This window comes from Gossypium raimondii, chromosome 12 (assembly GCF_025698545.1).
Source record: "Gossypium raimondii isolate GPD5lz chromosome 12, ASM2569854v1, whole genome shotgun sequence".
In the NCBI taxonomy this organism is placed as follows: Eukaryota; Viridiplantae; Streptophyta; class Magnoliopsida; order Malvales; family Malvaceae; genus Gossypium; species Gossypium raimondii.
The window spans coordinates 26,723,304-26,795,392 of NC_068576.1; the positions used below are offsets into that span (position 1 = coordinate 26,723,304).

Sequence of the window (72,089 nt, forward strand, 5' to 3'; positions counted from 1 at the left end):
GTCGAGTTTGGAAAAAAACAAGGTAACTCATTCACTTGTTCAATTTAATGAAAATTTTCTAGATGAGCATATCTTTAAGGTAACTCAAATCCACGAAACTCCTTGGTTTTCCAATTTTGCAAATTATTTCTCATGTGGAATAATGCCTCTTTGAATGACATACCAACATAGGAAGAAATTCCTTCATGATAGTTTGTATTATTTCTGGGAGGAGCTGTTTTTGTTTAAAAAATGTGCAAATAATATAATCAGAAAGTGCGTAGTTGGAAGTGAGATTGACGAGATCCTATACCACTACCATTCATTTCCAAGTGGGGGACATTATAGTGGTTCCTGCACTACAGCAAAGATCTTTCAAGCTGAATTTTTTTGGCCTAAAGTGTTTAAGGATGCATATGCATATGTGAAAAATTGTGATCGGTGCAAAGGATTGGAAACATACCAGGGAGGAATGAGATGCCCTTAACAAACATTTTAGAGGTAGAACAATTTGACGTATGAGGCATTGATTTTCTAGGCCCGTTTCCTTCATCTTATGGTAACATGTACATCCTAGTGGGTGTCGACTATGTATCCTAGTACGTGGAAGCTGAGGCATACCTAACAAATGATGCTAAGGTAGTCATGCAATTCTTACATAAACATGTGTTTACATAGTTTGGGACTCTGAGAGCTATAATTAGCGATGAATGATCTCACTTTGTAAACAAATGGCTTAAGTGGTTGCTTGAAAAGTACGATGTGAAACATAAAGTTGTCACTGCCTATCATCCATAAATGAATAGGCAAGTTGAATTGCAAACCGTGAGATCAAAGGAATTCTTGAGAAGGTGGTGCGACCTAATAGAAAAGATTGGTCTTGAAGGCTCGATGATGCTCTATGGGCCTATCGAATAGCTTTTAAGACACTGTTAGGAACGAATCCTTATCAGTTAGTCCTCAGAAAGGCATGTCGTTTGCCACTTGAGTTGGAAATAAAGCTCATTGGGCCTTAAAACAACTAAATTTGGATCTAAAGCAATTCAGTAAGAGAATAATGTTACAGCTTCACGAGTTGGAGGAGTTGAGGTTATTTTTATATGAGAATGCCAAGATGTATAAAGAAAAGACTAAGAGATGGCATAAAAAATGTATACAACCTCATGAATTCAGAGAAGGTCAAAGTGTTTTGTTGTTTAATTCAAGGCTAAGGTTATTTCCTGAGAAGCTCAAATCCTAATAGATTGGAGCTTACACCATTCACAAAGTTTATTCATATGCAGTAGTAGAATTGCACAATAAGAAGGGAGGTACATTTAAAGTTAATGGTCAATATCTCAAACATTATTGGGATGGTGAAGTTGAGCGAGTTGAAACTTCGTTCAATTTAACAAACCCTTGATTTTATCATATAATTAATTTTAATAAATGGCTTATTTAGAAAAAAAATTTCTCAAATTAATACATTAAATTAATTCTGTCTAAGGAGATTGAAATTTAAGCGGGATCATTTATGACCCCTCCAACCTTTCTTGGGAATTTAATTTGATGTAATTTTTTGAGAAGAAATTTTCTAAGTAGCCCGAAAGAAATTTTTAATTTTAATTTTATTTGTTTATGTTTAATAAGAGGGCCAATATAGCCCAAGTACTAATCCGTCCATTTACTTTTGGTTTAGTTTAATTCTTCAGTACAGAAAACAATTACAATATGGTCTTAAGGCCCAAAACAGTGAACAAGAGGAAAATATCCACTCATTGCAGTCCATAAACCCCCCACAACCTTAAATTTTTGTCGCCACTTTTATTTTCCTCCATAGCTTGCTGCCCAAGTCACTACTTGAGCTAAATTTTAGCTAAAATTTCCCCTAATGCATCACTATATAAACCCCTTAACACCTTCATAATTTTCACAACACCTAAACAATTAGCCTTCACCCTAAACCTACATATTTTTCTTCTCCTAGCCGTCGACCTCAAGTTCCAAGAGCTTCTCCCCAATTTTTCCTTCTTGTCACATATCCCTACTAGCATTGACGCAAGACCTTTGCCGTACCACCTTTTCTGCCGTAGCAACCACCGTGACCTATCCTATTGCTGCCCCAATTCTTTTACCACTACACCATCCTTTCTATTACAAACCCTATCCACCATAATCACTTTGCCGATTTCTTCTTTTCATTAACTCGCCTAAATTTTCTTTTCTTTCGAGAAAAAGTATCATGTCTCGTAAAAGAAATAGATATTCAAAAACTTCTACCTAAAATTCGATTGTGATTCAAGATGAGGAAGCGAGGGAAATATTTGATTCAATCTTCAGAAATCAACCCATAATTCCAAAAAAAAGGTTTCAATTTGGAGAGCAATGACAAGATGATTTTGTCTTTGTCAATTCGAAAAATAATTTATGCTTTAAATTGGAATCAATTTTTTAATGCACGATCAATGCCTAAAGAAGAATAGGTGCGAGAGTTCTATGCCAATTTGACCACGCCAAATGCTAATAAAGTTCTTGTTTGTAAAAAGAAAGTACCCTTTACTTCTAAATCCATTAATAATTTGTTAAATATGCCTGATGTTGAAAAAGATGAGTAGTCTGCCATGATGACAAATATAAATTAAGATTTTCTTTCACAAGTACTTAATGGTTACAAATCCGGGACCCCAATGGATTATAAGGAAGTATGGCAGTCATTCTTACCGAAGGTAGTATTTAAACCTAGTGGCTAAGGTATGGTTCTACTTTGTTCGATATAGCTTCATGCTTATCTCACAGAATTCCACTATCTCGATGGAATGAATGCTGCTGTTTTATGCAATTATGATAGAAAGTTCTATCAATGTTAGGAAAAATATTCTAAGGAAATTCAAGACTGTGCTAGGAAAAAGGCAGGTTTTGCTTATTTTCCATCATTGATTACTTCACTTTGCTTGAATGCCCAAGTTAAATCAAAAGCAAACCTGAAGGGTTATTATGTTCAAGGTTGCATAACAAGACATATCTTGAGAGGTTAGTGGAGAATGTTGAACTATTGAACCATATAGAGCCAAATGAACCAAACGAACCAAAATTTGATGAGTCGTCAACCAGGTTTGAACTAGAAGCTGACTTAGTAAATGAAACAGAAGAAACAGAATCTGAAGAGGAACAAACAACCTTGAACCAAGGATAGAACCATATGTTGCTGAACCAGTAGAGCCAAGTGTTAATCCTGAGTTGATTGTTCCAATGCCTACTTCTTCGAACACTATGAAGAAATCAAAATTTTCAATTATGACGGATACGTGGAAATTCATGCTTAACCAACAACAGGCTTATTGGAGATATGCAAAAATTAGAGATGATTTCATACGAAATACTTTTAAGAATATCTCTAACTGTTTTGTTCCTGAGTTTCCAAATCATATCTTCGAGACATGGCAAGAAGAGCTTGTGGGATCAAGTGAGACTAAGAAGGCAAAAAAAAAAAAAAAGACATGGAAGATGACATGAATTAAAAGGGGAAATTTCTTTTTCTTAATATTTATTTTTAGGCATTTATATTTTTCTTTTCTTAGTTAGTATTTTGCTTTTGCACAATAAGTAGGAAATTGCAAACATGAATAAATTAATCTCAATGCTTTTTCTCTAATAAAAAGCAAAGTAGTATGGTAATGTGAATGAACATGTCTAGGATTGGATTGTTAAGAAAGACTTGGAACTTAAGCAGTCTTCATGACTCACCTCTCTTTTCTTGCAATCTTACTTGGTGTTTAGTTCTTATTCATTACTTTGTTTACACAATAAGAACATTACTTCTTTTTAAGGAGGGGGTAGGGCATTATTTGCATAAAATTTTATTTTTTGAAGTATGTTTCAATGTTTACACATAAGTATGCTGAAATAAAATGATGTTCAAAGAAAATTTTTGTTCATAAAATTTTTGTTCATAAGTTAGCTCAAATGCAAGTATGATTTCTGATTATATCATATTTTTTTATGTTAAGTTATGGAATGCTTGTATTTTCTTTAGTCTTATGTAGTTTTTGCCATGAAAATTTAATTTCCTTGGAAATAAACATGCATGAAGGTTTAAGTCTTTAGAATTGACTTAGTATTTTCTTGAGGCGAAATCGTAGGAGGCATGAGAATCTAAACATGATATAGGTACATTTTCTTTGGATCGTTTGAACCTTTCAAGCCTACCTTATCAATTTAACCCTTGAAACTTTAAATTGAGCTAAATGACCTACTTTATTGTGAGTTACCTACATCATAAGCCATATTACCATCTTTTTAAGTTTTATCCATTTTTTACACTAATCTTAACTATACTTGTCTTGGTGATCAAAATTTGAGGAAAATTTTAGAAAGATGTACATGTTCTCCATTTGATTCATGATTCAAAAAAAGAAGAAAAGAAAATTTTGTTCAAATTCAGAAAGTTGAACATAAGTTCAAAATGAGTTTGGCGGTGTTCAAAAGACCCATTTGTAGGAAGGTTGTGCAGCAAAGATCCAAGAAAAATTCAGGGTTAAGATTATTGAACCTAAAAATTTGCTTCTCTTTATCCCTACCTTGAGCATAGCCCCATTACAACCCTATAAAAGACTTATTAATTTTGATAATTATGCTGCCTACATTAGTGGAGAGAAATTGCTAAGTCAACATATGAGGGCCACTGATTAAACCTTGTGATTGCTTTTTCTAAATTGATAAGGAAACTTTGATTGAATGGTGAATGTTATATATGACCTTCAAAAGCATGCACTCTATGATTTATGTTAGCATTTTCTTGTAGTTAGTATAAAATTTTGAAATAATGTTTGTATATAAGTGTCTTATCAACAGAAAGAGTTTGTGAGGTTGCCTTATAGAATTTTTTGCTTTACATGAAACATTACTCGGAGCGAGAAATGTATTAAGTTTGAGGGTGTGATAAGTCTAAATTATATAGACTTATGTCACATCTTTTTACTTAAATTTGAGCTAATTTTGAGTATATGGTTAGAAAATTATATGAATTTAATTCATATTAAGATATTGAGCATGATTTTAGCAAGTTTGTAATTTTATTAATTTTTAGAGTTAATTCTGCATAAAATTAAGTTATATTGTTACATGTTTAATAAAGTGTTTGATATATTGCAATAGGACCATGGAATTGACTAACATGAGAGCAAATTAAATGTCACACATGAACAAGTCATATGGACGGCTAGAGCATGATTGGGTTCAGAAATTTTACCTTGACCTAGTTGAAGTTGGTTGCTAAAAAGAAATCTAATTGTGTCTTAAATTGTGTTACAAAACTGTCCATCAAGGGGAAGAGAAGCCCATATTCGAAAAAAGGCATATGAGTAGCCTAAAGTCAACTTTTGGAAGATTTATTTAGATGTTATTGCACTTGGGAAAGAATAAAAAATTAGCTCCCAATTATTAACTAAGAAACCGTCCAACCCCTAGCACAAATCAAGCTAGAATCAAGCAAGAAAATTAAGGAAAAAATCAGTCACTTTCCACATTTCATGGCCGGCCAAGAGAGGGAGCATTTCAAGGGATCCCTTGAGCTCTTTTTAGTAAACTCCCATGTCACCCTTCTACTATAAATGCCACATCTTATTCCCTTATCCATCAATCCCTCATTCATCTCTCAATTGACATTATCTCATCTCCTTTCCTCTCCTTTTCATGCATAAAGCCATTCATTCTCCCTATTCCCTTTAACTAGCAATTCCTTGAGAAAATTCTTTCTTGGTCGACCACCTTGAAGAGCATTTTACGAAGGAGTAAACACAAGGACTGGAGGAAGCCACTGCGACCGATTTCTGGAGGATTGCCAAAATCATTCAGAGCTTCTTCTTCCTTATCTTTATTTTGTTCTTAATTATTCAACATTTCCAGACATTGTTTCAATTTTTTTCATTAACAATGATAACTTAATTTGACGAAGTTCATTTGATTCATGTTCATAATGTTTGTGCCTCAATCATGCATGCTTTCAATTAAACTCATGCATGTATTTCATTCATTAAAATGTGATTGAATACATTAGAATTAATTTATCAATCCTAGCTATATGATGATTAATGGACGCAATAATTGAAAGATGCATGCTTAATTTAGATCCTAGCCCGATTAAATTAAAGGTTTGTAATAACTTGAGAGAGCTATATTACCTTGCATATTTTAGATTGGTGTGATTAAATTGTTTCAAACCTAATCCTTCCCTGTTACTTCACACAACTCTAACAAACCCTTAGTTAAATAAGACAATGGTAGTATGCATGTTTTTCTAAGCATAAGATTCTAAAAGCACTTATAACTGATTTCAAGTTAATGAAAGATTGAGTTGCCATGGAATACTTTCTGGACATTGTTACGCATGATGAAAAATGAATTAAGTTGAATATTATAACTATTCTAGCTGATTGTTATTATTGTTGAAGCTTGTGAATTTGTTGCTAAACCATCTCATCTCATTCATTGTATTTAGACTAATTCATTTGCATTTAGTTAATATTAATTTTATCCATCACATCAAAATTATTGTGTTTTCTTACCAACTTGCAATCTTTAATTTTGTAAAATTTGATTAACAAATACAATCAATGTGGAGATGTTAACTCTTATACTTATTTATTACTTGATAACGACTATGTATACTAGCACAAACCTACGCGTTACAAGCATAAAGAACAATTTCAAGAATAGAGTTTAGAAGAAGCCAGATTTGTATTTAGATTAAGTGTAGAATCCTCATAGAGTTTGATAGTAATTCAAGAATCTAATTTCTTCGTAAAAACAAATAACAAGAACGGAAATAAAATCTAAAAACTAAGAAAAAGGGAAAAACTAAAGATTAAAGACTAAAGCTAAAGAGAAAATTATACAATATGAATGGTATGTCTGATGTGTGCTAAATGAGCCTATTTATAGATTTAGGGTGGTTACCGTCCTCAACCCTAGGTCAACTGCCGTCCTCGTGTTTAATGTTTGATTGTGTGGACCAAAACGCCCCTGAATCGTAATTATTTTCATATAGAGGCGATGTCATGACACACCAGGTCCTGTGTTGTGACATTATGCTCAACTCTTGGGTGTTTTCAAGGGTATGTCGCGACCTCCAAAGGTTGTGTCACGACATTGAAGGTAGTCTTGGAATTCTTCTATTCTACTCTTTATTTTACGACATCGCATGCTCCGTGTTGCAACCTAGCAACCAGTATCGTGTTAGTACACCTTCTACAGGTCTCCAGCACACTCACAAAGTATATTAGCTCGCTCTTGGGCCTTATTCGGCTCCTAAGGTCAATAAAATACTCAAATCATACATTTTATTAACTTAACTAATACTTAGGGAAAATGTAATTAAACTTAACTAAAATGCCCATGTTTAAGCTCCTAATGTGCAAAAACTAGTTTAATCTGCTACACCGAATTGCAAAAGATCAAACTCCCACACACTTAAGTCATTGCTTGTCCTCAAGCAACACAAATAAAAACAATAAAAAAAAGACGAACCTTGAACAAGTATAGTACAAGTGTTAGCTTTGGAGCACATGAATAAGCATTTCATACTCTATATAATCTTGGTATGAGATATAACTGACTTACCGCTTTTGATATTAGACACCTAAGTTCAGTATATTACAAAGCATACAAGTATTAAGGGTCTCAAATGTAAGAATCCATCAATAATTACACAATTAATTTGATTATCCTAGCAGAATACAAATACTCATAAATGCAATTATTCAGTATGATTTCAAATTGTGAATAAGTCTACCTAGATCGCATAGGGCTTTCTGGCTTGTAACGTACTGAGGCTTAGGATAGGTATAGATTTCAAGAATAGTAAGCATCAAATTGTTTCAAGCACTAAAATAGTTTGACACATCATATTGTCCCATACTCTCCCATTTAGTAACCCTTTCTCACTCACCGCTTTATGTCTCCTTCTTTCACTTTCCTTATTTCTCCACATAGGAAGTCACATGTAACACCCCTTACCCGAGACCGTTTCAGGAGTTGAGCATGAGGCATTATCTGATTTAACTTACCAGTTCAGAGCATAAAAATTTACTTTTAAAATTTATTTCGCTGTTCACCATAATGTTGTGCACCTGCGCAGCAGTCACTAATTTAATTATAACTCAAGTTATGAAACTAAAAATTTAGATCTGTAAATTTTACCTAAAACTAGACTCATATATTATCTTACCATAAAATTTTCAGAATTTTTGGATTAGCCAATTAGTACAGTTTATTCATTAAAATCTCCCCTGTTTCATTGCATGACGGTTCTACCCTTTATTCACTAAAAATCAATTTTCTCATCGTATGATTTTCATATGGTGTTCTCACTTATTTTTTTACAATTTTTAATGATTTTCTAAAGTCAGAACAGGGGACTCCAAAAACCATTCTGACCCCGTCTAACCAAAATTCAAATATCTTAGAATATAAAATTCCTTTACCCACACAATTATTTTTATATGAAAATAGACTCGATAATATTTAATTCTATATATAATTCACTCTCTAATTAATTTTATACTATCCTTCGTGATTTTTCAAAGTCACATCACTGCTGCTGTCCCAAAACTGTTTCATTGCAAATTTTTACTATTTCATATTTTCTAGGTATAAACTATCACCTAGGCATTCATAACACCACACATGTTCTTAATTAGCCATTTCAATAGCCAACCATTAGCCATATCATATAAACACACTCAAAATGACTAAGTCTCTATACATGCCATAGCTTTACACATTTCGAAATCACATAATACCGAGATGTCTGTAGATAGTGTAAGACGAACTCCAACGTCCTTGTGATCCTCGAACTGACTTGACGATACTATAAAATAAGGAAAATAAATAAAGTAAGAATAAAACTTAGTAAGTTTACAAGTAAATAATGAACAACATTTATCATAAATAATCATACTCATAAATTTCATCAAACATTAGAATCTTTACTCGCTTCTTTACTTACTCACTTGCTTGTTTACTTACTTGCTTACTTAAATAACTCATGATTATAACTTACTCCTCCCTTGCTGAAATTTCTTTCTCAACTGATAACTGAGATATTCTCAATCCTTATAACTCACCTGAATTTATTATTATGCTTTTATCTGAACTTTCATGTAACATGGTCTATTTACTAGCCCATTGAATCACTTGGAATACTAAGGATACTCGGGTCTCTTGTCTGATAATACATGCCAAAGCTATGTCCCAAACATAGTCTTACATGGGGTGTTTTCTGTACTGCCAATGTCATACCCCAGATATGGTCTTACATGGGAGTTCTCATATCGGTGCCCATGCCGTGTCCTAGACATGGTCTTACGGGGGACCTCCCATCTCGGTGCCAACGCCATGTCCCAGACATGGTCTTATATGGGACCTCTCATAATCTCAATGATGCCAATGTCATGTCCCAGACATGGTCTTACATGAGTTCTCTTTACCCAAATGTCATGACATTTGTATCCAATACATTCCTAATGTTTCAACGGGGCTTGTATCACTAATTCTCTGTCATCTCATACTTGAGTCACTATTAAATAATTTCATGAAGTAATTACATAATTGCTAGAAATTAACAACATTAATAATAATTATTAAAATGTTGCATTTATTTACCGTAAACTTACCTCGGTACAAAATATGATCAAATCTAGCACTTTGTCTTCAACCTTTTTCTTTCCCCGGTCTAACTCCAGATTTCGTTCTTTTTGATCTATAATAGCAAATTTATCTTATTTAATACTCACATTCATCAAAACAAACCTTGACTCGAACTTTGGAAAAATTACGATTTTGCCCCTAAACTTTTGCATAATTACACTTTTGCCCTAAAGCTCGGAAATTAAAATTCATCCCTTATTCTTATGTTTTATGACATGCTGAACATTTTCCCTTCTATGGAAACATCAAATTCCCACTCTAACACTTACTTATGAACATTAGGTATTTTTACCGATTATGTCGTTTTACTCGTTTTCACTTAAAATCGCTTAGCAAAAGTTGTTTAACATAATTCCAAGCTTCATATTCTACCATAAAACATCAAAATAAACACATTTCACCTATGGGTATTTTTCCAAATATGAACCCTAGGTTAAATTATTGCTAGAATAAGCTAAATCAAGTTACTAGGACTCCAAAAACGTAAAGAACATTAAAAACGGGGCTTGGGATCACTTACTATGGACCTTGGAAGCTTGAAAACCCTAACTATGGCTTCCCCCCTTGCTAATTTCGGCCAAATGAAGAAGATGAGCACAATTTGCCATCTTTTTCCCTTTTAATTCATTTTAATTACCAAATTACCAAAATGCCCCTAACTTAAAAATTTCCTATTTCACTTATCTCATGTCCATTTTTGTCCATAACTTAACCAATGTTCTAATTACCATATAAAGACCTCCAATTTAAAATTTCATAACAATTAGACACCCCTAACATGTAGAACTCAACTTTTGGACTTTTTACAATTTAGTCCTTTTGACTAAATTGAGTGCCCAAACGTCGAGATTTTTGAACGAAATTTTTAAGAAATCATTCCGTGAAATTGTAGGCCATAAAAATATAGTAAAAATAAATGTTGGAGATACTTATACCTTGACCCGTATTGCAACCTAGCAGCCAGTATCATGTTAGTACACTTTCTATGTTGCGACATCACATGCTCCGTATTGTAACCTAGCAACCAGTATCATGTTAGTACACTTTCTAAAGGTCCCCAGCACACTCACAAAGTATATTAGCTCATCCTTAGGCCTCATCAGCCCCTAAGGTTAATAAAAGACTCAAATTGCACATTTTATTAACTTAACCAATACTTAGGGAAAATGTAATTAAACTTAACTAAAATGCTCATGTTCAAGCTCCTAAAGTGCGAAAACTAGTTTAATTTGTTTCACCCAATTACGATAGATCACCCACCATGCTTCAAATCTAAATCCTCCCTTTCTTCTACTCATCCCCTCTTGCTTGGTTTGAAAAAGTAAAGGGCAATGGTCCAAAAAGGAATGTGACAAATACCGAATTGTGTAATTAGGAAATAAATTAATCCATTCTATGTTTGCCACCCCTCTGTCAAGGTGCTTCTTAATGTTTATTTCAGGCAAGTTCCCTCTTTCCCACGTAAACCACTTACCAACATATCCCACATTCTCTAGTCGACACTCATTCAAGGTTGTCCTAAATTCTTCCATGCGACTTTCATCTCTAGGCAAACCCTTTTTCTTTTCAAAAAAGTATAGAATCTCATTAAAATCGCCACAACCAACCATGCCGTAACTTGCTCCTTACCCAACCTTCTCAATAGCTTTCATGCTTCACTTCTTCCTCTGGCCTCTAATGTCCCATAAAATCTAGTCATTCACCAAATAAATCTTTCTTCATTGTCTTCAATGTCAACATCAATGTGATTATTAGAAAAACTCCTTAAGCTCACCAATGCCTTACCCTTCCATCCAAGACTTGACCCACCTTATGTTCCCATTGCCGGCACATTTATGCCACAATGAAATCAACACTGTTTTCTAACTCTTTCCATTTGAAAATTGTCTAGTTTTATCTCTACAAAGAAGACTACCTGGGGACTATACAACTTCAGCATATGCTGAATCCTTCTAACACCCTGTGGACTCCTCAATCCACGAACGTTCCAACTTTAAATTTTCATCCTATTGGCAGCTGTTAATATCTATTTTTTTTTTGCAAATTTTTCCCTTTTTTCTTCTAATCCAACCTCTCTTGCGTATGTAAATATACCTTGTACTTGATTGTTTGACCTATGTCTTTTTTTTATTCTCCAAAGGTAACTCCTCACTGTCCTCTTCCATATCCTCTTTCTCCCCCTCACTTAACAATTGTATCTCTTTTTCTTTGTCTTGCCTCTTTCTACCTTCTAAATTAAACCCTAAAGTATGGTTAATAAAATCCAAATTTTACCGTGGGTCAAAACTATACGTCCCTCTACCATTATTCCTAACTACTTGCTTGCTAACGTCTTCCACACAATTTCTCCCCATATTATCTTCCCTTAGCCATACGCTTGGCGTGATGCTAGCTCTCATTGGTTGTGCCCTTAATGATAAAGTAAAAAAAAGAAAGAAACAAAACAAAGAAGAAAAGAAACAGAGAGCAATTTGAAATAGGGGAAGGAAAGAAGAAAAGAAAAAGAAAAGGGAAAACTAGGGTTTTGAAGCTTAAAGCTTTAATTGGTAAGTCAATTAAGTCCTTTTTACTTAATTTTGATGTTTTAGAAGCTTTGGAATAAAGTTTTTGTTGAAATCAAGTTAAAGTTTTGGAAATTCTTAGGTTTTTGAATAGGTCGTGTTGAACAAATTGATGAATTAAGGGTTTAATTGATAGAAATTTTAGTTAGAATTGATTAAAGGATTAAATTGTAAAGTAAGCTATAAGTTTTACATAGTAGGGACTAAATTTCAAGAATTTAAAATTTGGTATTTATGATGAAATTTAGATAGTTATGTCTAAGTTTGGTTGAAACTTGAGTAGAAATAAAGTATGAATTAAGATAGGAAAGTAAGTGAATTTAATTAGGACCAAATTGAATTTACGGTAGAAATTGAATAGGAAAATTTAAATATTAGACATAATTTAATATTGTATTAATGATTATGAAAATTATCCTAATTTTTCGTAGCTAATATCGCACCCGAGGCATCCACGAAGAAAGGAAAAGAAAAAGTGGACTAGGAATAGACACGAGAATCATGGTTTGTATTACTATAATTCAAATCTATTTATTATTAATTGTTATATTTTAATTAAAATGCATGGTAGGTAAAATTAGGTAAGCAATTGAAATGATAATATTGATTTGAATGAAATTGATTCAAAAATGTTTATGGCTATTGAAATTGAATGTGAACAAATTGGAAATTTAAAGTGATTTGAATTTGATTGGAAAATGAATTAAAATATGAATTGAATAAAAGTGAATTAAATTATGAATATGTGTGAATACGTGAATTGTATATTGATTGAAAAGTGGTTTGAATTGAATCGAAGTATGATTATATGTGAATATCTGAAATATGTATTGGTACTGAATTGTATATTGATTAAAAAGTGGAAAGTGAATTTGAATTGAATTATGATTGAATTGAAAGTGAATTTGAAATAGAAAAATGATTTGAATACCCTATTAACTAGTCGGGCTGAGTCGGATATAGTTGGCATGCCATAGGATTTGGAAGAGTACGGGATTTATCGGCTTTGCCGATCAGGCACTTTATGTGTCGTATATCAGGCACTTTATGTGTCGTATTTCAGGCACCTCGTGTGTCGTATCAGGCACCTCGCATTCGTATCAGGCACTTATGTGTCGTATACTAATCAGGTACTATGTACCGTTTTAAGCACAATGTGTCGTACTGGTGTGTTTGGGTTGGAATTCGTGTATCCGTCAAAGTCTGAGTCATGTTAATAGGGGAAAATAAAAGAATTGAGGTAAGAAATGATATTGAATTATGAATTATGTGAATATTTGAAGATATATTGATTGGAGATTAAAAGTGATTTGAATTGAACTAAATTGAATTGAAATGAGAAGTGAAAATAAAATGATTTGAAATAGTGAAATAATACTTGAATTTAATTGAATACAAGTTCTTGAAATTTATTTATGGATTTAATGTATGAATCGAATATTAAAAGACTATAACGTAAATTGATTATAAAAGAACGAATTGATAATGGAATTGATAATGGATGAGTTATTATAATGGAATGGGAAATTGAAATGAATTTGAGATAGTTAATACTATTAATGAAACAAATTGTTTTGTGCATGAAATGGTTATTAAAGATTATAAGTATAAAGATTATGAGTTGTTAATAGAGGTAATGAACAATTTGATAATCGAATTGATATTGTATGAATTGTTGAATTGAATGATTTATATATGATATGGAATGAATTATTGGAATGAGATATATGAACAAAAAATTCTTTGTAAAATGAATAATGATACAGTAGTTTGAAGTGCAAATTGAAATGATTAAAGCTAATTAAGCTAGTTGGTAGTATGAAATTAAAAGATGAACAGATAAGTGATCCATTGAGAGAGAATGGCTTATGATTGAAAATACAAGTTTAATATTTTACTTTAAGTATTTGAATTATAGTAATACCACTGAGTAAATATACTCAGCGTACGGTTTGTTTCCGTGTGCAGATTAGGTACAGTGATTTTTGAAGAGTTGAATTTGAGATTGCAAGCTTTCATCTCATCACATCTTCAAGCAACAATAGGGTATGTTTTCAAATTTTAAATAGAATGGGATGTACTTAGGAAAAAATATTAAGTATGTTCCAAGTGTTCGTTTTTATGTTCAAATATATTAGTAATTAGCCAAGAATTAATTTAGCACCAAATGTAATATTCCTATATCAGGTTCCTTGAGTCAAACATGGTATGGGGGGTTACATGCAACCTGATGAGCCCCAATAAAAGAGTTGCAAAAGTATGGAGCAATTGAATTTAAAAGATTGAAAGGTGTCGAGCCTTCCTTAGCTGAAATTTGGTTGGAGTCAGCCGAGCGAGTTCTCCAACAGTTAGAATGTTCACTACCCGAATTTGTTACATGCATGGTATCTCTTCTTAAAGAAGAGACATATCAATGGTGGTTAACAATCACCCATTATGTTTCGACAGATCTGATTGATTGGATGTTCTTCCAATTAGAGTTCAAAAAGAAGTACGTGGGTGGATTGTATCTGGAAGAAAAAAAGCAAGAATTTATGATGCTAAAATAGGGTGATATGCTGGTTATTAATTATGAGAGAGAATTCTTGTGACTCAGCAAGTATGCCCTCAAGTTAGTGCCAGCCGATGAGGAAAGTTGCAAGTGATTCCTTGGGGGATAGAGAGATGAGCTTCAAGTTTAGCTAGTCTTGCATAAGCTTGAAGAATTCGCCAATCTAGCTAAACCATCAAAGATTGTTGAGCAGGCCAAGGGCTTAGATGAGAAAGTTTAGCCTTCTCGAGCATTTGGAAAAAGAGTCGACACCGCTACTTCGCAACCTTTGCCAAACCAAGCTAGAGAGTCTCGAGGACTTTGAGGATCAAATCCATTGATTTTCAAGTCAAAGGAAGATCGAGCTAGGCAACCATCAATGTCAGTGGATAGTACTAGGGGTTCCTAGAGAGACGTGAATATTCCTAATTGTGAACATTGCGGAAAGAAACAAAGAAGTGAATGCTGGAAATTGACGAGAGCATGCTTTAGATGCAGATCCCTAGAGCATTTTTCTTGAGAGTGCTAAAAAATGATAATGATAATCCTGCTGTGACTCAGAGATCTGCTCCTACAGTTAGAGGTTGGGAAAATGTCACATTCAGTTTTCATTAAAGTCATGAATTTAAAGAAGAGTTGAGAGTTAATTGAAGAATATAGTAAGTTGGCAGGCTCTACTAGAAAATTATGAAAATTTTGATGACTGATTGATAATTAGTTGAGATCTAATTTTTCTTCAATTAAGATAGAGCCGACTGGTTCCTTAGTGGAAGACAAAATGATTGCCAATGAATGATTATTTAGAGTATCGGATTGTGTGTAAGAACCAGTTTTTAGTGGTGTCGAAAATAATGATTTTGAGACTACAATTCTGACATGTGAGTCTATAAATATTGTTTCTTTAATATTTACGAGGTTATTAGAGTGTCATATTAAAATTTGATCCGGTAATTTTGATGTTTGAATAGTTAATTAAGGAAAAATGACTAAATTGTAAAAACTGTAAAAGTTAATTGCTATTAATTTATATGTGCTAAATGATTATAAAAACATGATTTGATGGTTTTAAATGGTAATTTGACCATATTACTCTATAATGGATGATTTATGAATAGAAAATAAATAATATGTTATTTTATATTAAAATGTTAATTAAAATATAATAAAACAAAAGTAAAGACATCACCATTCATTCTTCTTCTTCCACTAAGTTTTCCACCATTTTTAAAGGAAATAAAATCTTTGAAACTTTAAGGATATTCGACCCTTGCATGTAAGCATTTCTTTACTCGGTTTTTTTTTGTAAATTTTATGCTTTTGAGATCATTGTAGCTTAATCTAGCTAACCCAGGGACTATTTTGCAATACTTGTCTAAGTTTTGAAAATTTACCATTGTTTTTCTAAAAGCTTTTTGAATGTTAATGGTTGAGTTTGAAGCTTGGTGTTGAAATATGACTAATTTGTAAAGTAAATTTAGGTAGTTTTAAGTTTAGGGACTAAAATGATAAAATATTAAATTCAACATGAAATTATTGTAAAATTTCATTAATTGTGAGCTGTAAAGGAGTACAAGTGAATTCAGTCAAAAGGTTTTGGGCTTAATTGTGAAAAATATGTAAGTTTCGATTTTAGGGACTAAATTGAATAAAATGTAAAAGATTAGGAAAATATTGTAAAATTTTAATAAAGGGTCATATGCATATGTTTAGATGATATAAGGTATTTGGAATTGTTGATTGAGTTAGATTATTATATAGATCAAGAAAGATCAACCGATCGATAAACACAAAAAATGAAAAATTGTTGAGTAGTCCTCGGTGTGGTGTTTGTTGCTATTTTATTTAGGTAAGTTAGTATTAGGTTCATTTTGATTAATACATATTTATGTCTGTATTATTTATAAATGTGATGGCATGATTGTTTGAAATAAATATTGAAATTGAGATTGAAGGATTAAATTGTAAAGTATGGTAATTATATGTGTTTGAAATGAATTGAAAGAGGATATGAAATGCTAAATAGCCATGTTGTATATGTGACTATCTTACCTTGACGGAAAGAGTATGAGAATTGAATTTAGGCTTATGTGAACTTAGTGAATGATTAGGATACAAATGACATGTCATTAGGGTTTATCAGGCACTATGTGCCGGTGATCATAGTTATCAGGTACTATATATCGGTGACCATATTATCAAGTACTTTGTATCAGTGTTCATGTTGTATCAAGCACTATGTGCCAATGTTATATTTATCAGACATTATGTGCTGGTGTTATTTTTATCAAGTACTATGTACCGATGGTGGATACCATACTGATGACTGAGATCCAACATTTGTTGCGAATTCTTTACAGCTTGGGTGAGCATCATCGAGTAATGGTTAATGTCTCGATTTACAGCTCAAGTGAGCAAAGTTATTCTGAGCAATCAAAGTTAATTTACTATAGTTCTTGGGGAAAAACAAGACATGGAAATGAATGGAAATGAAAGCATATGGTATAAATGCTATTCATGAAATGAATGTAAATGATATGTGTATTATGCTATCTAGATGTCTTGATGTTTGCTATATAATCATGACTAACCATTTTGTTATGGTAGGGAATATGCAAGGCGGTAAGAAATTATTAGTTCTTATGTTAATTTCAATTAGTATTATTTTAAATGACATGTATGTCATGTTTAAATTATACGAACTTACTAAGTTCTAAGTAAGCTTACCTTGTTCCATTTTCTTCCTTGTAGATTGTCAGATTCGTACTATTAATTGGATCATTTTTGGAGCTCACATTATCCTTCAACTCTTTTGATAGAATTTAGTCATTTTGGCCAGTTATAAGTGGCATGTACATAGGTGTAAATGATTTTGTAATATGAAGTTTAAACTTGTACTTTGGTTCATGTTAAGTTGATATTTATTGATCTGCTGTAATTCGATGTAGTAGATTAAACTAGTTATCTCACTTTAGGAGCTTGAAAATAAGCATGTTCAGTAGGTTTGAATTATGTTTTCTTAAGTTTTTTATAAGTTAATAAAATGTGCAAAATGAGTCTTTTATTGACCTTAAAGGACGAATGAGACCTAAGGGTGAGCTAACGCACTTTGTGAGTGTGCAGGAGACTTTTAGAAGGCTTACTAAAACTAATTTTGGTTGCTATGTCATAACATAGGGACCGGAATGAAGAAACCTTAAGACTGCCTTCAATGTCGCGACATAAGAAACCTTAAGACTGCCTTCAATGTCGCGACATAGTCTGAGGGTGTCGCGACATACCCCTGAAGATATCCCAAGAGGTGTACACACTAACTGCCTTGTCGTGACACAGGACCTGGTGTGTCACGACATCGACTCTAGAATAGAAATTAAATACGAAACAAGGGCATTTTGGTCTACACAATCAAACTGAAAGCTTGAGAACGTCAGCTAACCTAGGGTTAAAGATGACGACCACTTAGAATCTATAAATAGGCTCATTTGACACATGTTATGGACATTATTCAATTAGCCTAGATTCTTTCTTTTAAACTTAGTTTAGTTTCTTTCTTTCTTAGGTTTTTAGAATTTATTTTTAGTTGTTCTTTGTCAAGAGATCTGATTTGTGGAGATCATCAAACTTTATGGATTTGTTTTCCATATTTAATACAAATAAGACATTTTATTAAACTCTACACTTTAATCCATTTATCATGTTTTCTCTTTACGTTAACTCCATATTGTTTATGAAAGCCATGAGGAACTAATCCTCCTATGGAGGATTAGCAAGTGGAGGTATAACCTATTAATTTTTTTGTAGGGTTACTCAATGGATCAACTGTTTGAGAAAGGAAGAACGTGAAACAAACCATAGGCCTAACAACCCTGAGAAGTCATCAAGGTGGGAATTAAGCTAAAATTGGTATTTCTTATCTATGAACATCTTCACCCCAAACCAGTCTGGACTGTGAGGTCGAAAGATAAGTAGTTTTTGCTGACTCACATGTTATTGGAAGATTGGAAGATCTTGCTAGGGTAGTGATTGGTTGATTAACGAGAAACTCGAGACAACAGTTGATTGGGATTACCGAAGCGAGCTAATCATCCATAATCAAGATTTGATTCACTCTACTCTTCTATCTCTTGAACTTTATTTCTTTTATGTAATTTTATTTTATCATTACAAAAACCCTAAAAAACCCCCCATTTTATTCTGTTCTCGTACCATAACGGATTTAAAGTGCTAATTAGATCTTTTAGTGTTTAGGTTAGAATTGATCTAGCACTTGCCTCGCTTGGGTACGATCCTCAGAGTACGATCCTACCTCTTTGTAAAACTATATTACAACTCGACCCGTATACTTGCGGATACCACCTTGTATTTTTATATTTTGTTGCAGTATTCACACTCTAGACACTGGTACGTCTGGAGGCTGTTAAGTTGTTGGCGCCGTTGCCGGGGAGGCAATGCCACTAGTTTGATTTTAATGTTTTCACGTGGAAAGAGTAATTAGAAAAAATTTAAGTTATATATTTGATTCTATTTGATTTTATTTATTGTTACAAATTTTCTGTTTTTGGGTTTAGTGTATGACTTGTAGTAGAGGCACACCTATTATAGTAGCCACAGATTTAGAGAGAATAATCTAAAGAAATTGCCAACAGGAACAGCAGCAGCAACAACAAATGCAAGATCCACCACCACTTGCTACAGGTAACGTACCACATGAAAGTCCACTATTTGGTAACATTGACAATAACACCTTAGGAAACCCACTAGCGCCACAACTACCCGCAAACGTACATATGGCTCAAAACGAGAGAACCCTAAGGAATTATACCTTACCAAGTCTGGACATGGTTTAGGAAAGTATACCAAGGTCAACAATTACAACTAATAATTTTAAGATCAAATCGGAGATGATTCGGATGGTCCAAAATAATTTGTAGTTTAGGGGCATGATGATAGAGGACCCTAATCAACATTTAAAATGGTTTCTCCAACTCTATGATACTTTTAAGTATAACGAGGCCACTGATGATGCTATTTATCTTCGGTTATTCCCCTTCTCCTTGATTGATAACGCCTTTTCATGGTTAGAATCGCAGGCACTAGGATCTATCTCGACATGGGATGAACTCGCTGGAAAGTTCTTATAGAAGTTCTTCCCGATTAGCAAAGCAGTTCAACTAAGAAGAAAGATTGCTGTCTTTAGACAGATGGAGGGAGAAAGTTTCTATGAGGCATGGGAATGTTTCAAAATGTAGATTCAAAAATGCCTGCACCACGAATTTCCTGAGTGGATGCGATTGCAGGTATTTTATAACGGGTTGGATACGAACACATGATCTGGGTTAGACGGAGCAAGAGGAGGAGCCCTTATTCGAATACGTATAACCCTGACTAACACCCAAACCTGAGATGGGGAGGAAATCAAGGAGGAGGTAACAACTTAAATCAAGCTAAAAATACTAATTATAAAACTTCTTATTTGCAGAAACCTCAGGATAGGGTCAACCCAAGTGACAATACTGTATGTGGTCAACGTTTGGATAGAATTGAGGGAGAAATGCAATTAATGAGAACGAATGTCAAGAAGGCGCAGTCTGAGTGGACTAATTCAACAAGAACATTAACTAAAATTGAGGATCAAATGAGCCAATTGATGAGCATGATAGGTGACATTCAAAGACAAATTAGTATAGGTATTCCCAGCAACATAGAAGATAATCCACAGAGAGAAGGTAAGGATCACATGAAAGCGATTGCGCTTCGATCGAGCAAAGTGCTGAGTAGTCTAAAAACCACTATTCTAGAGATAATTGTGGAGAATAATGACAATCCTCAAGAGGAATCCTTAGAGGCTAAAGATGAGCCTGAGCTAGAGGAGGTAACCACACTGACATCAGAGGTAGAGAAGGAAATAACTAAAGATTCTATCGGTGGAAAAATCACATTCCCTTTGAGACTGGAGGGAAAAAAAAGCAGGATGAGGATGAATTTGTAAGTTTCCTGAACTTGTTCAAAACATTAAATGTTAACCTGCCTTTAATTAAATTAATAGAGAAAGGTCCTAAGCACGCCAAGTTTTTAAAGGAAATTATGTCTAGGTGTAGGAAAATTAAGGTTGGTTAAACTAGTATAAGCGCTTTCTGTAGTGCTATTATCTCAAGATGGGCTCCCCAAAAATTTAAAAACACGAGAAGTTTTACTATTCCCGTAGAGATAAGGATAATTTATTTTAATAGAGCTATGTGATTTTGGAGACAGTATTAATTTGATGCCTTTATATGTTTTTAAAAAACTCGGGGTCAGAGGATCTTAAAAATACACATATAACACTATAGTTGGCCGACAGATCTTCAATTCATCCAAAAGGGGTATTAGAGGATGTGTTAGTCAAAATTTGTAGTTTCATTATTCCGACAGGTTTTGTGGTGATTAATTTTGAAGAAGATCGTGAGATGCTGATCTTATTAAGGTAAACCTTTCCTGGCCACTTTTAGGTCCACCATTGATTTAGAGAAAAATGAATTAACTATGAACATCAATGGTGAGACTAAAAATTTTAAATGTGGCCATCAACCAAGCGAGGAAGGTATGATGAAGTCAGGGGGCAATGCAAAAAATTATTTGTTTCTAACATTCTCAAGTCAAGGGACACGTTTCCTTTAATGCATGCAAAAAGAATAAACAAGTTTAAGGAAAAGGACAAGCAGGAAAAGGTGGAATGGCACAATGGATGATGGACTAATACTGATAGAACAAAAGAGTCATCCATTTGTGAACTGATAATATTGTCGGATGAATCTGACAGTAAGACTTACGATATTTGACCTGATGCTTAACATTTGTAAAATATTGTATATTTAGATAATTGTTTAGTATAGATTTTAATTAACATTAGCCTTGCATTTTATAAGCAACCATAACACTCTAGAAAATGGAGTTTTGAGTGAGAACAGAGCCCGTATCACAACACAGGAATCTTGTGTCACAACACCGATAGCAGCTTTTAAAATCGAGAAAATTCTTTCGATGTCGCGACACAGACCTTAGGTGTCACGACACCATAGCTTACTCAAAAATTGAAAAATCTGGAGTGGGTCGTGACATTGAACCCTAATTTTGAGACAATGGAAAACTACCAGGGATGTTGCAACACGAAACCCCTGTGTCATGACATCATTGCAATTTTTTTGCAGGATTGACCTGACCGATTTGTGCAACTCGGCGGCCTAACCCTTAATTTACCCGATTTTAAACCCCCCAAGCACCTATTTCTTAACCTAAAATCACATTAAGTCTTATTTAAACACCCTTTATCTCCTCTAATATTTTAAATCTCCCTAAATACCTTAAACCCTAAAAAGTCATTCTTCCCTTTTTCTTTTTGATTTGTTTGGAAAAATTGCTTCTTTCAATCTTACTTGTGAAGGGCAAGAATGGAACCACTCCACCGAATGGTGAGCAAATAAAGCGTGATGAGGAATCCAACAATATATTTGAGATTAAGGGTTCCTAACTCAACTTTTACTGTTCCATTGGATTTATTTGCTTGATATTTCATTAGTGAGTCGAAAGAAAGACATCATGCCTCTTAGAAAAGTTAGACGAATTAATGAACCAGAATCGTCGACGGTTCTAAATCCCTCTAATTTTTCAAACCTGGATATTGAAAAATATTTTATTGAACTTCAAGGAAAATCCTTTATCCAAGAGAGGGGATTTGATCCGTCCATGATTTTGTGTAAGGAAATATGACCTTTAGTCAGATATCATAGGTGGGAACCTTTTTTGACGATCCCCAAAGATAGTGATGAGGTCCCTGTGGTCCAAGAATTTTATGCGTCATTACGGGACCAAGAGTCTAGGAACACTAAAGGCCATATATGAGATATAGTACCTGTACGAGGGAAAAAGGTGCGCGTAACCCCTCGAATTATCTACTACTTTTATAATGCTCCATACTACAAAATGATTTTATTGACGAAATTGATTTAGAATATTTTTGAGACATAGATATGGGTAACATTATAAACATTTCAACTAAAGGAAGGGGTGAATGGAAATATCGCTCAGGTACCAATGTTCCTGTGTCCTTTCATCAAGCTATTATTTTTCTAGAGGCTAAAATGTGGATTCAGTTTGTGTGCATGTGAATAATACCTGCTTTAAATGTGTCTAATGTTAATACCTTTCGAGCAGTTTTACTGTATGCAATCTTGCAGAAAAAGCAGGTCTGTATCGACAAATAGATCCAGCAGAACATGAGTAGATTCATTAGTGCCCAAAAGGTGGGAGTTTTCTTTCCCCATCTAGAGGCAACCTTATGCAAAAAGGTAGGCAGTACCTATGACATCCACTGAGTAGTCACTGAAATCTTCCCAAAGTATCATCAGGGATACCTTGTTCCAGCATTACATTGAGTTGCAAGCAAAACAAATAAAAGAATGGAATAAAAGACAACAAGATGCGACAACTACACCAGCGTCATCAAAAAGGTTGGCACGAGCTCAACAAGAAGTTGGTGAAAGTAGTCATCCAAAGCTAGATTGGATGATACAGTGGATGCAAGAATCGGGGTCGATCTTCTAAGAATTTGCTAGGGAAAACAACATCCGGGTCCCAAATTATACACTAGGCATGTTTGGGCCAATAGAGATGGAACAAGAAGAAGAGGTGCATGAGAGCGAAGAGGACGAAGACAGAGAGGATGAGGAGGATGACGAAATAGAGGAAATGGATTTTGAGGAGGATGATTGAACATTTTTCTAAATTTTGTTTGTACTAAGTTTTGGATGATTCTGATTTGGACTTCGTGGGTATATGATTAATAGTAGATTTTTAGTTATATTGCATTTTGTTTAAGTTTTCTATGTAGGAACCCAATACGAAGGAGACACAAACAATTCAAGCTTTACATGATTAAATGAGGAAACACCCGCCATTAGTAGTTAGAGCGACCACGATCAATCGGGCAACTTCTTTCCTTATCTTTTTATGGGCTACACATTGAGTACAATGTGTCAACTAAAGTGTGGGGGGGTTAACATAAAAAAATTGTTTATTTGTTTTCAATTCTACATTTTTTCTTTTATTTTTCTTGTCTTTTGTGTGTGTTCACAAGAATGAAACTCAAAGGAATTGATGGGGGCCCGCACAAGCGGTGGAGCATGTGGTTTAATTTGATGCAAAGCGAAGAACCTTACCAGGGCTTGACATGCCGCGAATCCTCTTGAAAGAGAGGGGTGCCTTCAGGAACGCGGACACAGGTGGTGCATGGCTGTCGTCAGCTCGTGTCGTAAGGTGTTGGGTTAAGTCCCGTAATGAGCGCAACCCTTGTGTTTAGTTTCCACCGTTGAGTTTGGAACCTTGAGCAGACTACCGGTGATAAGTCGGAGGAAGGTGAGGATGACGTCAAGTCATCATGGCCCTTATACCCTGGGCGACACACGTGCTACAATGGACGGTACAAAGGGTTGCGATCTTGCGAGGGTGAGCTAACTCTAAAAACCCATCCTCAGTTTGGATTACAGGCTGCAACTCGCCTGCATGAAGCCAGAATCGCTAGTAATCGCTGGTCAGCCATACGGCGGTGAATTCGTTCCCAGGCCTTGTACACACCGCCCTTCGCACTATGGGAGTTGGCCATGCCTGAAGTCATTACCTTAACCACAGGAGGGGGATGCTGAAGGCAGGGATAGTGAGTGGAGTGAAGTCGTAACAAGGTAGCCGTACTGGAAGGTGTGGCGCTTGTAGAAATACAAGTGATTGGTTAGGAGCATGTACACAGGTTGCTTGTGTTTACAAATAAAATTGGCATGATGGTAGGTGATTTTAAATTTTTGATTATTAGACTACTAAGTTCTATATGTTACACTGTAAATAGGTATTGAGCAATCAATTGTACCAAATGATATAGAAAATACAAGGAAACGAGCATGCTAGTATGAATGATAAATGGTTGAATTTGAGTTTGTTTGGTTGATTAAATTTGTGCATATTGAGATATTTAGGGATGACCTAGGGCAGTGTTTGGAACATATCCAGAGCAAAAAAGCTGACCTATTCATGTTCACCTTTAGTACTGATTTTTGAGCCTATTGGCATTTCTTGATGAACCTCATTACAAACCCCAAGCCAAAAAACGATAATTTATATTTACCCTTTTTCTTTGGTCTTGCACTGCACTATTATAGATGTCTGGCCATATGTATTGAGGGTTAACCAGATACATAACAGCAGAGTTTGTAAAGACAGGGTGAAATAGGAAAGATTAGTGTGATATGGGAGCTATAGGTTAGCCTTAAAGTGTAAAACAAAAGAACAAAAAAAAAGTAAGATAAGTAGAAAAAGTTCTCGAAAAATAAAAAAGCATTCTTGAGTGAGATAAGCTAAAAAAAAGAAGTGGCAAAGTCACAAAAGAGAGAAAATCATTCATTAGTGCATAAAAACTCATAGGCTAGTAGTAGTTACTATTTCATGCTATGATTTCCTATATATGGAGAGACAAGGAAGGTGAGAGAAGGAGAAATAAGGCGGTGAGCGGGCAAGGGTCACTAAGGGGGGAAAAATAAGGACCAATATGATGTGCCAAACTATTTTTGTGTTTGTAACCCTCTTGATGCTTACTATCCTTGAATTTTATACCTATGCTAAGCCTCAGAACGTTACAAGCTAAAAAGTCTTATGTGACCTAAATATCTTTATACATGGATGGGCATTATACTAAACATATGCAGAAATGACTATTTGTATTCTGCTTGGATAATAAATTACATGTATGATTTATTGATGGATCCTTAAAGGTGAGACCCTTAATACTTGTATACTTTGTAACATAATGAACTTAGATGTTTGAAGTCAAAAGTGGTAAATCATTTATTCATCATGTTAAATTTGTTAGTGAATGTGAAATGCTAAAGTCTTGTGCTCTGAATTCAATACCTGTATCATATTTTCTAAAGGGTCATCATTTTTATTTCTTGCTTATGTTTATGTTGCTTGAGGACAAGCAATGACTTAAGTGTGGGGGAGTTTGATCTACCGTAATTCGGTGTAGCAAATTAAACTAATTATCTCACTTTAGGAGCTTGAAAACAAGAACTTTTAGTAGGTTTGAATTATGTTTTCTTAAGTTTTTAATAAGTTAATAAAATTTGCAAAGTGAGTTTTTTATTAACCTTAAGGTCGAATTACTCCTAAGGGTGAGCTAACGCAATTTGTGAGTGTTCAGGAGACTTTTAGAAGACAGACTAAACTGATACTAGTCATTATGTCACAACATAGAGAGTAGAATGGAGAAGTCCCAAGACTGCCTTCAATGTCGCGACATACCCTTGAAGATATCCCAAGAGGAGTACATTGACTGCCATGTCGCGACACAGGACTTGGTGTGTTGTGACATTGATAGGAGGTTGCGCGTGGACCAAGATCGAGTTGTCAAGTCACGGGAAACTCCTACGAAAGGCTCTAAACGATCAGATCTGAACGAAACAGAAGAATTGAGATTAGATGCAATTAGATCTTAAATAAACTATTAATAAAAAGCAAGAAACCAAGACACCCTTAGAGATTTTGATTCTTGAGAGCTAAGAGTCGAATTGTGATTAAGAAATGAATTCCTAACAATCGGCCCTATCAATTAAGAAGAAACAAACAAATCAGATTTCAAATCAAAAAGAAAACAATCAGGAATAAAATATTAGGGATTGGGACGGCAAGAAGAAAAGAAGTAGAATAGATGAATCAAACGATTTTGGAAGTATAGAAAGGATGCGAATCTGCCAACAAATTGATTCGGGCAAGGATGCCCAAATTCCAGCAACCGAATTTCACCCAAAAATAAGAAGTAGCAATCGACAAAAAACCTAGAACTTGGGGAATTTTGAATCGATTATGTGCTGCCAATAAGAGATTGATTAAACGAAGAGTTCTTGGAGTTTAAACAAATCTAAAACGTGACAAAGAACAGCAAAGAGATTAGATCAAGATTCGGCACAATCAGAAATAAATAAAAGAACTTGAACAACAAGAATTAAATTAAAGTCCTAAGGATCCTTGAAATCCCGAAAGACTTCACAAATCCCTTCAAACGGCTCTAATCTCCCCTCCAAAGAATATCGATGGCAAGAAGAAGGTTGAAGATGGCTCCCACAATCAAAAGATTGTTAAAACAACTTGTAAAGAAAGCTCAAGAGAGAATTCATGGAGAAAACCTCAAAGAAAATTCTGCACTTAACAAATCTAAAATTTTAATGTATTTGAGTAGTGATTTACAAGGGTGGCCGACCATGCCTTTAAATAGGACTTATACTAGTCCTAATCTCATTAGGAAAACTTAAGAATAAAACCTAATTAACAAAAATAAGTGGGAAATTCTGCCAGGCATTTAAATGGGCTGCTTGGGCCGAATTTTAACATATAATATTCCTAAAGCCTAAAAATTAAATTAAGCAATTAAAATGTTTGCAAATTGGGCCATTTATCAATTTGGCCTGATTTTCAACTAAGTATGGGCAGACTTCTTGATTGGGCTTGGAATCTTCTTATTGAGCCTTACCTTTAAGAACTTAGGTTTTTAGAATTTATTTTCAATTGTTCTTTGTCAAGAGATCTAATTTGTGGAGATTATCAAATTGTTCTTTGTCAAGAGATCTAATTTGTGGAGATTATCAAACTTTATGGATTTTTTTCTATCTTTAATACAAATCAGGTGTTTTCGTAAACTCTACACTTTAATCCATTTATCATGTTTTCTCTTTACATCAATTCCATATTTATAAAAGCATGAGGAACTAATCCTGCAATGGGGGGTTAGCGAGTGAAGGTATGATCTATTAATTATTTTGTAGGGTTACTCAACGGATCAACAATTTGGGAAAGGAAGAACATGAAACAAAACCTAGGCTTGACAACATCTGGAAGTGATCAAGGTGGGAATTAACCCAAAACTGGTATTGCCGATCTGTGAACACCTTCACCCTTGATGGTAATGAATTCAACCATGCTCATGCTCGATCTCGCAACGAGTACAGAAACAGTTTCAACCTCAGTGCGTCTTAAGTCACACCAGCTAACTTAAATAAATCTCTAACCTCTATGAATAATCAGAGGTGTAAGTGTGGATCTTCCGTGGCCATACCACTGAACTGACCCACCGTTTGGAGCATTTGGAACATCACTGGTTTCAATTCGAATTGAGATGCCTCGATATCCGACCTTCTAATTCCAAGATTTAACTCATTAAAGAGTGGCACAACGTATTGTTTGATGGCATGATCCCTATCATCAGCAATAAGGATTGGGTTGTGTACATGATTGAATCCATTACCTTGCCCATCATTTTGATTTCCAAGGTCCATCTCGACTTGTCTTTGAATTGATCTCTCACATCTTATTTGTCTAAAAGTCTACTCGATTTTAGGGTGCACGGGTAATAAATCTATGATTCGATCTATGCTCATAAAACACCTGATAAATAAATCACAATAAAGAATAAAGAATAAATTAGGAGACTTAGAATTTAAATAAACTAAAAAAAAGAACCAAATTGTAAAAATAATTGCACAAAGAATGATTAAGGCAACAGTTCCAGGAAATGACGCCAAAAACTTGTATCGCAGTTTACGCAAGTGTACGTAGTCGTTCAAGTAACAAGTAAGTAAAAATGAGTTATCGTCTCCACAAGGCCTGTTTAAGCTTAACCACTTAATTTTAAAATTATAAACTCACAATTTGATGTAAAAATTCAATAATTTGGATGGTGACGATTAAACTAAGTAAAATTAACTAGATGAAAAGATTGATTCCTATGCAATTCTAATCTAGATGCAATTTACCTAAATGTATGAATGAAGACTTTAGCAACAAAAAAAATTAACATTAAATGAGCTAGCATAATTATATTAATCAATTCAATTCACTTTATCATGCTCAGCAATGTTTGGAAATGCTTCTACGACTACTCGATCTTTCATAAGTTTGGAAACCAAATTAAGTCTGTTGGAGTCTTTTACTTAGATAAATATGCATTTTACTGATCATATTAACTAAGGGTTTTTTATCATTTATGTAAGGTCACAGGGACATTTACTTTTGCAATAGTTTAATTACATAAACCTAAAAACTATGCAAGGCAATAGAGTTAACTAAAGATATTATGAATCTTAACTTAGTCAGGTTTAAGGATCTAAATTGAGCACTGCACTTTTCAATTACGTGTCTACTAGCCATCATCTGGTTAGGATTGCTCAGCTAATCTGAGTGCACCCAATCATGTATGAATGAAATGCATCATGATATTAATTGAAAACATGAATGACTGAGGCCTAAACATGTTAAACATGAATAAAATTTATCTTATTAAATTAACATAATCATCCTAGCAGATAAGATTTAAAACTTCATAGTTGATGTCAAAAGCAATAAACTCAAAGCAAACATGATTAAAATAAATAACAAAAGGAAAGAGTAAACGCTATTCAGTTCAGTAGCCTTTTGGATCTATTCTGATTGAGGCGCTCCTCCTTTCTGATTGATGCTTCGTTTGCTAAGTGTTTAAGGGGTAGTCGACTAAGGAGTGCTTCTGACAAAACTTTTGAGGCTAAAGAATGGAGGAGGGATGGATGGCTATGAAATGGAAAAAGAGAAAAAGAATTGAGATGAAACTAGTGTGAGTGAGAGAGGGATGTTGAAGGATGCAGGATCAATGAGGGATGGCAAGGTATTTATAGGTGAAGGTAAGGGGTTGAGTTTACTAAAAATAGGTTTAAATTTCCTTCCTTCCCTCTCTCATGTGGCCGGCCATGCTTCAAGGAACAAGGGATGACTAAGTTTTCTCCATTTTAATTTCAAATCCAAGCTAAAAATACCTATAGAGTGCACGGTTTCAACAGAGAAGTTGTTAGGCTAAATTCTGATTATTTTCTAATTGTAAGGGCCTTTTATTAATTATTCCAAAACATATTTTGGGCAGCCACCTTTAAGTGTCGAATTTGGGTTCCTAGTTCCCCTTGTTAGACGGTTTTTCAGTCCAAAAACTTAGCAGACACATCCATCTTTCATCATCTTCTTTATTGGGTCAATTAGTCAACCTCATGCCCCAAATTGCATGGACTTGCCATCCACATGGATAACTTGTACTTGTCCATGTTTATTTAAATCGTGTCTCCAATAGACCTCGTACATAGTGAAAAATACATACATTAATAAATTAACATGAATTAATATAAAATATGCATGAAAATCATGTAAATTAAGCATCATTTCACATACTTTCTAAATTCATGTATAAAATTACTAATTAAGTAAAATTCACTTATTTCAGTAATAATTACTTAAGATAAACATATTTATTAAGTAAAAAGGTGGTAAAAATATATAGAAAAACCTTATATAATTTTGAGTTTACATGGATCCATAAAAGGTTGAAGCTATCTTGGATTGGATTGGAAGCAATCAAAGTGCATTTGAGATTTAGGTTTTTCTTGGTTTGAAAGGATATTATCGAAGATTGTTGAGGGTTTTTCCTTCATAGCAGCCCCTTTGACTAAGTTAAGGAAAACACTCATTTTAAGTGAACAGAAATCAGTAGGCTAGTTTTGAAAGGTTAAAATTTGTATTGACTGAGGCTCCTGTGTTGATTCAGCCAGAATCTTGTAAAGACTATGTGGTATATAGTGATGCTTTGATTGTTGGGCTCGGGTGTGTCCTAATGCGAGATGGTAAAGTGGTAGCTTATGCATCGAGACAGCTTAGGTCACATGAGTGCAATTATCTGACTCGTGATTTGGAATTGATGGCTACCATTTTTGCTCTTAAAATTTGAAGACATTACTTGTATGTTGAGAAGTTTATTATTTACAGGGATCACAAGAGTTTCAAATACCTTCTTACCTAGAAAGAGCTTAATTTGAGGTAGCGCAAAAGGATTGAGCTGCTAAAGGATTATGTTTGCACGATTGAGTATCATCTTGGGAAGGATAATGTAGGGCCTGATGCCTTGAGCAGAAGAGTGATGTCTAAGCTGAGGGCTATGTTTGCCCATTTGAGCTTGTTTTATGATGGGGGTATTCTTGTTGGGTTACAAGTAAAGCATGTTTGGGTTTAGGAAATTAGAGATAAACAATGATTAGATGATTCTTTAGCACCTCGATTTAAGTAGGTCGAGGATGGTTTGACTAAATACTTTAGGGTTAATTTTGATGGTATCTTGTGTTTAAGAGGCAGATATTGTGTACGAAATGATTGGAAACTCAAAAATATATAGACTTTTTCAGCACCTTTTGAGCTCTAATTCATGTAGTTTCGTAGTAAATTTTTTTGAAATTCACACTTTAATTATAAAATAATTAATTTTCACTTAAATTATTAACATATTGAATTTTAATTATTTTATAATAAATTTTCACAAATTTGGTTTATTTTTGACAATTTTGCACAAAAGGTGAAAATTGGCTTGGCAGATACCTTGAAAGGCTTGAACCGTTGGAGAATGTTTACATCACGTGAACCAACAGCAGGGCTGAATATTTTCCAGCCAAGGACAGTCCAGATGATGATTATTTTATGTACTTTATTTTTAAATTTTATCCAACTTAAATTGGGTTAAAAATTAAAATAAAGTCTGAAGGAGAAAGTGACCTAGTGTCCTAAGCATTGAAGACTGATCCAAAAAGAAAATTAGCAGCCCAAAAATGTCCCAATAAGTTGACCTAATCAGCATATTTAGATTATTTAATTACTTGCAAAATAGCCCTCAAAGTTTCCTCCGTTCAAACCCCTCCACTTTTTGTACCTTTGAAGATTTGCCCCAAGCTAAATTAGCAAAGTTTGAAACATTCAAACTTGCTTATTGTGTGGCCAGCCAAGGAAGAGTGTATGTCTGCTAATTATTTGCTACTTTTAGCAGCCTTTCACACCTATAAATACCCATCTTTTGTACTTCATTCAACACACCCATCATTTCCCACACATCTCTCTTTTTTCACTTGCTTTGCTCTCTTCTATTCCGTTCCATATTTTCCCATTTCCCTTGCCAATTTACCTATTGAAAAAGAGCCTTCTTCCACCTTAGAATAGCATCATTCAATTTTTCCTAGAGGCCTTGGTTCAACACAATGAGTAGAGAAGAAGAGGATCGCACTAGTCTAGCTTCAAAGAAATACTAAATTTGCTTTCTTGTTTATGTTGTGGTCATGAATAAGGATAATTATTTTTTTGTTGTTCTTGTTCTAATTAAAAAAGCTTAAATTAATTTGTGTTATATTGATTGAATTTTGTCCACTTGAATTATTAAAATCATGTTTGTGTTGTTATAGGCCTTGGTAAGTTGTTGAATTAAATAAAACCATGATTATGTTATACTTGCATTATAAAATGTAAGGTAACTAATGAATTAATTATTAAACATATTGAAATTATAATTAATTGACATAGTATTTAATTGGTGCATGTTTAATCTTCTAAGGTAGTGAAGGTTAAATTAGCGACAGTATTAAATAGTACATTAGCCTTGCATAACTTACAAGATTATTGTAATTAAACTGTTTCAATATAGAAATATATTGTTACCTCACTTAATCTTCTATGTGCTTATGATGATTGATTAATTGTTTGAATTGACATTGAAAAATGTTCAAGAGATTAATTAATTTAGTAAGTATGTATGAGCGATAATTAGCAAATTACCAAGTTGTCATGAAAATATTCGTAACAACATGAACATGGGTTTAGTAATTCTAAGTTAAGGAATGTAATCAATCTAGCAAAATTATGTCATATTGATTAAAACTCCTATTTTTGAAATCGTGCTTTGGAATTTTTACTTTTATTTCTATTAATTAGTTAATTTTAGGTTTTAAAATCACTTCTTCAAAACAAAATATTTTTCCTATCACCAAAGTGTTTGATTTACATTTCATAAATATTTTTCTTTCATAGTACCTATGAGTATGATAACTCGACATTTACTTGTCACTTTATTACTTGATAACGATTGTGTACACTTGCACATTTCCATCGTTCCAATGATTAGAGTTTGTGACAATCTATACTACAGAAAGCGCATAGTAGCCCTTATGATATGGATCCTAGTGGTAATAAGGTATATCGTGACTTAAGAAAATTGTATTGGTGATCGGGTCTTAAGCGTGAAGTAACAGAATTTGTGTCAAAGTGTTTGACTTGCCAACATGTTAAGGTCGAACATCAGTTTCCGTCAGGGTTATTGTAGCCGATCCGAATTCGCAGTGGAAATGGGAGAGAGTGACCATGGATTTTGTTAGTGGGTTTCCTTAAACACCTACTAAGAAAAATTTGGTTTAGGTCATTGTGGATGGATTGACCAAGTTTGCCCATTTCATATTGGTCCGCAATATTATGGCATGACCACAATATTATGTATCTGGTAGCATATCTGCATTATTTGATGGCTCAACAACAATATTCTATTTTTGGAAGCTCGACTGCAATATTTGGTGGCTTGTCCATATTAATGGTGTGTTCTTGGATGGACAAGTTCCGAGGAGCTCAATATTTGGTGGCTTGTCCATATTAATGGTATGTTCAAAAATGTTTGGTTAGGTTGATGGCAAATTGAGTGAGAAATATGGCTTGAAAAATGACCTATTTTCATCCACACGGGCAGAGAGACGGACGTGTGTCTTAGTCGTGTGTGACACACAGCCAGATGACATGGTCGTGTGTCCCCTGTATCTTTTAAATTGCAAAAAAAAATGCTCACACGGCCTGGCACACGGGCGTGTGGCTTGGCCATGTGACCCAAGTTTGTAAGCTCAAAAGTTTGGACACAGGCTCGGACACGGCCGTGTGTCCCTATTTTGAATGTCCACACGACCTGAGACACGGGCGTGTCTCTTGACCGTGTGAGATGCACGGCCTAAGACACGGACGTGTCTCTTGACCGTGTTAGAAGCACGGCCTGGCCATAAGGGCGTGTGTCCCCTGTACCTTTGAAAAATTTTAATATTTTTTGAAAAATTCTTTAAGTGCCCAAATTAGTTCCGACTTGTTTCTAATGTGTATTTTGGGCCTCCAGGGTGATAAGGGACATTATGCTTGATTTTGATTGGTTTCTGATATGATTGTTATATGATATGAAATATTTATTTGTTTGTTTCTGTAAATTTTTGTAATGCTCTGTAACCCTATTTCGGCGTCGGATACGGGTTAGGGGTGTTATGCCATCAATACTTGAGTTTTTCTAAAAATAGACATTTTTGAAAAATTGTTTTAAAAGGAAATCTACAGACAATATTTGGCTTTTCTTAAGGCAAATCAAAATGACGTTTTAAAAATAAGAACGATATTAAGTGAAATTAGTTACACGATTTTTTGGGCCATTATAATGGCTAATGTGGTCTTCAAGATTTGAGCATAACATCTAGGCTAGATTTAGGGTGTTACATTTAGTTGTAACAAAACTCGTTTCAAAACTGGAATTGTGGTTATTTTCAAAATTTGCTTGCATATTTGATAAAGGGGTATTTGGGGAAAAATTAATGCCATAGCTAAAACTTACTTTTTGTATAAAGTTGTGTCATGTTTAAAAATCCAAGAATCTGAAGTTGGCCCAAGATAAGTACTTCTAATATACTGAAACTTTAGATTGTGAAAACAAATAGACTGTGAAATTTTAGATTCTGAAAACTATAGATTTTGAAACTATAGTGGAACTGTGATGAAACTTGTAGATTAGACGCATTTTGGAATAATAATGAAAACTCATTTCTAAATTTTCTGATAAACTCCATAAAAATTATAAAATATGATAACAAGATGAATACTCAAGGTGTGCAAACTTGGGGTATGAAAACTCGTGGAGAGTAAAGTCAAGAGACCCAAATCGATTTGTTTGCATTGCAAGTGCACACTCTCGAGTCAATAGCCGAGCATGCTGAGCATGCACCTACTACTTATGAGAGCCAACATGAGCCTACTGATGAAGTTGTATCATAGGCCATGCTTAGGGTGCTACAGCGAATAGCTGGAGCCTATTCTAAAGCGAATAGTTGTGGGACTATCAGTGAGAGGCTTCGATCTAATAAAGCCAAATTATTTAAGGGTGTTCTACGATGACTCGCACTGTAGTAGAATACTAGTTAGAGGCTACGGGGAGAAATCTGGATGTTATGAAATGTACCTCGGAGTAGAAATTAAAGGGTATTGTATCGTTGCTTAGAGACAAGGCTTACCTATAGTGGCAGGTTGTCGTAAGAGGTACTCAGATAGACTGACTGACTAACATGGGAACATTTTCTAGATGCTTCCCAGAATAAATATTTTGGTACCTAATATGTTGAGCTCGTAGGATGGAGTTCATTAAGCTCAAACATGGGGGATAAATCTGGAGTCGATCATGAGGCCAAATTCTTAAGGCAGAGCTGCTATGCTTAGGGAATGATGGCAACTAAATGGGATAAGTGTGTTAGGTTTGAAAACAGACTGAGATATGAACTGATGGTGCTAGTAGTCCCATCAAGGAAGGGTTTTCGAAACTCTAATGGAGAAAACCAAGAGTCAAGGAAGTTAAGCGTGTGGAACGAGAAAGAGAAGATAAAGCTAAAATCCCTATTAAGTGAGATGTTGGTCCTACTACTCAGGCTTTACGACCCAATAATTGGGCTAGCGATGATAGATTTCGATAGAATAATGAAACTGTTAGCGACATAACTATTCTTAAGTCCCTAGGACAATCTATTTCAGTGAACAAAAATTATAAGAGGTGCCTGTTAGAAATTCAAGGAGAGTTACTTCTAGAAGACCTGATGGAATTACCCTTCAAAAAATTTGACCTTAATTTGGGAATGGACTGGTTGGTGGAACACCAAGTCTATTTAGACTGCGCTTCTAAGAGAGCTACCTTGAAAACTTTCGATGGGAAAGAGATAGTGATGGTTGAAGAGTTCTGAGATTACTTGTCTAATGTGATATTCGCTCTAGTACCCAAAAAGTTAGTGCGTAAAGGATGCGAAGCCTATTTCACTTATATTCTGAACCTGAATTTCAATGAGTCAGCTGTGGAGAACATTTGTCTAGTGAGAGATTTTTCTTGACGTTTTTCAAGGGAAGTTACTTGGATTACCTCTGGAGTGTAAGGTTGAATTTGGTATTTATCTATTGCCTGGAACAACTCTGGTGTCCTAAGGAGCTGGTGGAACTTAAGCCATAGTTATAGGAACATCTGGACTGTGGATTCATTAGACAAAGTTTGCCGCTATGAGGAGCTCTTGTTCTATTTGTGAAGAAGAAAGATAGAGCCATGAGACTTTGCATTGATTATCAGCAACTGAACAAGTTGATCGTAAAGAGCCGATACCCTTTACTGGGGATTAATGATTTATTCGATCAGTTTGGGGGTGCAAAGGTGTTCTCTAAGATCGACCTAAGGTCTGGATACTATCAGTTGAAAGTGAAAGAGATGGACATTTCTAAACCCGTATTTAGGAATCGGTATGGTCATTACGAATTCGTAGTGATGCCCTTTGGTCTCACGAGTGTTCCGGAAGCTTTTATGGATCTAATGAATCAAGTTTTTCAACCCTATCTTGATCAATTTGTGGTAGTCTTCATTGAAGACATCTTGAAATATTCCAAGTCTGAAACAGAACATGATGAGCACTTGAGAGTTGTCTTATAGATTTTTCATAAGAAACAACTATATGCTAAATTTAGTAAATGTGAGTTCTGACTCCACAAAGTGATGTTTTCTCAGACACGTGGTATCAACTGAGGGTATCCATGTCGACTCAAAGAAAATTAAGGCGATTTTGGATTTGAAATAGCCCAAGAACATCAGTGAAATTTGGAGTTTCCTTGAATTAGCCGGATATTATAGGAGGTTGGTGGAAGGTTGTCCTTGATTGCAGCTCCTATGACCTAGTTGTTGAGGAAAAGTGTACCTTCTAAGTGGACTGACCAACAGCAAAAAAGTTTTGAAAAGCTCAAATCCGTGTTGAATCAAGGGTATGTTTTGATCCAACCAAAGTTTGGAAAGGATTATGTTGTATACAGTGATGCGTCTCATACATGTCTTGGTTGCGTTTTGATGCAAGATGGTAAGGTTGTGACCTATGCCTCGAGACAACTTAAGCTTCATGAATATAACTATCCAACCCATAATCTCGAGCTTGCAGTTGTTGTCTTCGCCTTAAAGATTTGGAGGCACTATTTGTATAGTGAGAAGTGTATTATCTACACTGATCACAAGAGCCTTAAGTGTCTCCTCACCTAAAAGGAATTAAACTTGAGGGATGGATATAGATTTAGTTGCTCAAAGATTATGATTGTACCATTGAGTACCATCCGAGAAAGGTGAATGTTGTGGTTGATGCACTGAGCATGAAACCGATGACTGATTTGAGAGCGATGTTCGCTAAGTAGAGTTTGACTGATGGAGGTTTGCTTGCAAAGTTACAAGTGATACCTACCTTAATGGATGGGGTTTGGAACTGAGCAAAAAACTGATGACTGATTTGAGAGCGATGTTTGCTAAGTAGAGTTTGACTGATGATAGAGGTTTGCTTGCGAAGTTACAAGTGAGACCTACCTTAGTGGATGGGGTTTGATCGAAGCAATTTGCTAATGCATCTCTTACACCTCGATTCAGACAAATTGTGGAGGGTAAGATTATTGATTTTGTGCTTAACTCTTCATGAGTTCTGTGTTTTTGTGGGAGATATGGTGTGCTCGATGATCGAGATTTGAGATAGTCTATACTTCGGGAAGAGCATAGAAGCCCATACACAATGCATCCTGGAGGGAATAAGATGTACTGAGTTTTGAGAGAATTGTATTGGTGGCCAGGGCTAAAGCATGATGTAACTGAGTAAGTGATTAAGTGTTTTACATGTCATTAAGTCAAGACTAAGCATCAGTTCCCCTCTGATTTATTATAGCCTATTCAGATTCCTTAGTGGAAGTCGGAACGTGTGACCATGGACTTCGTTGGTGGGTTGCCTTTGATACCTACTAAGAGGGATTCAATCTAGGTAATTGTGGATCGACTGGCCAAGTCAGTTGATCTGCCGTAATTCAATGTAGTAGATTAAACTAGTTTTCGCACTTAAGGAGCCTGAATACAAGCATTTCTATTATATTTTAGTTAAGTTTCTTTAGTTTTACATATATCTAATAAAATGTGCGAATTGAGTCTTTTATTGAACTTAAGGGCCGATTGAGGCCTAAGGGAGAGCTAATGTACTTCGTAAGTGTGAAGGAGACCATTAGAAGGCATTTTAGGTTGATACTGGATGAATAAAGAAAGGACGAAATTGTCTTCGATGTCGTGACATTGAATGAGGGTGTCGCGACATACCCCTGAAGACATCCCAAGAAAGAGCATACTGACTTCTACGTATCGACACAGGTCATGTTGTGTCGCGACATCTACTCTAGGATGAAAAATAAATACTAAGTAGGGGCGTTTTGGTCTGCATAATCGAACTTAAAGCATGAGAACATCAACTAAGCTAGTGTTAAAGATGATGACCACCTGAAGGCTATAAATAGGCACATTTGGCACATGTTATGAGCACCATTCCAATAACCTAGATTCTCTGTTTAGATTTAGTTTCATCTTCTTTCTTTCTTAGGTTTTTCAAAGTTTAGTTTATTTTCTCATTGCATTCCTTCAAGTGATCTAATTTATAAAGATGACCAACTTCTGGGGATTCGTATTATCATTTATATAAATCAGGCATTTCTTAAACTTTACACTTCAATTCATTCACCATGTTTTATTCTTCCATTTATTCCAATTTGTTTATAAAAGCTATGAGGAACTAATCCTTCTATCGGGGATTAAAGAGTGGAGGCATGATTTATTAAATGTCTTGTAGGGTTACTAAACGGATCAACTTTTTAGGAAAGGAAGAGCGTGAAATAAACCTTAGGACATGGTTCAAGAAAGTATAACAAGGTCAGTGATTACAACTTATAATTTCTTGATAAAACTATCTATGATTAAGATGATCCAGAATAATCTACAATTTAGGGGCACTATGATAGAGGGTCCTAATCAACATTTAAAACGGTTTCTTCAACTCTGTGATACTTTTAAATATAACGGGGTCACTGATGACGCTATTCATTTCTGGCTGTTCCCCTTCTCATTTATTAATAACGCATTTTCTTGGTTAGACTCATAGGCACCAGTATCTATCAAACTTGCTAGAAAATTATTACAAAAATTCTTCCCGATTAGCAAACTAGTTTAGCTAAGATGAGAGATTGCTATTTTAGATAGATGGAGGGAGAAAGTTTCTATGAGGCGTGAGAATGTTTCAAAATGTTTATTCAAAAATGCTCACACCGTGAACTTCCAAAGTGGATGTGATTGCAGGTATTCTATAATAGGTTGGATGCAAATTTACGATCTAGATTAGATAGAGCATTAGGAAGAGCCCTTATGAAAAGAACGCATGAGGATGTATATGAAATCATTGAGAACATGGCAATAAACTTTGCTACGGTAAAACATATCCAGGAGGATGATAAGTATCAACAGTTAGTGGATAGACTCTATCGTATCGAATTTGTTTCTACACCGTCTATGCATAAAGGAGACAAATTGCTTTTCCACTATATCACCAATCCGACTAAGGATGTAAGTTACGTCAGGAATAGGGGTGGAAACAGCTATTCAAATACATATTATCCTGGCTGGAGAGATCTCCTGAATCTAAGATGGGGGAAACGAAGGAGAAGGTAATAATTTAAATCAACTTAAAAACACTAATTACCAACCTTCTTATTTGCAGAAACCCAAGGATAGGGTCAACCCAAATGACCATACTGAATGTAGTCAGCAATTAAATAGAATTGAGGGAGAGATGAAATCAATGAGAACAGATGTCAAGCTGGTGCAGTCTGAGTGCACCAACTTAGCCAAAACATTGACAAAGCTTGAAGATCAAATGAGTCAATTAATGAGCATGATGGGTGATATGAAAAGATAAATTGGCACAGCTATTCCTAGCAATATAGAACACAATCCTCGGAGGGAAGGTAAGGAGCATGTGAAGGCGATAGCACTTCGATCGGGCAAAGTACTAAGTAGCCCAGAAAAGGGAGTTATGGAGAATATTGATGATATTCGAGAGGAACTCCTAGAAGCTGAAGAAGAACCAGGGCTAGAAGAGGCAAAGGCAGCATCGACTGAACTAGAAAAAGAAAAAGAAACACCTAAAGATGTCGAAATAGAAAAAAATCTCATTCCCTTCAAGACTAGAAGAAAAACATGAGTGGGTTGAAGATGAATTTTTAAGTTTCCTAAACCTGTTTAAAACATTAAATGTTAACCTACCTTTAGTTGATTTAATTAAAAAGGCTCTTAAGTACGCTAAGTTTTTAAAGGAGATGATGGCTAGGCGTAAGAAAATGAATGTAGAAGAACAAGTTAATTTAAATGCTTCCTGTAGCATGATTATTTCAAGACAGGAACCTAGAAAATTGAAAGACCCAGGAAGTTTTACTATTCTTATAAAGATAAGGAGCATTCCGTTTAATACAGCTCTATGTGATCAAGGAGCTAGTATTACTTTAATGCCTCTATCGATTTTTGAAAAACTCGGGTTAGGGGATATGAAAACTACTCAAATAACATTACAGTTGGTTGATAGGTCTTCGGTATGTTTGAAAGGGGTATTGGAAGATGTGTTAGTTAAAGTACGAAGTTTCATTTTCCCTACAGATTTTTTGGTGGTTGATTTCAAAGAAGATCGTGAGATACTGATCTTATTAGGAATACTCTTTTAACCACTTTTAGATCTACCATTGATTCAGGAAAGAATGAATTAACGATGAAAATTAATGGTGAGACTGAAACTTTTAAATGTGGCAATCAATTGAGTGAGAAAGATAAGAGGAAGTTAGGGGAACAATGTAAAAATTTATTTATTTGTAACGTCCCTGAGTTAAGGGACACTTCCATTTATGCATGCAAAAAGAATAAACAGGTTTAAGGAAAGGGACGAATGGGCATAGGTGGAATGGCACGATAGACAATGGACCAATACTGAAAGAACATGAAAATCATCCATCGATGAATTGGTGACACTGTCGGATGAATCTGGTAGTAAAAATTTAAAATTAGTTGAATTGTTTCTTAAATTTTTTAAATTATGGTATATTTAACTAATCACCTAGTTTAGATTTTAACTTTTATTTGACGTAGGTTCATCTCTGAACTGAAACATCCTTAAAGTTGGAGTTTTGAGTCGAAACAGAGTAAGTGTCGTGACATCACCCCAATGAGTCGCAACATAGCAAAAGTTTCCTTTAGACCTGCAAACTGACAGACGTGTCACGGTACGGAACCCCTGTTTCACAACATCAGTATACTGCCAAGGATGTCGAGACACGGAACCCTAGTGTCGTGACATCGTTTCAATTTTCTACAGGGTCGACCCAACCCAATTGCATAACTTGGTGGTTTAACCCTTAATTTACCTGATTTTAACACTTTAAAAAACCTATTTTCTAACCTAAAAACACCTTAACTCATTTACTAAACCTAGACTAATCTATTTTACATTCATATTTTGAAAACACCCTCTCAAAACTTTAAAACCTAAACCCCCAATCTCTCGAATGTTTTTCTTCTTCAACAAACTTTAATATCATCATTAGAGAAACAAGGAATGGGAATACCATGTGAAAGAAAGGAATCCAAACAACCTCCAAGCATATAACTAAGGTTAAAGACTCCTACATTCAATTTTTTTTACTGATTCATTGAATTGTTTGTTTATTGAAATATCATGCCTCCTAGGAAAGTTAGACAAACTATTAAAATGAAACTATTGACCGGTCCAAACCCCCTAAATTCTAAAACCCAAATATTGGAATATATTTTCCTAAACTTAAAGGAAAATCTTTATCTAAGAGAGGGGATTCGATCCGTTAATGGTTTTGTGTAAGGAAATATGAACTTTAGTCAGATATCATAGGTGGGAACATTTTTGGACGATCCATAAGGATATTACCATGGTCCTTGTGGTTCAAGAATTTTACACATCTTTACAAGACCATGAGACTAAGAATACTGAAGGTCAGCTGTGGGAATCGATACTTGTGCGAGGGAAAGAAGTGAGAGTAACCCCTCAAATTATTTGTGACTTTTATAATGTTCCATACTATAAAAATGATTTTATTGATGAAACTGATTTAGAATATTTCCGAGACATAGTTATGGATAACATTATAATTTTTTTAACTGAAGGAAGGGGTAAATGGAAATATCGTTCAAGCACCAACATTCCCATATCCTTTCATAAAGCTATTATGTTTCCAGAGGCTAAGAGGTGGATTCAATTTGTGTGCACGAGAATATTACCTGCTCTAAATGTTTCTAACGTTAATACCTTTAGGCAGTATTACTTTATGCTATTTTATAGAAAAAGCAGGAATGTACCGGTAAATGGATCCACTGTAAAACCCCAAAATAGAGCCTAGGAGTTTTAGGGGTATTTTAGGAATTTTAGCGTTAGAGTGTTCAATATTTTACGACATGGTTTATCGGTAATTTTTTCGACTATAGGTTTTAGAAAATTAAATCAATTTCTGAAAATGAGTTTTAAATGCCTTTAGTTTTGAAAAGTGGATTGATTTGTAAACGGGTCAAAACTTTGAGTTTTTATAAGGCAGTTTACCCAAATTTTAAAATTCTACCTAAACACCCCCATTTATAGTTTTATTTTCACGTTAGTTTTCTCCTTTGCATTGTTTGTGCCGTCCCTTGTTTAAAAGAGCTTATCCCAATCGATTTTTTATTCACAAACCCCATACTCTTGTATTCTTTCACTTTCCCAACATTAAACCTCTATAGAAGTTAAGAAAAGCACCTAAAAACACCATAGTTTTCTCCATTGTCAAGCTTGTGAGTTTTTTAGATTTTCGATCAAATGCTTGGTTTTTTGTCAACTAAGGTAAGAAATAATTTTCTTATTAGTTTTTAATGTTATCTGGTCTTTTAAACTGAGTTTTTAACCATTAAATCTTATGTTTTGAATAAAAGCTGAAACTTGGGTCGTTAATGGTGAAATTTGGGACTTTGCATAAAAATGATGTTTCAAAGTTCTTTTCAATTAGCTTTGATGTGACTAGAAGGTTTCTAAAATTTCTTTGAAGTTTTGTTAAAGATTTCTTGGTTTTTAATGAATTTTTGAAAAATAGTTTTAAACATGTTGAAAAAATCGATACCATGAACTGAGTAGATTAATGTAGTTTAAGGGTTGAGAATTAGCTGTAGGTGAATTAAAAGATGAACGGAGTTGGTTTTATGTGAAAAGATTAATTATAGATCAAGATATTCAAATTTTAAGTTTTCTATGTCGAAGGTTTCGATCAAAAGAGAACTTAGCTTAGGCTTGTGTTTTTGGATTATTTGATGTGAGTCTTTGGCTGAATGTTAATTGTGATGTTATGTGATTTACTTTGTTAAAGCGTTGGAATCGATAGGACCTTCTACGAGTAGAGATAATGGTAAGGAAAAGCTAGTTTGAGCTTTCAACCTTTCGGCAAAAGCGTAATTGGTGAGTGTTTGGAATAATTGCTTGTGGACAGAATTCAATGCGTTATTTAGGAGTTTAGTTGTAGCCTAAACCCCTACCCTAAATTTCGAGTGTAAGATTTCTCGTCCTCATGTTTAACTTGTGAAATATGTGCTTGTGTTATTGATCAATTGTTAAATGTCACAGCATTAATGTGCAAGCGTACACTGTCGATGCAAGTATAGTAGACATATATGATTTTGTCGGATATCTATCCCACGAGAATGGTTGTCTTTTGTGTATCAATGTCAATGAAATAAATAGATAGAAATGAGATAAATTGTGAGAGTAGTTTTCGAAGCAATAACTTGAAAACAATAAGATAAAATATGATAATGATAAACTGGGATCCCCAACGTGAATATTCAACAGAATACTAAGTGCTCACAAGGTATAAAAGGATAAGTGATTGTCGATGCATTAAATTGCAATGAATGGCAATTAGTCACACCAAGCTTAACTTCTATATTTAATCTAAGACTTAAACATGCACATTAGTCACACCTTCCAATAATGGCAATGGAACACTATTAAGAACAAGTGGATTAAATTCCTCTAATCCTCAAGCAACTTCCGCTGTCATGCTTGTTAGCTTGAACTGAACTACACTTTTTAGTGTCAGTGACCGCAATAACACTTCCATGCTAAAAACATTCAACCCAAAGATTAAATGATAGAAGCAAGATTGAATAAAATAAAATTTAACCTAAAAATCATGTATACTTCCGTACAAACATGAAATAGAGATTAATCACCAGCGTTTAGAAAAGAAATATAAAAGAAACAAGTGGAGAGTACTATTCCTAAAAAATCTCGACTTGATCTCTCAACTCCCTCTTGTGTCACACTCAAGGCTCCTCGTCATAGACTGAGAAATCATCCATAAAAACCTCTAAAGAATTCTCAATCATATCCGAGAATATTGTCATCATGTACCTTTGAAATGTGGTTTGTGCATTGCAAAGACCAAAAGGCATATGGCGAAAAGAAAAAGTACCAAAGGGGCAGGTGAAAGTTGTTTTCTCTTAATCTTCTGATGCAATAGCAATTTGATTGTACCCAGAATAGTCATCTAAGAAGCAATAATAGGCTCTTCCAGCAAGCCTGTCCAACATTTGGTCAATGAAAGGAAGTGGGAAGTGGTCCTTCCTTATGGCAGTATTAAGTTTGCGATAATCCATACAGACTCGCCATCCCATAGAAATACGTGTATGAATTAATTCATCTTTGTCGTTGCAAACCACAATGATGCCATTCTTTTTACGAACGCATTGCACTAGACTTACCTAATTGCTATCAGAAATAGTGTAAATAATTCCAGCATCAAGCCATTTTATAATTTCTTTCTTAACAACTTCCTTCATTTTCTTGTTTAATCTTCTTTGTTGCTCAATCAATTGCTTGCCTTCATATTCCAACTTGATCTTGTGCATGTAAAAAGATGGACTAATGCCTCGAATATTTGCAATACTCCAAGAAATAACTCGTTTATGTTGCTTAAGAATATGGACCAATTTCTCTTCTTGAGTTACATCTAGTATTGTGAAGACAATAACTGGGAGAGTATTGTTATCACCAAGAAAAATGTATTTAAGATGAGCAGGTAATGGTTTCAATCCAGAGTAGGAGCTTTATCGATAGATGGCTTGAAAATTAGAGCTATTATATTGGCTAAGTTTAAGGATTCAATCTACCATCCATGCCTGAGCTCAATATTATTAGCTTCAACCATGCTGTCACAATTACCTAAGAATTCATCACTAGATGTCATTACAAACTCCTCAGAAAGTATTGTGCTTTGGTCATTTAATTCTTCCTCAATTAGATCATCTAGCACATCGATAGTATGGCGCTCTTCTTTATCCTTGCATTGAATAGATTTGAAAATACTGAAGGTAACGTGCTCATCATTAAGTTGCATGGTCAGTTCACCTTTGTAAACATCAATAAGAGTTCGTCCAGTGGCTAAAAATGGTCATCCCAAGATAATGAGAACCTCCTTGTCTGCCTCGCAGTCAAGCATGATAAAATCAGCCGAAAAACTGAATTTATCCATACGAACTAAGATATCTTTGATTTGCCCTTCAGGTTGAGCCAATGATCGATCAGCTAGTTGCAATGTCACTATAGTAGGTTTCATGTGACCAATTCCCAACTTTCTGAAACTAGATAGTGGCATTAGGTTGAAGCTAGCTCCCAAGTCGCATAAAGCCTTGCCCAAATAATGGTTGTCAATTGAACATGGGATAGTAAAGCTCTCAGGATCTTTCATTTTAGTTTGCAACTTATGTAACATCCCGAAATAAGGCCTAAACGGAACAGTGGTTGTGAAACCATGAATCTAAGATAGAAAAGTTTATTGTGATTAATTTTTATGATTTTCCAATTGATTGGATGCATGTGTCAGAATACCGATAAGATATTTCAGCGGTTGCATGTCTAAATTGCATATTAGGGTTTAATTCCAAAAGTGGGTAAATATGAGCTTTAGATGATAAAGGATTTAATTGAAGTAGCGGTCCTTAAATGGTAATTAGACCATTAGATTTTCATGGACAAAAATGGGCACGCATAGATAAAAATAACTAAAGTTTTAATGAAGGGCATTTTAGTCATTTGGTAATATAAAGAATTAAAAGGGAAAAAACATGGCAAAATGTGCTCATCTTCTTCTTAAAGGCTGAAACTTCAAGGGACTTAATAGCTAGGGTTTCTTCACTTTCTCAAGCTCATAGTAAGTGCATCCAAGCCCCGTTTTTAATATTTTTTTTACATTTTTGGAGTATCGTAGCTCGGTTTAGCTTATTCTACCATTAATTCATGTTAGGGTTCATATTTGGAAAAATACCCATAGGTGAAATGTGTTTATTTTGATATTTTATGGTATAATATGAAGTTTGAAATTATGTTAAACAACTTTTGCTAGGCGATTTTAAGTGAAAACGAGTAAAACGACATAATCGATAAAAATACCTAATGTTCAAAAGTAAATGTTAGAGTGGGAATTTGATGTTGCCATAGAAGGGAAAGATGTTCAGCATATCATAAAACATAATAATAAGGGATGAATTTTAATTTCCGAGCTTTGGGGTAAAAGTGTAAATATGCAAAAGTTTAGGGGCAAAATCATAATTTTACCAAAGTTTGAGTCAAGCACTGTTTTGATGAATGAGAGTATTAAATAAGCTAAATTTGCTATTATAGATCAAGAGGAACAAAATCTGGAGTTAGACCAGGGAAAGAAAAAGGTTGAAGACTAAGTTGCTAGATTTGATCGTATTTTGTACAGAGGTAAGTTTACGATAAATAAATGCGATATTTCAATAATTATTATTAATGTTGTTATTTTCCAGCAATTATGTACTTATTTCATGAAATTATTTAATGTTGACTCAAGTATGAGATGATAGAGAATCAGTGTTAAAAAGTCTCGTTGAAACATTAGGAATGTATCGGATACAAATGTCATGACATTAGGGGGATGAGACCCCATGTAAGACCATGTCTGGGACATGACATTGGCATTATTGGGGTTATGAGAGGTCCCACATAAGACCATGTCTGGGACATGGCATGGGCACCGATATGAGAACTCTCATGTAAGACCATATCTGGGATATGGCATTTGTAGTACAAGAAACATCCCATTTAAGACCATGTATATGGCTTTGGCATGTTATTATCAGATAGGAGACCCGAGTATCCTTAGTATTCCAAGTGGTTCAACAGGCTAGTAAATAGACTATGTTACATGAAAGTTCAGGTAAAAGCATAATAAATAGATTCTGGTGAGTTATAAGGGTTAAGAATATCTCAGTTACCAGTTGAGAAAAAAAATTCAGCAAGGGAGGAGTAAGTTATAATCATGAGTTATTTAAGTAAACAAAGTAAGTAAACAAATAAGAGAGTAAATAAAGAATAAAGTAAAGATCATGATACTTGATGATAATTTATGAGTATAATTATTTATGATAAATATTGTTATTTATTTGCTTGTAAACTTACTAAGCTTTATGCTTACCCCTTTTATTTTTCTTCTTTTTATAATACCGCCAAGCCAATTCGGGGATCGTAAGGGTTTCGGAGATCGTTTCACACAATCAACAGACCATCTCGATATTTTGTGATTCGAAACGTTTTAAGTTATGGCATGTATAGGGACTTAGTCATTTTGTGTGTGTGTCCTTATGATATGGATAATGAATAGCATGTAAATACTTGATAATGATTAGCATTGAAATGGATAATTAAGAACATGTTATGGTGTTATGTATGCCTAAATGATAGTTAATACAAAGAAACTATAAAAGAGTAAAAATTTGCAATGGAACAATTTTTGGACAGCAGCATTGACGTGAATTTGAAAAATCACCAAGGATAGTAGAAATAGAATTAGAGAGTGACTAAGATATAGAATTAAATGTTATCGAGTCTATTTTCACATGAAAGAAATGGTGTAGGCAAAGAAATTTTATATTTTGTAATATTTGAATTTTAGTGAGACAGGGTCAGAATGGTTTTTGAAGTCCCCTATTTTGACTTTAGGAAATCAATAAAAATTGTACAGAAATAATTATGAGTCATAATTTATATTTCTAGATTCCTTAGTGAGTCTATTTTCAATAGAAACAAGTTTAAGCACCATATGAAACCCGTACAATGAGATAATTGATTTCTAGTGAATAGAGGTTAGAACCGTCAGATAGTGAAATAGGGGAGATTTTAACGAATAAACTGTACTATTTGGCTAACTCAAAAATTCTGGAAATTTTATGATAAGAAGATATATGAGTCTAGTTTTAGGGAAAATTTACAGATCTAAATTTTGAGTTTCCTAACTGGATTTATAATTAAATTAGTGACTGTCATGCAAGTGGATAGTTTTATTGTGAATAGGGAAATAAATTATTGTGATTTGTTTAAGTATTCGGAAAAATTTTTAATGTTCTCGGTTTGAAATCGAACCATTTCTGCTGTATGTTTTAGGGTCTCGAGGGCCCTTTTTAGGGACATATTCATTGAACGTGAGCAAATTAATTTTAAAAGTAAATTTTTATGCTCCGAACTAGTAAGTTAAGTCAGGTAGTGCTTCGTGCTCGACTCCAACAATGGTCTCGGGTAAGGGGTGTTACAACTTATTTGTCAAAAGAGCACTACAGCCTTCTGTGAGTGTCTACTAAAGGAATATTAACCTGAGCTTCTTCTTCTTGGACAAAAGCTCTTTCATAAATTCCCATAATTCGAAATTTGCACAAGAGTATCTACTAAAGGAATATTGACCTGAAGTTGCTTCAGTGTGTTTAGGAATTGTTGGTATTGCTTATCCTCCTCATTCTCCCTAAATCTTTGTGGAAAAGGTAAAGGTGAGATACATCTGATTGCGTCGACACTTTTGATTGCGTCGACAGTTTCAAGGGTCGAACATTAGGCATATGAGTGACAATTTGTGGAACTTCTTTGTCTGGTACATCGACAAGCCCTTTAGATTCAACCTTCTCACCAGGGATCACTTCACCAGTATCTTGAGGTGCTACAGTAGAGTCTGTAGTCAGCTAGCCAGTTTGTTTACCACTCTGAGAGTGATAGCCTTGCAGTGTTCTTTCCCCCTCAGACTAGGATTTTCCATGTCAGTAGGTAGTGTGCCCGATGGTCGAGTATTTAGATCCGAAGCAAGTTGTCCTAATTGTGCCTCCAATGCCCAAATAGAAGATAAATTCCCTAGCATAATAGCTTTTTTGTGAGTCATATGCTCCTGCATTAAAGCCTCAAGAGCTGCTAACGGGTCAGAAGGAGAAGCTTGCGTGTACTATTGTTGTCGATGTTCTTAAACATACTGATTTGACATTGAAGAGTGTTGTGGCTGCGTCTGATTTTGGTGTGGATGCATCTGGCTTTCTTGTGGATGTATCTAAGTGTGCTGATTATAGTTCTGTTGTTGTTGATTGTAATTCTCTTATCTTGAATTATAATTTCCTTGAGTGGATATATTCCCATATCGGAATGTCGCAGCATTTTGTCTAGCATTCTGAGTTTCCCAAGATTGTTGATTACGTGCAGAATTATTATAAGAGGTGCCATATGAATTGTTGCGGATGTTACTGACATAAAAGGCATTCTCTGCATGTTGTGAACAATCTTCATAGCTGTAGCTATCATTGCAAATCTCACAACAAAAGGTAGGAACATCAACTTGTTGAGTAACTTATATAGATGTAACGTAACTAGTCCCTTGCATATTTTTTATCGTATTTGCAAGAGAAGAAACTTGAGCACTAAGTGTAGATATTGCGTCCAATTCAATAACTCCTAGAGTAGCTTTTGCTTATACAGCTCTAAAGATAGGATATTGATAATCATTCTAAGCAATTCTCTCAAGAATTTCAATACCATCATTATAAGTACAATCCAGCAAAGGACCATTGGCTGATGTGTCGACAAGATTCCTCGTGTGTGAATTTAGCCCATTATAGAAAATCTCAATTTGTGTTTCCTGTTGAATGCCGTGTATGGGACAATGTCGAAGCAAAGATTTATAATGTTCCCATGTGGTGTGAAGATTCTTATCATCCAGCTGATGAAGCTGTAATATCATTTCAGAGACAAGCATTCATTGTCGGCGGGTTAAACCACAAACCAAACTGTGTTGCTAGTGCATTCCAAGAAGTAATTGATCTGGTAGGTAGCCCAAGGAACCAAGTACAAGCTCTTCCTTGCAAGAAATAAGGAAATAATTGCATCTTCAAAACGTCATCAGGAACGCCTTGTTGACTAAAGGAAGCACAAATCAATAAAAATGATTTAAGATGTTGTCGTGCATCTTCATGTGGCAATCCAGCATATTGCCCATTAGAATTCAGCATTTGAAACATTACTGGCTTGAGATCACAATTTCTAGCTTGGATTGCTAGCCTAACAACTCTCGGTTGTAAGTCATACAAGACAGGTACTACAAAATCTCGTGTAGTCCTGTTTTGTATTTGAGTATCTTGCGGCAATGGTGGGTCATTAGCATTTTGGTGCTGCATCAGGGGTATGACTTCATAGTTTTTTGGTAGTGTCATATTCCTTTGTTCTCAAAGTCTCCTCAGAGCGGTTCTTTTAATTTTTGAATCAAATTTGGCAATAACCTCCGAATTGCTCCGGGTCATACAACACCTAAAATAAAATGTGAAAATAGAGAAAAAAAAGAAAACAAATTAGTAACAACTAAATATTATGAAATAAAAAAAATAACATCAAACAAACGCCATCCCCGGCAACAGTGCCAAAACTTGATCGGCTATTTAACGTCACAGTAATAATGTGCAAGTGTACACTACCGATACAAGTATAGTAGACAGATATGAGTCTGTCATATATCGATCGACGAGAATGGTTGTCTTTGTCTATCAATGTTAGTGCAATAAATAGAGAGAAACGAGATAGATTGTGAGAGTAGTTGTTGAAGCAATAACTTGAAAACAATAACATAAGATATGATAATGATAAACTGGGATCTCCAACATGAATATTCAACAGAATACTAAGTGCTCATAAGGTATAAAAGTATAGGTGATTGCCACTGTATTAAATTGAAATGAATATCTTACCAAGCTTAACTTCTATATTTAATCTAAGACTTAATCATGCACATTAGTCACACCTTCCGATGGTGGCAATAGAACACTATTAAGAACAACTGGATTAAATTCTTCTAATCCTCAAGAAACTTCCGTTGTCATGTTTGTTAGCTTGAACTGTCGCTGCACTTTTCAGTGTCAGTGACCGCAATAACACTTACATGCTAAAAACATTCAAACCCAAAGATTAAATAATAGAAGCAAGATTGAATAAAATAACATTTCACCCAGAAATCATGTATACTTTCGTACAACCATGAAATAGAGAGTAATCACCAGCATTTAGAAAAGAAATAATAAAGAAACAAGTGGAGAATACTATTCCTCGAAAATCTTGACTTGATCTCTCAACTCCCTTTTGTGTCGCACTCAAGGTTCCTCGTCAAGAGCTAATCTACATCCCTTTCACGTCGGTTCACCTGTAGGAGGCTTAAGCCACCATAACCGAAAAGCTTCAAAAGATAGGTTGAAAAAGATAATACCCTTCAAAAAGCCTCCTCCTCCTTTTTTTCTTCACATGAATATTAATATTTATCCAAATAGCACAGATGTCCTTTCATCAGAATCATGTTGCCTCTGTACGTACAAGTTAGTTGTACCAGACTGGACAGCTCACACATTTTTGTTCTTATCCGAACAGGTCTCACGTGTGGCGACAATTCTGGGCACAATTTGGAACTACTCAAGCAGCGACATCAGTACCAAAACATGACAAAATTAAGGATAAATAGGCTAAGATCCACTGAGTTATAAAATTCAATTTACTAAACTGAAAATGTTAAAATATGTGCTAAAGATAACTAAATGGGGACAAATTAACCAATAAGTAGGGAGAAAACATATGTTCTTTCTAGTACTATCAGCGGCAGTAGGTCTTCGGTGGCTAAGCAATAGAATAACTACACTCCTACCAAGACTCTACCAAAGAATTCGATTTCAGATTAACTATTCCAAAAATAATATTATTTTAATAAACTTAATATTTAATTTAATATTATTTTATCTTGTAGGTAAATATTCTATTAATTTAATAAGATTTAATATTAAATTTAATATAATATTTTTCTTGATAAGTATTATATAAATTTAATAATAAAGTAATTAAGTTTAATTATAGTTGAACTCTCTAAACTCTCCCTATATAAAGAGAGCCTTGGGTCATTATTTAACACACTTGAATTCAAGAGAAAAGTTTTAAAGAGAAAACTCTCTGAAAAAATTATTTTAGAAAATTTCTAGAGTTATTTTTCTTATTTACAACTTGGCTGAAAAGTTTAGAGAAATTGCGAAATTACCCCATTGGTAATTTTTGTGAAAATTTTTTTGATTCGAAACGAACCCACATTCAACAGACGTGAGCTTGAGGATAGCACAGAAGACTATTCGATCGAAGCGTTCATCCTAGACGAATAGAAAAGGTACAATTTTGATTAAATGTTTATAACTTCAGATATCACAACCAAGTTCTAGTTTTGGAAAAAATTTAAAATTTTTATTTTTCCCTAAATTTATTTTTCGCTAGGATTTCCAAAACCAATTTTTCAACAATTGGTATCCTGAGTCAGGCTGTGCTCTATCATAAGTATAAACAAATAATCAAAATAAATTTTGCTTCTTCTTGAATGATTTGATTACATAGAAAGAGGTATTCTTTAGATCTTATGCATGTTTTGAGTTATATAAGGGAATGGATGCAATATTATATATTTGTTATATAATTATTATTTTTTTGCCAAGGTTGTTGTATTTAGGAAATAGATCGTGGACTATCATCTCCACGTAGGACTATTTTTTTAATTCATAGATTTCTTGTGAGCTGGAAATGAACATAGGACATAAATGAAAATTTTCCAAAAGAAGTCCATGACGAGGAGAAGATGGAGTGATGACGGTTGAAGACCCAAGGAAATGCCTTGTGGCCAAAAATTATTTAATTTTATTTTTTCATTTATTTTCTAAAAATAGAACCACGGAAACCTTGGCTAACAATTTTATTTTAATTACCTATCTCATTATATATCTGTTTTATAATTATTTATAATATTTATATTATGTAATGTTATAATTGTGATAAATGTATGAGATAATCCATAGTTGATAGATTAATAAATAAGAAGTGTGGTAATGAGAAAATACATGTGTTGACTTGTTCTATTCACTTCTTTAGGTTATTCAATTACTGTGAGAAGTGTGGCAATGAGAAGGTGCATGTCTAGGATTGGCTCTCGCTAGGAAAGGCTTGGTTTTTAAGCGGTAAAATTTGACTCACCTCCTTTTCTTAGAACCTACCTGGTGCACAGTTCATATTCCCTTCGGGTTTATACTTCAAAACAAAAACCATGGAGAATCAAAATTGTTTGTTCTTATGATTGATTGATTCTTGTGTATGAATGAATGTGAATATTATAAAATTGCCATAGCATGCCATGCATACATTGGAAGCATGTCATAGATTAGGTAAGAATGTCACTAGGACTATTGTATGATTATTCTGCAAATCTAGGATAAAAACAACCTTGCATGTTTTTAAAAAAATATTGATTGGGAGAAGACCCTTGAGCAAGACCTACAACCTCCATTGATGGTCCTTAAGTAATAGCGTGATAAAGTTTTAGCGTGATAAAGTTTTGAGTCGATTCCTACCCTGGCTGCATCCCAAGGTAACCTTTATCATGTGGGTTCACTATATGGGATTTCCTTTTAAGGACAATTAGTTATGCATGACTCTCAAAGATATTTTCCCAAGATGACTCACAAATGAAAGCATGTTCATGATGGGTGTTGAGTCAATGGTTACACACTCAAGATCGTCTCTTATTAAATAGTTTCCCAATAAATGATATTTAAGCCAGAGATGATGGCCAAATGTTAAACAGTCATTGGTTCATGTGCAGTCTAGAAAATTAAGATTCACGAACTAATTAGATGTAATCCATGTTCTTACTACTTAATCATGGGACCCCAAGACGACATGATTGATGGGTGTGAGAATGATTGTAGCAAAGGAAAAATGTTTTTTCAAGGTTTTAATACAAGACGCATGCATCATACTGCATTCTTGATATGTTGCTGAAGTGAAAATATTTGCTTAATACAAAGATAGTAATTAGCGAATCTTTGTTTTTTTTTTCAATTCAAATATGTCTCATACTTCTCTTATTAGCATTCTTACTAAGAATAAATTAAAAGGGGATAACTTTCGAGAGTGGAAACAAAACTTTTTAATACTTCTCAACTGTGAGAAACACAAATTAGTTCTTGATGAAACGTGCCCTCCTGAAGCTTAGCCCAAAGCGAGAAATCGATGAGATTCTAACTCGATTGCTTGATGTTATATGTTGGTGAAAATGAGTAGCGTGTAGCAAAAGCAACAAGAGAATTTCCATACTGCCAAAGGGATCATGACAAATTTGGAGGATTTGCTCAGAGGCCAAGTCACATTGGCTCGACAATCTGCTATTACAAATTTGATGAACTTCGAGCAGAAACCTGACACTCCAATCAAAGAACATATGCTTAAGCTTATGGAATTCTTTGTGGAAGTAGATGACAATGGGGCTGAACTAGACGTGAACACTTAGATTGAAATAGTATTCAAATCCTTAACCAAGGAGTTTGTGGAATTTAGGGTCACTTAGAACTTAGGGAACAAGGCTCTTACCTTGACTTAGCTTATAAAGAAATTACAGTCCTATAAGTTAATGTTGAATGGTGGTAAGCCAGTTCAGGAGAAACCTGAGGCAAACTTAGTTATGAGCCCCTCGTCCTCTAAGGGGGAGCAAAAAGCTATAGGAAAGAAGAAACTGACTAAGTGTTCGGTTCCACCTCGTGTAGATAGGAAGAAGGCTAAGAAGTCAAAAGATCCTAAAAATATCAAATGTTTCTTCTACAATATGAAAGGGCATTTCAGATCAAACTAGAAGGAGTATTTGGATTACCTAGCTGAAAAGGGCAAAGGTACGGAACTCTTTGTGGTTGAAGCGCTCTTAGTGGAAGAATCAATTGACAATTGGGTTGTTGATTCTAGAGCCATAACCATGTGTGTGTTTTTCACAGGGGTTCAGCAAAATAAGAAGTCTACGTAATAGGAGCCTCCCGTTGCCAACCGGAGATGGGAGCTATGTTTCAATCAAAGTATTGGGAGAAGTTATTTTAAATTTTGATAATTTTAGGAAGATTGTTTTAAAGAACGTATTTTATATCCCTCATTTTAAGAGGAATTTAATCTCTATAGCATGTTTATTTTATGACGGTTATATTGTGACATTCAATAAAGGGATTGCTATTCACAAAAATCGTTCTTTAATCTATAATGGATGGATGGAAAACAATCTTTATTTTATCAAACCAAATAACTACTTGATGCTTCAAATTGAAATTGTGAATAAAAAGCTTAAAACTTCTCACTTTAATGAGGGTTACCTATGGCACTTAAGACTTGGTCATATTAACTAAGAAATGATCACTAGACTCGTGAAAGATAATCCATTAAATATGCTTAAGGAAGTTAGTCTTCTGCAATGTGAATCTCGCTTAGAAGGTAAAAAAACTAAGAGGTCTTTTAATGCGAAAGGTACAAGGGACAACCAACCTTTAAAACATGTGCACGCTGATGTTTGTGGTCCCATGAGCATCAGTGATTGAGGAGGATACGGTTATTATGTGACTTCCATAGATGATTATTCTCGATAGGGATATGTTTACCTAATGCACCACAAAAGCGAAACCATTGATAAATTTCGAGAGTTTCATGCGGAAGTGGAAAAATAATTAGGTTTATCCATAAAGAATCTTTGATCTGACCGAGGTGTGGAATACTTGTCCAACGATTTCTTAGGACACCACATAGAGAATGTGATTTTATCCCAGTTGACTACACTAGGCACTCCACAGTAGAATGGCGTGGTTGAGAGAAGGAATAAAACCTTGCTTGACATGGTTGGTTCAATGTTAAGTTATTCACAACTCCCTACTTCCTTTTAGGGATATGCGATACAAATGGCTTGCTATATTCTGAATAATGTACCAACCAAGTCTCATTGTAAGACAACTTATAAACTGTGGCATAGCAACGGACCCACTCTAAATCACTTTAGAATATGAGGTTGTCCAACACACATTCTGGATAAGGATGCAAAGAAGTTGGATGCACGGACAAAATTATGCATGTTTGTAGGATATCTGAAAGGAACAAATGGTGGATTATTCTACAATCCAAAAGATAATATGATTAAAATTTCTACTCATGCTACTTTCCTTGAGGAAAGCTACATGGATAAATTTAAGCCTCAAAGTAAAGTGGTACTGGAGGAACTTTTGGGAGTTGAAGAACAATCACCAAGTCCAATTCTTGATAAAGTTGTATAAAGACCTATTAACAATCAACAGCATAAGGGAATCCGTCGTAGTGGGAGAGTTTATAAGAAACCGGACTTCTTCATCTATGATGGTAGTATTTATAATATGGAAGCCAATCATGATGAAGATGATACATTCACTTACGAGGAGGCTATGTAGGATGTTGATTCTAAGCTCTAGAAATAGGCCATGGATGCCGAGATGGATTCTATGAAATCCAATACGGTGTGGGAACTTGTAGACTTACCGATTGGGATCAAACCCATAGGGCATAAGTGGATCTACAAGAAGAAGAGAAATGCAAAAGGGAATGCAGAAACACATAAAGCTAGACTTGTAAGGAAAGGCTACACACAAAAAGAATGCATTGATTACGATGAGACCTTCTCTCTAATATCCATGCTCAAGTTTATCCGCATACTCTTATCCATCGTCACTACTCTCGATTATGAAATCTGGCAAATTGATGTCAAGACAACATTCTTGAGTCAAAGGAAAGGAGCAGAAAGTTTGCAAACTGCTAAGATCCATTTACGGGCTTAAGCAGGCATCCCACTTATGGAATAAAATATATGATCAAACGATCAAGACTTTTATGTTTGATCAAAACGCTGATGAACATTGTGTTTATAAGTGTATAAGGAACAAAAAGGTGATCTTCATTTTTTGTATGTCAATGATATTCTAATTATCGGAAATGATGTAGGAGAATTACCATCGGTTAAACTATGGTTAGCTCAACAGTTTAACATGAAGGACTTGGGTGAAGCTAGTTATATCCTTGGAATTCGAATCCTTAGGGATCGAAAGAATAAAACGATAGCTCTATCATAAGCTTCATACATCAATAAGGTACTAGAACATATTACAATGATCGATGCGAAGCCAGGCGCTCAGCTGACTACATTAGGTTTTTATCTTTCTTTAGATAATTGTCCTAAGACAGCGGAAGAAAGAGAGCATATGAGTATGGTTCCATATGCTTCACAGTTGGAAGCCTTATGTATATGACGGTTTGAGCACGTCCAGATATCTATTCCGTAGTAGGAATGGTTAGTTAATATCAGGCGAATCCTGTTCTCAAGCATTAGGAAACTGTAAAGCATATATTAAGGTATCTTAAAAGAACTAGGGATTATATGCTTGTGTATTCTGGGGAAAACCTTACTCCTATTGGATACACAAACTCGGACTTCTAAACCTGTAAAGATTCGAGGAAATCGACATCAAGAAATGTGTTCATCATAGGTCGTGGAGCCATAGTTTAGAGAAGTGTAAAACAAACTTGCACTGCTAACTCTACTATGGAGGCCGAGTATGTGGCTACTTTTGAGGCAACGAAAGAAGCAATATGGTTTCGAAAGTTCTTAACCGGTCTTGAAACCATTCTTGGTATGGGAAAAAGCTACAACATTGTATTGTGATAATAGTGCTGCAACAGCTAATTCTAAAGAAATGATAAGTCATAAAAGGACGAAACACATTGATCATAAGTATCACTTGATACGAGAGGCAATAGCCGAAAAAATTGTATATGTGGTGAAAGTAGCTCCTGCAAATAACCTTGCGGATCCGTTTACTAAGACTTTTGTAACTAAGAATTTTTACAACACGCCGAGGATATGAGAATGCCAAACTTGACACGTTTACTTCACTAGGGCAATGGGAGATTGTTGGGAAATGTGTCCATATTGTAGTAAACATGTAATTATTTTCTATTTATTTGAACAATGAATAAATAAATAAATAAAGTTAATTTCACATTTCACTATTATGTCTTTTGTATTTTAGTCTTTCATTTTTTGAATGAATAGCGAAATTTTTACAAATAAATATTAGCTCATTGATTGTCTAAGTTCAAACTAATAATAAGTGGCACTATTAGAACATTTACATTGCAAGAAAGACAACTTACTTAAATAGATAATCTAAACGAGTCCGTAATCTCGTAAAAGAGTCCATGTGAGCATTTGATTCAAATATTAAGAAGGATTATTATGTCGTCTATAATTCCAATTAAGGAGATGGCTAGTCTTGACTATCGGAGCAGATGACTCCATGGGTAGAGACATATATCTATTCATTGAAAGAATGATACATTGGATTGAACCCAAGAAGAATTAATTCTGAATCTGTTTGTGAATTACTTCACTTGTGACACTCATGGTGTGATTTACCTAAATCCTGAGTTAGCCACTGAACATGCGTATGTAACTCATGTGCTTTGATATAAGTGGAGGCTTATGCTCTAAAGATAATCGAGCTAATAGTCGGTATGTTGGGTACATGACATGTGTATGGCAAGGTTTTACTAGCAACAGTGGAATTCATAGCTCAATTAAAGAGTTAACGATATCCTCTCGTTCGGAAATTAATTTTCAAGTCAGACAATTGGCCTAATGGGAAATTGAACTTTAAAGTATATATGAGATTGTACATTGTGCCCAACAGCCCAAAATCAAAACCAAGACCCAAAAACTGGTCGAATCGGACCTGATAGATGAAACCGGACCGACAGTCCAACCGGTAGCTGGACCGAACCAATCAGGTCTACATTGGCTCGGACCGAACCAACTTGGGATATCGACAGCTACCATGGTGGCATTCCAATGGCTAGCAAATGGTTAGCGGCTGTGTATCTTCAGTGGTTGAGCAATGGAAGAATTACACTCCTATCAGAACTCTATCAGAGAATTTGATTTCAGATTAAGTATTCCAAATATAATATTATTTTAATAAATTTAATATTTAATTTAATTTAATACTTATCTTAATAGGATTTTATTAATTTAATATCAAAGTGATTATCTTAATATTTAATTTAATTTAATGTTTATCTTGTAGATAAATATTCTATTAATTTAATAAGATGTAATGTTACATTTAATCCAATATTTATCTTGATAAGTATTATATTAATTTAATATAAAAGTAATTAAGTTTAATCATAGTTGCACTTTCTAAACTCTCCTATATAAAGAGAGTCTTGGGTCATTATTTGGCACACTTGAATTCAAGAGAAAAGTTGTAGAGAGAAAATTCTCTAAAGAAATTATTTCAGAAAATTTCTAGTGATATTTTTCTTATTTACAAATTGGCATAAAAATTTAGATAAATTGCAAAATTACCCCACTCGTAATTTTTATGAAAAATTTTCTTATTCGAAGCGAAATCACACTCAGTAGATGTGAACTTGTGGATAGCGGAGAAGATTATTCGGTCGAAGCATTCATCCTAGATGAATCAAAAAGGAACAATTTGATTAAGTGTTTATTATTTCAAATATCACGACCAAGTTCTAGTTTTCGAAAAAAATTAGAACTCTAATTTTTCCCTAAATTTATTTTTCACTGCGTTTTCCAAACTCGATTTTCCAACACATAGTACCTGATAAATATAACACTGGCATAGAGTCTCTGATAACAGTAACACCGGTACAAATTACTTGATAAATATAATCATCGGCACATAGTGCCTGATACTTAATGACACGTCATTTGTATCATTCACTAAGCTCACACGGGCCTTAACTCAATTCTCATACTCTTTCCATCTTTATAACATGATACTATAATCCACATGATCATATACATTCCACATAATAATACAATTCGTTTCAAACACATATTATTGACTTACTTTACAATTTAGTCCTTCAATCCCATTTCAATACTTATCTCAATCAGTTGTACCAACACATTACATATATACTCATACATAATTTGAATTCAAATATTTATTAAACAAAACAACCTAATTCAAACTTACCTAAACGAGACAGCAACAAACACCACACCGAGGACTTCTCGACATTTTCCTTTTTCGTGGTTATCGACCAGTTGATCCGTTTCTTGATTTATATAATAATTTAACACAATTAAACATTTAAAATACCTTAAAATATCTAAAATATATGTATTTGACCCTTTAATAACATTTTACATTATTACTCTGAACTTTTACCTTTTATTCAATTTAGTCACTAAAACCGAAACTTACACATTTATCACAATTTAACCAAAAACCTTTGTGTCGAATTCTATATAGTCCCTTAAAATCCCCAAAGTAACTAAATTTTACAAGAATTCCTTTTAAATTCAATATTTTATTAGTTTAGTCCCTAAACTTAAAACTAACCAAATTTACTTTACAAAATAGTCCTATTTGACAATTAAGTTCATAAATCTATCATTTAGCCTCATCATTAATGGAAAGTTTCAAAACCTTTAAAATTTTTACAAAATAGTCCCTAAGTTAGCTAGATTAAGCTACAACAATCTCAAAAACATAAAAATCATGAAAAACGAGTTGAAATTAACTTACATGCAAGAAGATTAAGCTTGGTCGATTCTTAAACCCTTAAAAATGGTGATTTTTGGTTGAAGAATAATAAAATGATGAAGACAATGTTTTTCTTTTCCTTTTCTTAACATTTTATTTAATTACCAAATTACCCTTCCATTATACATATTTTATTAATAATTTTCACAAATCAAACCGTCGACTAAATATTTATGGCATCATTTTTATTTAAAACCATTCAATCATGTCTTTGTACTCATTTAGTACCTTTAAATTAATAGTGATCAAATTTTTTTCAGTTTTTACGATTTAGTCCTTTTACCATAAGTAACTATCCGAACATCAAAATTACTGGACCAAACTTTAACATGGCGCTCTAATAACCTCATAAATATTAAATAAATAATATTTACTAACCCTCTAGTCAAAATTGTGGTCCTAAAACCACTATTTCGACACCGCTGAAAACAGGTTATTACACTGTCCCTCTTTCCTTCTTCTTCTCCCATTGCTTGTCGAGCTTAGCTCTCACTGTCTAGGTCTTACTATCACCATTCTTGGTAAACTTTCCTTTGTATCCCCCGCCATTTCCCTTTGGTTTGAATTTTGGCTTGGAAGACACAAATTTTTCTACCTTTTTACCACCAAACTCCATAAGTGACTCTGTTGTAGTCATGGCTTTGGTAAGCTGTTGGACCCTTCAACATTGTAATTCTTGCTTTTCTCATGACTTCAACCCATCCATGAAAGAGAACAAGGCCTCTTTCTCACCCAAGCCCGAACCTTATCCTTGACATACTTTGGGTAAAATTGTCCCTTGAGTTCACTTTAAAACTCCTCTCAAGTCCCAATGCTAACTCTACCTCGTTTCTCATTTGTGGACCTATGATGCCACCATAGCAAAGTAACATCAGTAAAATACATAACAACGATATTTACCTTAGTAGTGTCATCCATGATGCCTTTGGCATGGAAGTATTTCTACATTCCCCACAATAAGTTGTCTATATCCTTGGTAGACCTTATTCTCTTAAACTTTTTTGGCTTGGGGATATCCACCTTAGGCTTGGGTGCTGCAGTTAACACCCTATTACCCAAAGCAACTTTGTAGACAATAAGCTCCCCCTTGAGCTTCTCAATTTGTTCCTTCAAGACCGTCACAATGGCCTTGAGAGCATTATCCTTCTCAGTCAGCTCACCCATAGCAATATTGAAAACCCTTTGCATCACATCCACATTTGCATTGAAAGCCTCTGTCACTTGTCCCTTAAGTTGATCTTGCCTCGATTCTAGCTCTATGGTACGCCCATCAACTTCTTCAAGGGTCTCCCTCACATTACCCATAAAGCCCTCGAGTTTGGCAACATTGTCTTTCAAAGCTGACAGCATATCTCTCAATCTGCTAGTTTTCCTACCCACTACAGGTCTCCCTAGGCTCAATCTACTCGTCTACTTCTTTCATCATCTCAACAGGTAACTTACTAAACGCTGGCTCAGATACCAACTATCATGGGGCTAGAACTTAAGTCTCATAAATCATGTGGCCCTAAGGCAAAAACTTGGAGAATTTTTGTTGTAAATTAGAATTTACAACGAAAATTCTCTACGGAAATAATGCAGAAGCAAACTTGAAAGGCAAAGAAGCTACAAACGAACAACAAAGCCAAAGAAAAGCAATGCACACTAAGTGCTTAAGTAAATGCTCTCAAAGTGTGTCCATTACTTTGAAAGATTACAATTAAATGGTTACAAATGAGAGGAATAACTCTATTTATAGTTAAGCTCTTCATGATCTAGTGGTATAGTTTAAAATACATCAACTGTTAAGATTAAAGGCAATCTACAAGTTGACATTCTTAATAGATTTCCAAGATTTTAGGATTACAAAATCCTCTAATATTACAAAATATTCACCTTGGTAAAGTACATATTACTAGAGTGTTTATGTATTCACCAAGTAAGTAGATGGATCTTCAATCTCTCTAAGTAATGAACTACTCCTGTTAAACCAAATGATCTCAAGTGAACAAGATGGATCATTAAAGTGTACCTTAGTCATAGACTCCTTTGCATGGCCTGTGATACAAGGAGATAGATTGGTAAGGAAGCTCATTAATGCTTACTACAAGACTGCCAAGGTATGGAATGATCTAGAACATGAGGTAGGCAAGATGGGCTGGCATAAAGTAATTTGGTGCCATTTCTCGATTCCAAAACATTCTTTCATTTGGTAGTTACCAACACGACTTGCAAAATCTAGATTTTGGGTTGTGTGGCAGAAGGGAAGGACCTCTTCTCCTTTGGGTGTGATTTCTCAAATAAAAATAAGTTACAAAGTAAATATTTAGTCTCCACTATACTAAAATTGGAGAACACAAGATTACATCAAGGATGCAACAAATCAATGGTTATAGTGTTGTATACAGGATAATATTTGTAGACAATATACTATTAATAGGCTTTTAAAAATTCATTTACAAAAGTTTGGCGTATATAACTTTATAAGTTTTTTATTTGTTGTTGCGATTTGCAATTTTGGTAACAATTGTAGTAAGATGATAAATACAAAATATTGATCCTCAAAATAATGGGGATTAGTTAAATTGGGATTTGAAAGTCTTGCCGATTTAAAATTTGATTCCATTTTTTAATTTTGGTAAAAAAAAGATCATTTAACTATTAAAGTTAGAAGCAAAATCCATATGCATGGCTAATGTTGGAACATTCAACCATGAATAATACAAAAACTCTGATCTTCTCACAACATTACACATTGCTCTCTTTTATCTCTTATTGTGGAAACAAAAAAAAAAAGGAAACAGAAGGACAGACAGTGTGCTTCCACCATCCACTGTACATTGCAAAAACCTAAGTATACATTTTTTTATGATCCACATCTCACGGATATAAAGCCGGCTCTTCCCACAGTATTGGATGTCGAGAAAATCGGCAAAAGAAAAAAAGAAAAAGCATAGGTGGTTCAAGAAAATTGAGATTTGGGAAAATGGATACCTGTACTCATGGTAAAATCGAAGCCCTCTTTTCTCAGCTCTTGTTTGCACAAAGGCTTTCATAAAATAAGATATACCCATGATCTGTATTACTTGAGTACTCCTGGGCAGACCCGAAAAATGTCTGAACTGCAGACTCATCAATCATCTCCACATTTTCGTCATCAAAAAATAACCAGTGGTTATGGCTTTTCACCAGGCTAACATAGTGCCCATGGTTAGGTCCACTTCCAACGTGAACAACTACAGCAAATAGAGAATACTCAGAATCTGCATCTTCCACAGTATTGCTCAGTTTCAGCTCGAGTGGGAACACAACACGGTAGGAGAGCTTCTTATACCGGCCAAGCTGCTCAATGTACTTGAACCGTTTCAAATGGATAACCAGGATGTGAGGAGGCTTCTTTATCTTCATTCTCTTCTGGGCTTCTTGCAAACTGCAAGTAAATCAACATCATCCATGGTTATTGCTTTCTGCATATTTATCATTATGATATGCATCTTTGGAACCATTGAAATATTAAAGTTTTCTATCTATTAACTACTATTGCAAAAATGAAACAGTTAATTGAACCGTGCATGTTTGATGTTCAAACCATCAAGAAAATGTATAATCATGAGGTATGCATGTTTTGCCTTCCACATATCTCATTAAGTCCATAACCAGAATTGGCATCTTTAAATAACAAAATTTGACACATTCTGGCCAGTCTGCAAATCTCACACAGGATTATTGACAGAAATCAAGTGAAATATTAGTTTCCATTGTAAACTACTTGTACAAGTTGAATCCTGAAACTGTGAGAAGAAAACAGGCATTACGAAATAGAATACATCCAAGTGATGCAATAAAACATGTATAAATGGAAATTACCTGCAGCACTTGTCACAGAAAAATTTGTCCTCAGCGTTCAATGTCTCGGTAGAACTGAAATTTTTCAAACAGCTAGTTATTGAGCTGTTCTGCTCAATGTCAAGGCTCAAGTCAAAGAAAGCTTCATCTCTTGCTGTCACTGTCTCACATCGCAAGCATCTCGTCTCATTGGTAAGTATTCCCTGTCTCAAATTGTCCAATCAGATAATGAGATACTTTCTAAAATACCTGAATGCAAACACAGAGAAACCCACCCACCCACAGACACAGAGGAGGGGAATGGTGTTACTAGGTAGTCCTTTATAGACACCATCAACAAATAAACCACTAAGAGGAGGATGATAGAGGCAGTCACGGTTTTTAGTTTATTATTTATTGATTACAAATGAGATTATAAAAGTAAGAGAAAAGCTGTAATGCAAGTGCCAAATTAATTGATGAAGGGCTTAGCTGTAATGTGATGCTGGGCTTAGTTATTAGTGCACTGATTAGATTAGTTTTCTACGCAGATGCTTTCAAGACCTAATAAATTCCTACAATTTTGGTCATTCCACTAAGGTATCAAGTTTTGTGGTATTTTATCTATTAGTTTTAGATATAACCTAAGCAAAGAAAGTTCAATATTTCATGCAAAGCAAAGTAAATACAGTGTGTAACTTGAACAATTTATCAGAATGTAGGAATATAACTAGCAAACTGACCTGAAAGTTCTTGTGTACCCAGGTAACCAGGGGCTCTTTTTGAACACCATTAGCCTGAGGATTCTTAGGACCGTTTACAGTCTTTTCAGATGGTGACGAAGTTCCTCCCTCTTTTTTCGCAGCTTGATCTTCTTTCTCCAGTATGTCAACAAGTTCATTTAGCAAGAAATTCAAGAACTCATGAGCATCCTATCGAATCAAGAAAAAAAGGGAAAAATAGTTACTTTTCGGCATTACTCTTTACAGTGATAAAGAAAGTCAACTTCTTTCTTACATGCCAGGAAAAAGCTACAACATTATACCAACTGAAAACCTTGAATCAAACAAAAGAGATCCTCAATTTAGAGAAAGAACTTGAGCCAAATAAATATAAAGCACTCTACTACCTGGTGCATGTAGCTGCGGAAAAGCTCATTTTGTTTCTTCAATCTCTGTACAAAACGCTTTGGAGCAATGACACCTGTTTTCTTCTTCTGTAAATTTATCTAAACACAAAGAGAAACCGGAAGTTTGTCCCGTTAGGAATCAACCATAAGCCACATATGTCGCATGACTAACTACAGGAGAGGGAGAGGTGGAGGGAAAATATACCAAAGCAATTAATAACCTTTGCCAAAAACTGAAGACAACCATGTTCCCCACTACAGCTAAAACTTACGACTGTTAAAGGCCAAAGAGAAAACCTGAAGAAAACAGTTTGTATACATCTAAGCAATTTCCTAAAGGATAATACTTTGCGATATGAAGTATCAAACAAAACCATTTAGAAAGAGTTAAGGAAAGAAGCAGAAAAAACAATAGAAGCAATTATGAGAAAGGATAGGACTTGCAGTAAATAAAATGATTTATCTAATGTTAAAACATATATTTTTTTAAAAATGCATGCACATCACTCCTTGTAGGAAGTCAGGTCCTCGTGCAAACATGATGAGGACTTATAGTAATAAGCCATTTTCCAACAACAATAATCTTACATTCTGATCACATCTTGTTAAAAGTTTACATAGGGGCCATTTCTCATCAAATCATAAAGATGATATCTTCGGCTTCATACTTCTAACTAATTGCCCATGGGCTCCTAGGATGTCTAATAATAAAAGAAACGATTGTTATATGAATCAATTGGGAGAATAATTCTTGGAAATTAAGGCTAGACTAAAACAAGGCATTGCAACTTAAGCACATTGTTATGGTAAAAGGAGAAAGGAAATAATGGTGACACCGCAGGCTTACTAGAATACAAACTACCGCTAGGTAGAAAAGGTAATCTGCTCTAAAGAAATAGTGATTGCTCATCAAAGATAGAGGAGTGCAACACTACAATTCTAACGGAGTCACTACCTGTGTAAACAGATCTGCCAAGCATGTCAGCAGGTTATCTTCAGCATCAGCACCAATTTCATGACTTGAATAATATTCTAGCAGCTGTTCACGAAATGGTACACAAAAATAAAGTGCCTGAAAGAAAAACAGAAAAGAGAAATGACATGAGACTATCAGGATTGTTGAAGCTAAGAAAGTATGTTAGCCAACAATTTTAAATAATAATAATAAACCAACTCAACCTGACTTCCAATCCTTCCCAGATGACCCATACATGTGCTAATGATGTGAAATTAGTTAGAAAGCAAGAATAAAATAGAGTTACATCAATGATCACAGAGTCCCATACAGTAATTCACTCAGAAATGACTGTTAAAGCAATTCAGGTGTTATGTAATCCAACTCAACCACTCAATGCCATACTTGTCTTCTACTGCTACAAGTAGGTCAAATGAACACATTATCTAAGCCATCAAGAAGCGATTGCCAGACAAATGCTAGAGCAACCAAAAAGTACAAACATTATTTGCAAACAAAATACCACAATAGATTACCATAAACATTATATATATTTTAAAAAAAAAACCCTACAACGCTAAAAATTCAAAATCAATCAAATCCACAACATTAAAATTAACATAAACTATGAAATTCAACATAAATTTTAAAAAAAAATTTGAAGAAAAGGGGAAAAAAGAAGACAAATGGAATTAGATTCAAATTAAACCGTTATTGAAAGAAGAGAATTTAAAAGAAACCTGCAAAACGCTGTTACAATAGCAAGTGTTGCCAAAGTTTTCAAGGCCAAAATATCGTTCGCCCTCAGGGAACTGATCGCCCAATGCTTTCTCAAGTTTAGAACCCGCGGCACCCATTTATAAAACTAACTTTATCTAAAAGTCCAACTCAGATCTTCTCCCGACCAATTCAACTCAGCAATTCTATCTCTCCATTCACGATGGGCTCTTCTTGAGTTTTGATTTGGATTTGTGTAATGGTTCGTTTAGAGGAAGGGAGAGAAAAAAAAAAGCAATTTGTTTTTATATTCAGTTTGGGGCATTGATAAGAAATGAGGACCTTTTGTCTTTGTTTCGTTTTCTTTGAGACGGCTTTTGGGAGAGACAAAGGAATCGAAATAAAGAAGGAATGAAGAAGTGCTTCTATAAAATATAACGATTTGTAAATTTAATTTAATTTAATTAATAAATTATCCACCTACGATGTCTAACGTCATCAATAAGAATTTCTAACGTGTTTATCCGTCTAACCAGTATGATTTGCTTCGTATTGGAAAAACAAAGTAAAATAACAGAAAATTTTAAAAATTTTACCAAAGTCAATCCACACTTTATTTGTCATATTATCCTTAAAATAAAGGAAAGATACTCCTTTCAATTTTGACTCGAAATTGTAATGCCATAAAAAAATATAGAGTTACTACAAAGAAAAACTAATATATATATATATATATATAAAATACTAACGTCTTAACTAAATAAAAACAAAAATCATACCAAATAAAATCAAAATTCAAGGTCCAACTTAAAAATTAAAAATTTTTCAAAATGAGTCGGAATCAGGCTCCGACCCTTAACAGCTTTATCTAGTTCGCCTTTTGAAACTTCCTCTGGATCTTCCTCAAGATCTTCTTCGGGATCTTCCTCAAGATCTTCTTTGTGATCTTCCTCATCTTTTGATTTCTTCTCTTTCTTCGTCTTGCTCAATTCAGCCTTTACCTCGTACTTAACTGCTGGAAATTGGAGCAATTTCAACCTGCTTTTCCTTACATAGTCCTCATAAATTGGTCCAACTTTTTGCATCCACTGAACTATCCATTCTAAATCGAATAACACATTCTCGTCTAGATATGGTTTTGTCTTTATAGCTCTTTTATGTTTCAAATGCCCTATAAGATACTCCACACTTAGTTCCAATATCGGAAACTTTATTGGTTGTAAGAACCGACTTGATAGTCACATTTGCACCTTTGCTTGTATCCATAAGGCTGTCACTAAGTGTGGGAAAAGTAATTCCACTTTATTTTTCCTTGTGCATTGAAGCATACTCCGATATATTTATGTCCCCACACAAATTATTTCCTTCTTTAAAATTGCATACAATAATGTTCCCTGGAACATATCAATAATGGACATGTTTGACGTTGGGCAAATTCGAGTGTTGATAAATTTAAACCACATTCTAGCCTTCAAAATTAACTTGTCGTGAGAGAACAATATAGGAAAGTTTGTTTCTATGTGGCGTTTCCTGTACAACCCAATCTCCAATGGTCGATTGAGGCGTTACACAGAAAGCAAACCTATACTTAGTTTCGACGTACAACAAATGAACTAGAACGTTTATTCAGGAAAGTTTTTAAAACACAAATGATCAAACTGATATGCGCCATAATATGAACATAATTGAGTTTAATACTTTCAGTTGAAATCTTTCCTTTAGAAATACATTACTGGAAGTGACCATAATATATAAAACAGTTTGGCATATACAAGTAAAATCCACGTCACAAATTGTAATTCATAAAAAAAAACTTTAACTAATCCCACAAGGGGTAACATTCTTTTAAAATTGTAATTAAATAAAAAGGTGCTTTAATATAGATTCAAATTCAAAATAGAATTACAAACCACCCCTAAAGAACATATGCATGTTACAAAACAAACACAGCAAAGCTCACTGCAAAGGTCGCTCTTTCTGGCCAAGTCCCTTCAACAAGCTTACAACGAAGCACCACCTGAAAAAGGGGAAAGAAAAAGAGGGGTGGTAAGTTCAAAAGAACTTAGTGAACACCAGAAAAAAATTTATACAACCCTTTTAGACGAATTACGAAACAAGAATGATACTACAATTGCAAATTCATACACTTAAACTAGAAGATCAATACTCTAAACACAAGGAAATTTGGGTGAACACTCCCAAACTATTGGCGAATGCTTAACCATGGCAAATAGCATTTCCAGGCGAATTTTAACAATGGGAGTATACTTGTTTTCTTACTGCTTTAAAGAACTTTTACATTAACAGAGCTTACGCCTTTTCCTTGGATCACAATCTCTATCAACACTATCCTTCTTCATCAAAAGTGTACCATCAGATTTATTCTTATATTCCTTCTAAAATTCCCCTTCACTAAGGCGGATTTTAATGCTCCAATTACAACACTTACCAAATATGCTATAGGCTCAACACAAAAAAATAAAAAATAAAAACATGATTTACCACTTGACATCCAATCTTATCAAAAGTTCTTATCATCAGACATATATAACATGGAACATATTCAGAATTATATTTTCTTGCTCTTGTCTTGTCCTTCCTTGGGTTAAACCTTGGATCCCACAATCACATATCAGAACAAATATCACATTTTGTATAATTTCGAACACATGTGGGTTCTCATGAGTTAAGGGTTATTTGCCATGGTTAACAACTATTATGTCCTGCCGTAGGCAGCACCCATCTCCCTTGGCTGGTTAGCAACTAGCATGTCCTACCAAAAACTTAACACTCACGCCAACTGGTTAGTAACTAACATACCCTACCAGTGACCCATCATACACACTAATCTGGTTAACAACTATCATGCCCTACCGGTGGTCCTCTAACCTAGTTAGCAACTAACATGCCCTACCAGTGGTTTAACACATCTGCCATTCTCGTTAGCAACTAACATGCCTTACTAATGGCTTATCATATCTGGATACCGAGTTTATAGCCCAAGGAAGTCGCATCTATTTCCTGCCACAAATATGCACACACAAACGATTACATGCAACAAATTTCCAAAGTTCCATGACAATGGTCTCACCTGAACTCTAAGCTATAACAATAAAAAATTAGTGAAGAAAGAAGGAAACTCAGAGAAGAGTAATATAGACTAGATACTCACAAGAGATCTTAACGAGGTTGATTACTATATCTTTATTGTTATACGCTCAACCCTTTTTAATATTCGAATGCTTGTTGGTCCCTTTCCAATGAAGAACTCTTCCTTAAGCAGGTTACCATAATACAATAGAGCAAGAGAAATAGGAAGAACCCTCACTACACTAGTCTTACTAATATTTATAGCTCATACAACTTTTACAAAAACTACCACGTGGCTAACATGCAAAGCTAATTCACCACCTTAATGTGGCCAACACAATCATTCCAGGTAAATCTTACATTATTGAACTTTAGTTACATCCTAACTGGATCTTAAAAAGAATTCAATTAAAACCAAACTATAATCACACATGCGCAAACATAAACTATCGGGTTTATTAGTCTACAGTCCAATACTGGCAGATACAAGCAGAAAGATTGTCACACAAAACTTACCAAGAGAAAACACTGATTGACGGGTTCCTTCCAACGACCACGCCAAGATATAGAGACCAAAAACTTATACTTTGCCAAAAGGCGAACCCTTCAACCAAAATCATCACAGACTTATCAGAATAACCAAATAGTCCACCAATCATGGTGCGACAATCAATACAAAAACAACACTGATGGATAGGTCGCTCTTTCTGGCCAAGTCCCTTTAACAAGCTTAGAACGAAGCACCACCTGAAAAAGGGGAAAGAAAAAGAGGGGTGGTAAGTTCAAAAGAACTTAGTGGGCACCAGAAAAAAATTATACAACCCTTTTAGATGAATTACAAAAGCAAGAATGATACTACAACTATAAATTCATACAGTTAAACTAAAACATCAATACTCTAAACACAAGGAAATTTGGGCAACCACTCCCAAACTATTGGTGAATACTTAACCATGGCGAATAGCATATACTTTTTCCTTACAGCTTTAGAGAACTTTTACCTTAACAGAACTTACGTCTTTTCCTCGAATCACAATCTCTATCAAAACTACCCTTCATCATCACAAGAGTACCATAAGATTTTTTGTTACATTCCTTCTAAAATTCACCTTCACTAAAGTGGATTTTAATACGCCAACTACAACAATTAACGAATTTGTTACAGGCTCAACACAATAAAAAGAAATAAAAACATGATTTACCACTTGACTTCCCTTCTTATCAAAATTTCCTATCATTAGACATATATAACATGCAACACATTCAAAATCATATTTTCTTGCTCTTGTCTTGTCCTTCCTTAGGTTAAACCTTAGATCCCACAATCACATATCAGAACAAATATCACATTTTATATAATTTCAAACACCTACAGGTTCCCATGAGTTCAACGCTCTTTGCCATGATTAACAACTATCATGTCCTACCATAGGCAGTACCCATCTTGCTAGGCTGGTTAACAACTAGCATGCCCTACTAGAAGCCTACCACACACGCCAACTGGTTAGTAATTATCATACCCTACCAATGGCCCATTCTACACGACAATTTATTTAACAACTATCATGCATTACCAGTGGTCCTCCAACCTGTTTAGCAACCAACATGCCCAACTAGTGTCCCATCTTATACTCCCTCCGAGTTAGCAATTAGCATGCCTTATCAGAGGTTTAGCACATCTGCCATTCTAGTTAGAACTAACATGCCCTAGTAGTGGCTTATCATATCTGGACGTCAAGTTTATACCCCAAGGAAGTTGCATCTAT

At 34.6% G+C, this 72,089-nt stretch overlaps 1 protein-coding gene and 2 non-coding genes across 4 annotated transcripts; all 3 read right to left on the bottom strand.

Moving 5' to 3' along the window:
* Positions 1 to 19,920: 19,920 nt before the first annotated feature.
* On the bottom strand, positions 19,921 to 20,026 carry LOC128035809 (small nucleolar RNA R71). The gene has a single exon (XR_008192356.1). It is a non-coding gene; the product is annotated as a small nucleolar RNA R71 (small nucleolar RNA).
* An 18,947-nt stretch (positions 20,027 to 38,973) lies between these two features.
* LOC128035732 (small nucleolar RNA R71) lies at positions 38,974 to 39,078 on the bottom strand. Its single transcript, XR_008192283.1, has one exon. It is a non-coding gene; the product is annotated as a small nucleolar RNA R71 (small nucleolar RNA).
* Positions 39,079 to 63,292: 24,214 nt separating this feature from the next.
* Positions 63,293 to 67,643, bottom strand: LOC105763594 (ubiquitin carboxyl-terminal hydrolase 3). Of its 2 annotated transcripts, XM_012581853.2 has the most exons (7): positions 67,257 to 67,288; positions 66,517 to 66,633; positions 65,767 to 65,858; positions 65,562 to 65,660; positions 65,176 to 65,364; positions 64,475 to 64,656; positions 63,293 to 64,037 (listed from the first exon to the last, which is right to left on the bottom strand). In XM_012581853.2, the coding sequence occupies exons 3-7, from the start codon at positions 65,806 to 65,808 to the stop codon at positions 63,635 to 63,637; spliced, it is 915 nt and encodes a 304-aa protein (XP_012437307.1). In that variant the 5' UTR covers positions 65,809 to 65,858; positions 66,517 to 66,633; positions 67,257 to 67,288; the 3' UTR covers positions 63,293 to 63,634. The 2 variants fall into 2 exon arrangements, with proteins under 2 accessions (XP_012437307.1, XP_012437304.1); XM_012581850.2 differs by lacking the exon at positions 65,767 to 65,858 and having other exon boundaries at positions 67,257 to 67,643.
* Between the last annotated feature and the right edge of the window lie 4,446 nt (positions 67,644 to 72,089).

Bases quoted from the DNA above. Each gene is read 5' to 3' on its own strand.
- LOC105763594 (XM_012581850.2), bottom strand. From the start codon at position 67,373: ATGGGTGCCGCGGGTTCTAAACTTGAGAAAGCATTGGGCGATCAGTTC. The intron at 66,634-67,256 runs GTTTCTTTTAAA...TTTTTCTTTCAG, and splicing joins ATTGTAACAGCGTTTTGCAG to GCACTTTATTTTTGTGTACC. The intron at 65,661-66,516 runs GTAGTGACTCCG...CTTTGTGTTTAG, and splicing joins TGGCAGATCTGTTTACACAG to ATAAATTTACAGAAGAAGAA.